The sequence below is a fragment of the Papio anubis genome, chromosome 13 (genome assembly GCF_008728515.1).
Source record: "Papio anubis isolate 15944 chromosome 13, Panubis1.0, whole genome shotgun sequence".
In the NCBI taxonomy this organism is placed as follows: domain Eukaryota; kingdom Metazoa; phylum Chordata; class Mammalia; order Primates; family Cercopithecidae; genus Papio; species Papio anubis.
In genome coordinates this window covers 73,362,191-73,434,279 of record NC_044988.1, presented here as the reverse complement: position 1 = coordinate 73,434,279, position 72,089 = coordinate 73,362,191, and the positions used below count along the sequence as shown (strand labels likewise).

Sequence of the window (72,089 nt, the reverse complement as noted above, 5' to 3'; positions counted from 1 at the left end):
AACATCTCTGCTATATTCATGGACAGGAACTCAGAACCACTTGGCTGCTCTCAGCCCCATGGCAATATATCTATGAAACCCTGTGGAACACAATTTGAAAACCGTCACTCTAAAGAAATACTACTGTTTGTCATCAGCTGTGAAGAATGTCCTGTGGAATAGTACCTGGGCAGTCTGTATTTTCTTCAGTGCCTCCTGTTTTCTCTTATGTAAAATTCTCATCAAAACAGGATGCTATCATTAAACGCAACAAAAATAAACAATTTTGTTATTTGTTACATTTTGATCAAAATAGTGAGAGTCAAAGGCTTGATATACAAAAAGAAAATAATTAATGATCCTATCTGGCTTGAAAGTAGCTGTACTTCTAGCAATTCCTACAAAGTTTCATGGATGTTAGGGAGGGGCACACTTCTGTAAAAAATTTACTTAAGCCTCTTTGCTTGATAATGGTTTTTGTAAATATAGTTGAGTGAGATTCTATAAATCCCGGTCGTGTCTATTCTCTTTCCAATTCCTTGTTTCAATCCACATAGCTCAGAGTCCTCTCTTTTAAGTGCTCTACAGAAATACATAAATACAGAGTAGAGACACATTAAGCCCCATTGTCTAAGGTGATGATAGAAAATAAGTGAGATTAAACTTAAAATGTGAATAAAAATATTACATATTTAGAAGTGTCTTAATCTTTTTAATGTCTCTGACCAAGACTTGTTATAGGACCAGTGAAAAGTTAGAGAAAGATTGTTTTTTGATGTCCTCTGTAATTCAGAATTCAATTTCAACCACTGTTTCCCTTCCTACTCACTCCTTTCTTGACTCCATGTTGGCCCAGTTCCTAGGACTGAGTTTCTTTCTTACTTTCTACTCCTGTTTTGATTTCCTGGGAATGGAGCTATGTAAATGCAACTTCAAGTCAGCTCCCAAAGATTACCTCTCTTTCCAATCATATTCCATGCCTAACCTCTCCTATACACACATTCTGCCTCTGGCCATTTAGTTAGATGTATTTACCAATTCATTAAGTTATGAATTCTTATGCTGTGTGTACTTCTCTTTTTTTTTTTTCCTTTCTTTTTGAGACGGATTCTCACTCTGTCACCAGGCTGGAGTGCAGTGGCACGATCTTAGCTCACTGCAACCTCCACTTCCCAGGTTCAAGTGATTCTCCTGCCTCAGTCTCACGAGTAGCTGGGACTACAGGCGCACACCACCACTCCCAGCTGATTTTTGCATTTTTACTAGAGATGGGGTTTCACCATGTTGGCCAGGAATGCACTTTTCTTTAACATGTTATACTTAACAGGATGTTTATTAAAGTAATATTATAAACAAACAATAACATAAAAAAGCACCAAAAGGAAAAATATCTATGAACACCAAACATTAGGAAAAAGTGTTTATATTAATATATCTTACAGGGAACAAGATTTGGGAGGAGAAAGTTTGTGTAGCTCAGGATACTGATAAGAGCCACTCAGAGTGGTTGAATAGACTGTGTCCTGCTTTGGCATGAAATTGTATGTATGTGTTTGCATGGGAGGGTGGGAAAAGAAGGCAGATAGCTAGAAAAGTATTCAGAGATGATGATTTGACCTTTATGTTCAACCCAGCAACTTTTGTTTTTTTAAATAAAGGCTACCCAGTACTTTTCTGATGAGACAATTCCATATTACTCTACGACCCTAGGCATTCCATCATGCCTGGATTTCTCTTACTATGTTCATAATTGCCTAACTGGTTTCTCTAGGCAAGAGAATGAAGACGACTCCACCCCAGTGCCTTCTCAAGAATTAGCCTGTTAAGTTTTCTAGGCTCTGCTCCTCATAGCCCCACTTACTGTGACCTCCTGGACACCTATCTTGTACTGACCTCAATATGAGTAACTCAGCAGCCTCCTATAACCATGTCAACAGTTTTTACACATAATATAAATGTTTCTGTTCTCCAGTGTTGAGGCAGGTCATGAAACATATTCAGCATTGTTATTTAAAGTTCATCTTGGCCCAATTCTCTGGTAAGAGTGGGGTGGGAAAATTCAGAGCATGAAAGGTAACTAGCAATTTTTATAATTAGGAAAGCTCATTTATATAATAAATCTGGAGGATAAGTGTAAAACTCATCCATAGAATAAGTTATATCATGACAAGACAGTGCCCTGAATAACCATAGTCGACATAAACTATGCTATCGTAGATAATAATATAGTTTTTTTTTCTATTAGGATAGAAGTCATTATGAGCCATAATGTCCTAAGTATTATTTTTTTTTGTTTGTGGACTTATCCACAAAAGAGGAATACTTGAGCCAAAAGAAAGTGCAACATTATATGTCATTCCAATATGAATCTTGTCTTAGACTAAAGTTTATTTGCCATGTCTAGCTTGTGAGAAGTTGACTACACAGCAAGGAATGGGTCTATGATAATATAAAGGAGGCAAATAAGTAGTAGAATGCATGATGGAATTTCTGCTCAAAGACAATTAAACAGGAAGGTCTCTTCCATAATCTCTTTGATCAAAAATAAAAATACTCAAATAACTTTATGGTACTGACACAATGGAAAGAGGATATTGGTAATATTAATTGGGAAAGACTAAAATAGAAATGGTCTATAAGTGTTACTCTGGAAGTAGAAACCCAAGTGGAGAGTGGGAGAGACAATGTTTCTATAGGTATAAAATATAAATTTTGAATTTTTTGCCATGCCCATGCACACATAACAGAATTTAAAAATATTTAAAATAATGATGTAATTGAAGACTTGAAAAGAAAAAGAATGCCCTGGTTTAATTCTAAAATTCTAGCAGTAACATTTACTATGATACTTAACATATTTTCAGCATTGGAAAGATCTTAAAGGCAGAATTATATATTTGCTACTAAATTTATAAATGCTTTGAAAAATAGTCATTTAACAAATACTTAGTAGATACCTACCATGTAACAGGCATTGAAAAAACACAGCAATATATAAGGATGTGTGCAAAGATTAACAATAGCAATGTTCATTGCAAAGTTATTTACAACTACAAAATCTGGCAACAGTCAAAAGACCAAAAATGGTGAGATGTTTACAAAGACCTATTTTTCTGTTTTATACACATATACATATATATAGTATACATGTATTTATAAATTCCTTTTTAAAAACATGTATGAGTTTGGGAGGCTGAGGCGGTGGATCGCCTGAGGTCAGGAATTCGATACCAACCCGGCTTATGTGGCAAAATCCCATCTCTACTAAAAAAATTAAAAAAGGATGCAGTGAGCTGAGATCCGGCCACTGCACTCCAGCCTGGGCGACAGAGCGAGACTCCGTCTCAAAAAAAAAAAAAAAATTAAAAAAGGAAAAAGAATACACAAATTAGCCAGGCATGGTGGTACGTGGCTATGGTCCCAGCACCTTAGGAGGCTGAAACCTGGGAGGCGGAGGTTGCAGTGAGCTGAGATCATGCCACTGCAATGCAGCCTGGGCAGTAGAGTGAGACTTTGTCTCAAAAAATAAAGTATATATAACTTTTGCATATTTTCTTTTATAAAATATGAACAAATTCCATAATTATTTCTATCATTTAAATAGAAATGCATTCTATCACAGTTATATACATGTAACATGTACTGATGGAGAGTATATACATTCTATGATGGAATGCATTAAATTATACACAGAATTAAAAATTATGTATTATAAGAACATTTGGAAATGTGCATCTTGTTCAAATGGTAAAAATGTAAAGAAATGCTCCTTTTAAATTAAGAAAGTATGTATTATGTAGATAATAGAAATACAGAAGGTTTATACATGATAAGGTACAGGGGTTATAACTACATAATGACGTTGTGAGTGATTTTTATTGTCTTCTATGTATTTTCAATGGTGAACCACATATTTTTCTAAAGAGACAAAAAGTTGTTTTAAAAGGATATAGTCAAACTTTATCCATCCTTTTTTGGAATTGCAAAGGCCAATAAAAACATGCATCAAACTATTCTATGATTTATGTATGTGAGAGGGAAATTGGGTGCATTTGCCTATGTTTGAATGGGTGACTGTACATCTAATGTTACAACAAATCTTGTGAACTTGGGAAAGTTACTGATATTTGAATCTTAGCTCTGTGTACATTGTTCCTGCATTTCTGAACGTTACGTAAGCTTTAGACCAGAGTGGTTTATGCCCAACTAAGTTTGGATTTCCCCATGTTTTTGGAATGGAATTTCTCATCCAAAGTTCAGATTCACAAGGCACCAATATGAGTAATGTACACTCAGTGTTTAAATGCACACATGGAGTTAATTTAGCCTGTGAAGTTAACTTTTTCTTTAACAGTATATCAGTAAATTGGTAACTAAATTGTTTTTAATTCCATTTTAATGCTTGTAATAAAATTTGGAGTGCAATAAATTTAAGGTAGCATAATCATAATAAACTATGATTATAAATAAATTTTATTTTGCATGACATTTGTGGCCACCTTTTAATTAGAATGTTGACTTCTAATGGAAATGTGGTAAACATTACTGTGCTGTATAGCTTCTTTTGTTTTATAGAGCTCAGTTGTGCATTGTAAATATAACCTATTTGAATTCATTATAGTTTGTCAAGTAAATTTTTAAATCAGAAACAATGAAAAGCATTTAAATTTGGCATTACTGGGATACAATTTGGACTATATATAATTTTAAGTGGAAACTTGCTTCGGAATTCATTTGCTGTGTGGTATTACAAATATGACATATAATTAATTGTAGATTTTTTCTTATGTTTTTAAAGGTGGAATATGGTATATGGTTCTCTGTAATTATTTGTGTGAACAATTACCATGGATTTTAAAATTGGGGAAACAGATGGACCCTCTGGATAATTTATACAGTAAATATTATACATTTAAAAAGGCCACATTCAGTGTGCTAAATCTAAGCTTAGTTTTCTATGAGATGAAGATAAAAAGATTTCTTCTTAACTAAAGTGTTTGGTAAAACTAATCGTTGAAATAGACACCAGTGGGAAGTGATGTAATATAAACAGGGAAATCCTAGCCTTTGGGATGGCACAGGTCTGTACTAAAATATCAGTTCTATCATTTATTATCTGTGTGTCCCTGGGCAAATTACTTAACTAATGTGATTCTTGTCCATATCTGCACAATAGACCTGATAATACCCACCTTTCAAGAATGCTATAAGAATTAACTAAGTAAAACCTTTTAAAGTGTCTACTAGAGGCCAGGCACAGTGGCTCATGCCTGTAATCCCAGCACTTTGGCAGGCTGAGGCAGGTGGATCACCTGAGGTCAGGAGTTTGAGACCAGCCTGGCCAACATGATGAAACCCTGTCTCTACTAAAAACACAAAAAATTAGCTGGGCGTGGTGGCAGGTGTCTGTAATCCCAGTTACTTGGGAGGCTGAAGCAGGAGATTAGCTTGAACTCAGGAGGTGGAGGTTGCAGTGAGCTGAGATCACTCCATTGTACTCCAGCCTGGGCAACAAGAGTGAGACTGCGTCTCAAAAAAAAAAAAAAAAAAAAAGTATCTACTAGAGAATACTGCACAAATGTAAACTACAAATTGTTGGCTACCTACTTTATCCCATTTCATATAGACAAATAGGACATTAGTACTGTATTAGTGTATATCTATGGAAGCAGTATGAAAGCATCTCTCCCTGCCACCTCCAAACAATCCCATTCCTACAAAGTGATCCCTTAATGAAAGTATGTGACATTTTGGCACACCTCAAATATTGGCTCTGCCCATTATGCTGCATTCGTTGGCCAGGTACATCTCAAAACCTATTGATTGCATTCTTTCAATCATTAATTTTTACATTTACATTATTTTGTAATCTTTAAAAATTTTAACAGTGTTGATTTCAGTGGTCACTATTAAACTTTTCCAGCTGCAACTTCTCTATTTGATTCTATATTTTGACATATCCTTTGAGTAACTGGACTATTGCTTGGAGTTATTTTGGGTTTTTTTTATAGAGACAATGTGGATGATACCATTTTTGAAACTTTGCTTAACTGGGAATAATATTCTGTTGCATTCTCACATTATTAACAATTTGGCTGAATATATAATTTATGACTTTTTCTCATGTAGATTCTATTCAAATATCTTCTGCTATATAATATTATGAAGGAGATACCAGAGGCCAACCGGAATTTTTGTCTTCTGTATGGCATTTTTCCCAAAAATCTTATGAGATTCTTTATTTATACTTTAAATAAAGTGTGTATAAACTATTTAATTTGTATACATATTTATATACATATATGTTTGTTTTTATATATATGTATGTATATATTTTTTAAAGGGTTTACGTGTTTTTCTCTCCAAGCATTAAAAATCCTCAAAAAGACCTTTTGAGGTCAAACCTTTCTTCACCTTAGGAAAATATTCTTTCCTTACATCTTTGTTTTTATCTGATCCTTTTGTTCTTGACTATTGTTCAAGAACTAATTATTGTGTATTAGGTATCTTTGAGCTGAACTCTGGGTTAGAAGTATTTAAAACTTGTATTAATCTTTATTTTTTCTCTTTTTCTTGTTTCTATAACTGAAATAGTACTTTATGTTTGTTTTTCACAATATTGATTTGATTTTTAAAACTGAACTTAACTGCTTTTAATGTAAAATTTATTTGTTTTTCAGTATTATGATGAATTTTCCTATGCAGTTTCCTTTATATTTGTATGCCCTTATCACTAATTTACTTCAGGCTATTGTTTGGTTTAATCATATCTTTCCCTTTTCATAAAGTTGGTCTTGTTTCCTAAACATTGAGAAAAAGGAAAAGCCTAATTCTTGATTTTTGTGTATTTATTATATTAAAAGCCTTAAAGTATATTTATCTCTGCATTGTAAGTACTTCATTCTTTCTATTTTATATGCAGAATAACTTAGTATACAATATTCTGTTCAGTGCTTTTTTTGGTTAGTTTGTTTAACTACTAGACATTTCTGAAAGCCCCATGTTTAGCCATATGTGGGTAGTTATTGATTTTTTAGATGTCTTCACTCTCCAATCTTATTACTGTTAGAATCTTTCTCTCTTATCTTCAGATGGATGACTAATAAACTGACATAAATATCTCCGATCAGTTCAAATGAGGCTGATCTGGAAACATGACAGAGTCAAGTAGTTCAAGTAGGGAAATGTCCTATACCCACTAGATTTCTTTTGAGTTGAATCAACCTTTTCAGCAAACGTCCTTTGTGTCCCAGCATCTCGTTTGAATACAAACTTTGGTTGTTCCTAAACTTCTTAACAAGTTATGCTTATAAACATTATTTTTAAAAAACCAAAATATACCACTATAAAAATAATATGACTGAATTATTTGAATATTAAAAAAAACTCAGAATACCCACTATTCTATGAGTGCTTTCACATTTTTGCATACTGTTTTCAAACCTTTTTTTTTTCTTTTTTTTAAGACACAGTCCTGCTCTGTTGCCCAGGCTAGAGTGCTAGAGTGTTAGAGTGCAGTGGCGCGATCTCGGCTCACTGCAACCTGCCTCCCAGGTTCAAGCGATTCTCCTGCCTCAGCCTCCTGAGTAGCTGGGATTACAGGTGCCCACCACTGCTCCTGGCTAATATTTAAATTTTTAGTAGAGATGGGGTTTCACCATGTTGGCCTGGCTGGTCTCGAGCTCCTGACCTCGTGATCCACCCACCTCGGCCTTCCAAAGTGCTGAGAGTACAGGCATAAGCCACCAAGCCTGGCCTTCAAACCTTTTATGTAACCTTTTAAAATTCTACATAGTAAAACAAATAAATATATGTAGTATTTTCCCAAAAGCAATCATAAATAATGCAACATGCAGGTTTGTGCTTCACCAAGAAAATTTTTGTAAGGCAGTTGGGACCAAGAGAGTTTGTTTTCTGCTCGGGGTATAATTTTCTTTCTGTGCAGAGGGAGTGAGATAGGTGAGTGGACCATGCCAAAATTGATTCAACATTGTCTAAACAAAGTCTCATCTACTTTTCAAACTATATAAAACTATGCTGCTGATTGCTGGAACTTAAATAACTAGTCACATGAAAAGCAGCAGAAAATCTTACAAAATGTTGCCTTGAATTCTTTTGTAAAAATAATTGAATGGCATCAGAAACAAGCTAGTGTTCTATTACGTTGGTGCAAAAGTAATTGTGGTTTATGCCATTGAGGGGAATAGCAAAAACTGGCCAGGTGTGGTGGTTCTCGCCTGGAATTCCAACACTTTGGCAAGCTGAGGTGGGCAGACCACTTGAGGTCAGAAGTCCAGACCATCCCGGCCAACGTGATGAAACTCCGTCTCTACTAAAAATACAAAAATTAGCCAGCCATGGCATGCACACCTGTAGTCTCAGCTACTCAGGAGGCTGGGGAATGAGAATCCTTGAACCTGGGAGGCGGAGGTTGCAGTGAGCTGAGATCATGCCACTGCACTCCAGTCCAGGTGACAGAGCGAGACTTCATCTCAAAAAAAGAAAAAAAGCCGGGCGCGGTGGCTCAAGCCTGTAATCCCAGCACTTTGGGAGGCCGAGACGGGCGGATCACGAGGTCAGGAGATCGAGACCATCCTGCTAATGCAGTGAAACCCCGTCTCTACTAAAAAACACAAAAAATTAGCCAGACGTCATGGCGGGCGCCTGTAGTCCCAGCTACTCGGGAGGCTGAGGCAGGAGAATGGCGTAAACCCAGGAGGTGGAGCTTGCAGTGAGCTGAGATCTGGCCACTGCACTCCAGCCTGGGCGCAGAGCGAGACTCTGTCTCAAAGAGAAAAAAAAAAGTAATGGCAAAAAATGTAATTACTTTTGCACCACCCTAATATGTTTACAGTAAGAGTTATAGACATAAAAGAACATTACCAATGAGAGAAAAATAAGTGTAGAAAAATGTTATGTCATTCCAATATAAATCTTGTTTGAGGCTAAAGTTGATTTTGATGAGTGGGTTGTGAGAAGTCTACTAGAGAACTCCACTACATCGCAGGGGTAGGTCTATTACACTATGCAGGATGCAAATAAGCAGTAGCATGCAGGATGGAATTTCTGCTGAAAGACAATTAAATAGGAAGGTCTCTTCTATAATCTCGATCAAAAATAAATGTACTCAAATACCTTTATGGTACTGACACAATGGAAAGAGAAAATTGATAATATTAATTAGGAAAACTAAAATAGAAATGGTCTAAAAGGGTTATTCTGGAAATTGAAATGTGAGTGGACAGTGGGAGGAATGTTTTTTTATAGGTATAAAATGTAAATTTTGAATTTCTTTTGCCATGCCCATGCACACATTATTTACAAGAGAATTAAAAAATATATAAAATAGGCTGGGCATGGTGGCTCAATCCTGTAATCCCAGCACTTTGGGAAGCCGAGGCGGGGTTGGATCACCTGATGTCAGAAGTTCAAGACTAGCCTGGCCAACATGGAGAAACCCCGTCTCTACTAAAAATACGGAAATTAGCTGGGCATGGTGGTACATGCCTGTAATCCCAGCTACTGGGAGGCTGAGGGATTAGAATGGCTTGAACTGGGGAGGCAGAGGTTACAGTGAGCTGAGATTGCACCACTGCACACCAGCCTGGACAACAGAACGAGCCTCTGTCTCGAAAAATAAATAAATAAATAAATAAAATAATTATAATGAGGTAATTGAAAGCTTGAAAAGAAAAAGAATACCATAATAATTCTAAAATTTTATCAGTGTTATTAGTACTTTATAACTTTGTTTTATAGGCATGTAAAATACAAAAGCTATATGTTGTTTGGTGCATTTCTTTTGTAAGGAAATGGTGAATAGCAGAAGTAGTCAACATATAGCTTGCCTCATATTACCTAAAAAACATGATCTACAAAGTGACAAAGTGATGCCAATCACTCTCCAAATAACTGCTGTCTACTTATGTTGTATTCTGAATCGCAGTCAAAAGTAAGAAAAACTTATATTGAGAACTTTTAACACCAAATTATATATATATAAAATTATCTATATACACACAGCCTATTATATATATATAATTGCATATATACAGCCTGTGTGTGTGTATAACATTGGTCCACACTTATTTTTCTCTCATTGGTAATGTTCTTTTATGTCTACACACACACACACACGTGCACAGTAAAAAAGAATACCACTTGAAATTCTGTGCTTTCATTGCAGAAAGGACTTTGAATTAAGAATAGCAATTTGGGTGAGAAGTTAAAAATTAGAACTGAAAATCTATGAAATCTATGACCATATGTTTTCAGGGAAAATGTATATATGAAAACATGAAGGTTACTAATTGCAGTGTCAGTAGAATTTGTCACAAACTGCACATGGCTCAAACAGGCTTTTGTACCAACACACTGAACTGTTGTTTTTCACTTTAAAAGATTTAGTGCTAAGAAATGCTTTCATTTGTGGCAGTTGCTACATTTATATACTTACTATGCAACATATCTTTTTATCTGGATTATTTGATAATGTTTCCTGTGCAATGTTGGAAGTCATCATTTTTTAAGGGATTTGGAAGTAACTGTGCCTACTTAGTTTGGTATTACTCTTCCAAACTTTTTATTTCCTTTCAGAGAAAGAAAAAAAATTACTTAAGTTGCTCACTAGAATATTTTTAGCTGAAAATATTGTAAGAGTCCAAATTTTCTTCTCTGATTGAGCAGAAGGCCAAAGGCTTAGCCTGGGCTATAGTTCTGGGGAATGAAGGCTGGAACTAGGAGTAGGGTAGAAACAGTGTTTCAGAAAAGAAATACTAACAAAAGATCTACAAGAGCATGCAAGTGATTCAAAACCAAAAGAAGCCCGCAGTGGTGCAGATTTGTAGTCCCAGTTACTCAGGAGGCTGAGACAAGGATCACTTGAGGTCAGGGGTTTGAGACCATCCCATCTCTAACAAAATGTTTTTTAAAAAGACCATGAGAAAATGTGAAAATTAGGTTTGTAGTGAGCTAAGACTTGAGTAGATAGGTTCAAGACAGAAGAAAAGAGGAAAGCACCTGAGGGATGGATAAAAGAATGAGAGGAGCCTCAAACAGAAGTGCTGATTCTGACACAGTTACCTAGACTCTAAGTCCCAAACATCGAATACAGGCCAAATTTTATTCCCATTGGGTTCTGAGTTAGGTCTGTTGTGGTATCCGTAGGTTGGACAAAGCAGGAGGCAGCAAAAAGTGTAGTAGATGTTCATAGCATGCCTGCAGTTGAAAAATGAGTGGATTGACAATTTTTACATTTTGAATTTGAGTTTGAATATATCAGTTTGCATATTTAGCTACGGATAATGCTTTGTAACAGAAAGCAAATCAGAAGGCCAAGATAGTTTTCAGTGTGGTTCCTTTCCCACTGATTTTGTCTAAAATCCAGGGAACACCTTGGATTCGCCTTAGCAGTATTTTTCTGTTTAGAAAAATTTTAATGATGTCCCTGGTTTTTGCTCTGGCTACAATTGTGCTAAATTCGCAAGGTTAGATCATGGGTCCACATCCACATTAAAAAAAATTTTGTCACACTGCTTTTCTCCTGATTGATCATTGTTTTAGGATCTTTGTTTTAGGATCTTTTAATTTTCCAGTCAAATCAGATTTGTTAGGAAGACAGAGTTTAAAGTCAAATACTTTTCTCAATCCAGTTGTAGAACTGCCTTTCCAACTTCTTTTCTTGATTTCATTTATATAATCTATAACCCAGGCATATAGAAATATTTTTAGTCTCCAACATTTAATGTTTCATATTTTCATGCCTTCTGCATGTCCTTCCCTCTCCCCTGGAATGACATTGTCTTTTGCTGCCAGTAAAGGTTCATTCATTTCCCACTCTCATCCAGAAGTATTAATCATCAGAGCCTCTATACGTACAGCTGTCTTACAAATAGACTACTTGTGATTTGGTTACAAGTACCATAATGGATCTCCTGAAAAACCATCTGCTCTACCTCTTGTCCAAGTGCTTGAGATTTCCTCAATTATAAACTCATGAATCTTTAATAAAATGAAAAACTTTTTAACAAGTCTAACACTTTCCATTTAGAAATACTTGTTTAGCTAGAAGAGATAACTTGAAATGTTCCCAAAATATAGACATAATAAGTACTCAAGGTGATGGATTCCCCAAATCCTTTGACTTGATTATTACGCACTCTATATATGCAACAAAATATCCATGTACTCCAAAAATATGTAAACCATTATGTATCAAGTGAAGAAAGAAACGTTTGTTAATCTCTCTGTGTCAGATACTATGTTACGTATTAAGGATAAAGAGATACATTAAACATTCTCCCTGTCCTTGCTTTCCAGGGGTTATAACACAGAAATAGAATATAGTAACCATCCTGAGAGGTCTTGACATACTGAAAAAGTATGAAAGAGGCAGCATCTCAAGCTATCTGCAGCAAGGCCTCAGTAGACATAGCATTAAATCTGACACTTGAAAGATAGACAAACAATTCCTAGACAGAAATTGAAATGACTTGTAGGCAGAAGAAACAGACAAGTAAAATAGAATGGAAAATTTGAGTAATGTAAAATATACACACACACACACACACACACACACACATATACATATATGAAAACTATAAATAACTAAGACACAGAGTAGGTAGGGGTAGTAGGCAGCACACATAAGGGAGAAAGTACTGGGTTGGACATTCAGAGACAAGTTAAAGAAGTTCCTTGACATTCCTAAATTTAAATTGCCTCATAGTGAAAATAATTATGGGGTTGAATCAGATGAGCTCTTAAGGAGATGTGTGTGTGTGTGTGTGTGTGTGTGTGTGTGTTTGCATGGAAGTGTGATTTATACAATTCTTTCCTACTATGTTTCATGTATTGTGTTAGGTAAAAGGAAGATAATTAAAAAAAAAAAAAAACGAAATCTTAAAAAACGTTTTACGACATTGTCTCATGTGAAGGTATTACACATCATATGTGAGGTGACATAAACAAGAATTCACTAATTCAGCAATTCCTGATAGGAAAACTCCTAAGTGCTAAGCACTACTTTAGGCACTGAAAATGCTAGAATAAGCCTGCTCTCTGAGTTCGAAGAGTTTGGTTTGTTGGGGTGACAAATTAATCCGTAAGAAATGATCAAAATATAAGTGGAAATGTACATTTGGAAGAGTATAGAATAATTTTGATTTATGTTAGTGGTGATAGAGTTTAACATTTTTTAGTACCTTGTATGTGTCAAGAAACTGCAAGAACATTTACCATATTCAAATTTGTCTAGCAATCTATCGAGTTGATATTATCAACATCAATTTCACATTATGAAAGAGAAAGGATAATAAATAGATTACATTATATTTAGCATTTGTACAGGACTTTGAGAAATTCAGAGCTCAACCTAAATGGGAAGAGCTATTCCAGCTCGCGGTTCTTAGTCCCAAACTCAAGAAGGGTGTTCTGAAGCTGTCACTCTTCAGGGAGATGGGGAAAAAGCTTTACTCTACACAAAGTAAAGTAGAACACAGATGAGAAATATTAGTAAAAATCCTCTGAGGAAACTGTTACTGTGGAAGAAACTTTTGTCAGAGAATAATGATCCTATATAAAAAGCATATACATTTTCATATGCTATAGTGCAGTTCTCCTCAAACTGCAATTTGAGGACCTCTGGGGAGGGGTCTTAGGACACATTCCCAGGGGTCTGTAACTTCTCAATATTTTAAATTTGTACTTTTTCTTTTGATAAGTTTAAAAATAAATATAGGCATGTTTGAGGCTCATCTTAATAACTTGTGTTCTTGATACAAGTGATTTCATTGCTTGCCTTTATAATTGTATAACAGTATCTTTAGCATGAAGTAGGAGTGCTTTAATGCAATTGGGCCATTAAATAAAAGAACAGAGGTGTTCTTAGTATGTACATGGTTTTGTCCTAGTAGATGATGACAAAATAGCATACTGTATAAGATTACAGTGGTTTACATTGAGAAAAGTGGTGGGAAAAATGAGTCATTACATGGTTCATAATACATGTTACATGCTCTGTATCAGATAATCTTAGTCTCTATGCAGCAACTTTATTTCACCCCTTTATCTGCATAATGAGATGTTCAGCTACATTTTGTTTTCATGGTTGGTTGTAGTCATTGTGTATTTTTTGCTATTTCAGTTTAAAAGAATGGAAGGCAAGAGTTCATTTTGAAGTTTATGATCCTATATATTTAAGTAAATCTGTGTAGAAAGTCTTTTTTTCTCCTTAAATGGTTTTTACATTATTAAATGGCATTTTAGAAACACATGTTGAAAAATCATGAACCTTGGAATTGAAGAGATATATTCAAATTCTGATTCTACTATATCTCAGTTGAGGGGAGGTAAATTACGTCTTTGAGCCTGTTTTCTTATCTATGAGAGTAATAATAGCAACTGTGCTGAGTTGTTAAAAGGAGATAATAGATGAAACTTTGTGCAGCCAATGTATCCTTGTTTTCTTCCTTTCTCTTCTCTACCCTGAACCCACATTTTTCAATCTAAATTGTTCAGTAGCAAGGCACCAGGGTAGCATGGGCCATGAAGTAGCAACACAGTACATTTTTGGTTCATTTAGTCCTAATGGAAATTATGTGACAGACAGCGTGGAAGATACGGCTTAAAACATTGGAATTATTTATAAAAGTAAATTACCTATGTTCTTTCTGGTCCCACAAAGCAGAGGTCATCAGGATATGTTTAATACCTGCTTCCTTATGCTGAGTTAGAAGCAATCTCAGGATAAAAATTTTTTTCTCCTCCATTAGATTTCTTTTTCCTTTTCTTCAAATTAACATATGCTTTGAATGTTCAATTCTAAGTAATTAGCAATACAGTAGACTTCTATAGCTAAATTACTAAAGGATTTAAAAATTTGTCTTTGATTAATGTTGAAAGATGTGAAAATAAAACCTTTCACACATGCAAATATAGAATAGGAAGCAATAGGTACAATACATAAAAGGGCTGATATTATTGTTTTTTTTTTTTTTTTTTTTTTTTGAGACAGAGTCTCACGCTGTTGCCCAGGCTGGAGTGCAGTGGTGCAATCTCGGTTCACTGCAACCTCTGCCTCCCCGGTTCAAGCAATTCTCCTGCCTCAGCCTCTGAGTAGCTGGGACTATAGGCGTCCACCACTATGCCCAGCTAATTTTTAAAAATTTTTTACTTTTAATAGAGACAGGATTTCACCATGTTGACCAGGCTGGTCTTAAACCCCTGACCTCAGATGATCCACCTGCTTTGGCCTTCCAAAGTGCTGGGATTACAGGCATGAGCCACTGTGCCTGGCCAGAATATTGTATTTCTATTCAAGGGGGAACCAAATGTTATCTTAGCTCCAGACATAAATTTAGAAGTATTTCTCACTTATTATAATGGTGCAATATCTAAGAGTATGGGCTTATCAGCTAGACAGTCTGAATTCAAACTTTGGCTTTTCTATTTTCTAGCTGTATAACTTTAGGCAAATTGAGTAACCCAACTAGAATTGAAAACAAATAGGTAGTTGGAAAAGGGAAAAATATTTTAAGTGTCTTCAAATAATGTGAATATTTTTCCTTAATATTAAAAACAAAATGTGACAATAGCTTCTTAAAATTTAGTTGCAATGTGGAGTTTGAAACCATATCAATAAAGTTTTTGTACTCTGTAATATTAAAACCATTGATCATTCCTGTACTGTGAATGACTATTTTACCCACATAATGATTTTGTAATATCACATATTGGTCACTGGAAAATGCCATTCACTGAATCATGCGTATCTCCTAAATGTTAACACATTTCATAATACAGTATAAAAAAAACTTCATTTGTTAATATTGCCACCAGTTGTATTAGAAAAGTCTTGAAATATTAAGATACGTCAAGCTCATAATGAATACAACTTTGCCAAAATTCTAATTTTCATTTGAAAGCTACAGTTTTATTATTGGCAACAAGTATGTCAGGTTTATATGACAGGCTCACTTTGTTTAATTCTGAAAAATGGGTACCTAATACCATAAACTTAATAACCATAGTTTGTCTGTTAGAAATTTGCTCAAAAAAGCATTTATTTCAGACTCCAAATAAAACGGCTGCATTTCTGTAAAATAACTATCATGTTTTGCTGTGCAGTAGAAGTGCTTTATATATAATTCTCATTTCATCCCACAGATAATTAAAGATATGTACTCAGGAAGTTGAGATATTAAAACTTAGCGATTATTATAGCTTTATTAAAAACAGAAACTGCCATTAAAAAATGCAAATGTGTTGCAGTGAGAAGTACAATCATTAGAAGTCACTGGGTTGCACTGCCTTGCATGGTAAGGTGTCAGCAGTTTAACTCAGTCGGCCGCTCAGTTTACCATTCATACAAATGTCAACAAGTGGGTTGCAAGAGTTCTTTAAACATTTTAGATGCAATTCTGTTAAATTTATACATTGCAAATAATTTATCCTATTCTGTAGCTTGTCTTTTCATTTTCTTAAGTGTCTTTTGAAGAGATTTTTTTCAACTTTATTTTGATGAAGTTCAATTGGTCCATTTTTCCCTTGTATCTTCTTTGTCCTAAGAAATCTTTGCATAACATAGGGTCACTATGTTTTCTTCTAAAAGTGTTAGAACTTACTGCTGGGCCTATGACCCATTTGTATTTATTTTTGCATATGTTGTTGAGGGTCAATGTTTACATTTTTTTCATATAAATATCAAGCTGTCGGCACCATCTGTTAAAAACAACTCTGTAATGGCTAATCTTTTATAATATGTCATTAGGTTTAATTTGATAATAGTTTAAGAATTTTTGTTCCTATATTCATGACGGTTGCTTTCCTTTAACTTTTTTGTTTTGTAATGTCTTTGTCAGGTTTTACTATCAGAACAACACTAGTCTAGTAAAAAAAAAAAAAAAAAGCTGGGAAGTGTCTTCTCCCCTTCTATTTTCTGGAAGACTTTGTATAAGATTGGCATTATTTCTTCCTTAAATGGTAAAATTTATGAGTGAAACTTGGAGTATTTGTTGTAGGATTGGAGTTTTCTTTGTGGAAAGCTGTTTAATAATAATTTCAATTTCATTAGTAGATGTGAGGCTATTCAGATTTTGTCTAGTCTTGCGTCAATTTTGGTTTTATTTTTCAAAGAATTTTTCTATTTTGTCTAAGTTGTCAAATGTATCAGCATAACAGTGGTCATAATTTTGTATCTTTTTAATCCAGGTAAGATCCACAGTGGCAGCTCTTCTTTCATTCCTGATAGTGATTTGTAATTTCTCTGGTTGACAGGGATATATAGATTTTGTTGACAGTTTGAGAACTCGATGTGGGTTGCACTGATTTTCTCCATTGTTTTATATATTATGGATTCCTACCCTTTATTACTTACATCTTTTTACTTGAGTTTACTTCGTTCTTATCTAGAATACAGCTTAGAATAGAACCTTAGACCATTATATTTGTGGCTTTTTGTTTTTTAATAGAAGCATATAAGTCTATCAATTTCTAATTTTCTAAAAATTGAAATGATACAAAGTATGATCCCTGACCAAACAAGAATTAGAACTCAAGAAGAAAAATATACTTGGAAAATCTCAAGAATTTGTAAGTTAAAAAATACACTCCCCAGGGCCAGGCGCGGTGGCTCGCGCCTGTAATCCCAACACTTTGGGAGGCCGAGGCGGGTGGATCATGAGGTCAGGAGATCGAGACCATCCTGGTTAACACAGTGAAACCCCGTCTCTACTAAAAATACAAAAAATTAGCCAGGCATGGTGGCGGGCACCTGTAGTCCCAGCTACTAGCGAGGTTGAGGGAGGAGACTCGCTTGAACCCAGGAGGCAGAAGTTGCAGTGAGCTGAGATCACCCCACTGCACTCCAGCCTGGGCGATAGAGTGAGACTTCTCAAAAAAAACAAAAACCAAACAAAAAAACACTCCCCCAGAAAACCATGATTTGAAGAAGAAATGTTCAATAAAGTAAATTAAAAAACATTTTGAATTTAAAGAAAATGAAAATGGAAATGACAAAATCTGTGAGATGACACTGAAAGATGACTTGAGGGATGTTTGTATCATTACATGCTTATCAGAAAAAAATCAGAGTTCTCAAATTAGTAAGTTAAGCTTCCTTATGAGAAACTAGAAAAGGAATATCAAAGTAAGTCCAAAGCAAGCAGAAAAAAGAAAATAAACTAAGAGCAGAAATCAATGAACCAAAAACAAAAAGAGTAGAGAAAGTTAATGAAATAAAACACTGGTTCTTTGAAAAGATCATAACATTAGACAATAGACAGACAAACCTCTATGTACCAAGGGTGACAAAAGTTAAAAAAAAAAGACACAAATTATCATATTGGAAATGAAACAAGGGATATCAACGACAAAACCTGAATATATCAAAAGGATAATAATAAGGAAATACCATGATTAACTCCACACACAAATTTGACAATTTAGATGAAAGACAGTAATTCCTCAAAAAGAAAAAACTATTGCAATTCATTCTATATAAAATAATAAAAGATACAGAGTAGTCCTGTAACTACTAAGGAAATATTTACTAATAATTTTACCACCCGCCACCACCCTCAAATCTCAAGGCCCAGATTATTTCACAAAATTCTACCAAATATTTAAAGAATTAACACTAGTTCTACACAATCCTCCAGAAAATAGAGGAGGGAACATTTCCCAATTCAATTTCATGAAGCCAGGATTATCCTGAAACAAAGTAGAAAAAAAGAAAACCATGCCAATGCCTCTCACGAATACAGACATTAAGACCATGACCAAATTATTAGCAAATACAATTCAGCCAAATGCAGAAAGAACTATACACACCATTCTCAAGTAGAGTTTATTCTAAGGAAAGACTGGTTCAGTATGTAAAAATCAAGCAGTGTAATCCATGATATTAACAGGCTAAGGAAGAAGTTACATGATCATACCGATCAATGCGGACAAAGCGTTGAAGAAATTCAATACTGATTCATGATAAAAAAAAAAAAAAAAAAAAAAAACTGCCATCAAAATAGGAATAGAAGAGAACTTCCTCAATTTGGTAAACAGCATCTACCAAAACCCTACAGTTAACATTATACTTAGAGGTGAAAGAATACTTCCTTCTTGATTTTGGGAACAAGGCAAGTGTAGTGGCTCTCCACCTTTTTTTTTTTTTTAGTTTTATTTTTTTTGAGACAGAGTCTCGCGCTATTGCCCAGGCTGGAGTGCAATGGCGCGATCTCAGCTCACTACAACTTCCACCTCCCGGGTTCCAGCAACTCTCTTGCCTCAGCCTCCTGAGTAGCTGGGACTATAGGTGCCCGCCACCGTGCCTGGCTAATTTTTTGTATTTTTAGTAGAGATGGGGTTTCACCACGTTAGCCAGGATGGTCTGGCTCTCACCATTCTTACACAACACAGTGCTAAGAAGTTCCAGTCAGTGCCATAACGGAAGAAAAAAAGCTGCTTATGATTGTAGAGGACATAACTGTCTGTGTAGAAAATCCTCCAAAATCTACAAGAAACCTAGAACTAAGAAGTTTAGCAAGGCCAACGGTTACAAGATAGACATACAAAAATTATTTGTATTCACTAACAATGAACATATGGATATTAATGTTACACATACAATACCCTTTATCATAGCTCAAAAAATGAAATATTTAGGTGTAAGTCTAACAAAATGTACATACTGTTTCAGCATACCCATTTGATTCCTGCTACTTTATTCCTCTTTGTCAAACTTGATTTAGATATTCTAGACTGTTGCCTTTCCATATATGGTGTACTGAAAATTATCAGTATTGAAGTTAAAGATCAAAATAAATGGAGAGACATTCAGTCCGTGTTCCTGGGTTGCCAGGTTCAACACAGTAAAGATATCAATTCTCTTTAAATTAATACCTAGGTTTAATGTAATTCCTATAAAAATCCCAAGGCATTCTGTAGATATAGTTAAGATTATTCTAAAACTTGTATGGAAAGGCATCCATCAAGAATATCTAAATCAATTTTGACAAAGAGCAATAAAGTAGTAAGAATCATTCTAACTGACTTCAAGGCTTATTACGTAGTGACCATAATCAAGACTATGAGATATTGGAAAAGGGACAGACACATAGATCAATGGAACGGAATAGAGAACCTATAATAAAAACAGACTTTAAAAAATGCCCAAATAATTTTTGACACAGTTGGAAAAGCAAAACACCAACTCGATGATTTTCTAGGAGGAAAGATAGTCTTTTTTTTGTTTGTTTGTTTTTTTTGAGACAGTCTCTTGCTCTCTTGCCCAGGCTGGATGTATAGTGGCACAATCTCGGCTCACTGCAACCTCCGCCTCCCAGGTTAAAGTAATTCTGCCTCAGCCTCCCTAGTAGCTGGTATTACAGGCACACACCACCGTGCCTGGCGAATTTTTTGTATTTTTAGTAGAGATGAGGTTTCACCATGTTGGTCTGGCTGGTCTGGAACTCCTGATCTCAAGTGATCCACCTGCCTCTGCCTCCCAAAGTGCTGAGATTACAAGCTTGAGCCACCGTGCCTGGCTAAGACAGCCTTTTCAAAAAATCGTGCTGGAGCAATTGGATATCCAAAGGCAAAACACACACACACACACACACACACACACAAACAAAAAACCGGTCACCTCTGGCTCCTTTCCATGCTGGGGGTACATCCTTACTCAGTAATCAGGGCTTAGGCTCAGGTTCTGTTGGTGTACTGGTGTACGTTACAGCGTTAGGAATGCTGGTGCCGTTTTAAATTAATTACCTCTGCCAAAATGTCAGAACCACAACTAACAAAACCTTGAGGGGCTGGCACTTGGACACACCTCTTTTTATTACCTGAGTGAGTATCCCAATGGCAACAACAAAAACAGGGACTGGATTGTTAGTCCTTTGCGTAGGGGCTTCATGAATAACATTGTACAAGAGAACCTGAGCAAATGCAACTATGCCATTAATAAGACTTGGTCACTGTGGTCTGTGACAGAATGAGGTCCAGAATGGCAGGTCACTTTGCGGCCATGGCCACAGCTTAGGAGAACCTAACAAAGGTGTTAGGATTTCAAGCCTTAGATGTCTCATCCCGTGTAAAAAGCATGGTGGCCGGCTAGCACCCTACTCTGCACCTCCCCCGCCAGATGTCTCAGAGTTGACCCTATCTATGGGACGGGGGTCAGGCTGAGTTGGTGCAGCAACCCAGTCTGTCTGTCCCTATCCTGAGGCCACTACCTCTGCAGGCCCCATTGTCCTTGTTACTTCTCCCAGACCTTTTGGCCTCAGCGGTCTAGCCCAGGAAGGGAGGTCAGGTCCTAAACAAACTTGACATATCTGATAACATCGCCCATCACAATGAAAGGATCAGATGTCTGTGACCTGTACACAAATGTTTATAGTATTCATACGAGCAAAAAAACTAGTCAACATAGATATAAACATACACACAGAGGAATATTATTTAGCGTCAAAAAGGACATGTTATTTGTGACATGTATTAACATAGAAGGCATAATGCTAAGTGAAATCAAAGAGGCACAAAAAGACAAATACTCTAATGATCTCACTCATATGTAAAACCTGAAAAAGTCAAACTCATAGAACCAGGGAGTAGAATGTGGTTGCCAAGGGCTGGGGAGCAGGGGAAGTGGGGAGATGTTTATCAAAGAATACAAAGTAATAGTTATGCTTGATGAATAAGTTCTGCAGATCTGCTGTACAGCATGGTGACTACAGCTAATACTTTGTTATATATTTAAAATTTGCCAGAAGAATAGATCTTAAATGTCCTCACCATACACACAAAAAAGGTAATTATGTGAGATATGTTAATTAGCTTGATTGTGGTAATCATTCCATAACATATATGAATATCAAAACATCACACTGTATACTATAAACATTACCATATCCTGTGGTACTATCCTTGAAATGCCTCAGATATTTCAGCCTCAGTCATCTAGTCCAGGAAGGGAAGTCACTTCTTGAATGATGACACGTCTGACATTGCCCAGCTAAATGGAAGGATCAGATGTCCCTGGCACTATTAGAGGGACTTTAGCACCCTGGTATTTCTTGGTCCTGTTTCCACCCCTGAGGGATATCACAGGGAGTGCACCTGAGGGAAACACTGACTCCAGATTAGAGTTAGGGGGACCTTTTGGGGTACTGTGGCAGCCAGAACTGCATACCACTCACAGGATGTACACTGTAAAAAAAGAAAATGGCTGGGAACACTGGAATTTGGATTTCACAGGCAGAGGCCATTATCTGGTCCACCTGTACCTCCTCCAGGCTCGGTGTTTCTCAACATGTGCTGCAATCATGTGGTTCCTTTGCCCTGGAGTGCAGTGTTCAGTGTCCCCATACTGCCCTATTCAGATGGGCTGCTATCACCCCACTAGTAGGTTATCCTGATGTCCTTCCTTCACTCGTTGTGAGCTGGCTTTCCATTGTTCAACAGCTCTATTGGACTGAGGATGACAGGGTGCATGGAAAGCCCATTGTATTCCATAAGTGTGCCTGCTGTCATGTTCCTTGGACAGTAAAAGAGGTTCCTTGTTGGAGCAAAGTTTTACAGGGTATCCAAAAACATAATTTAAGTTCCCCTAAAAGGTGGCTATGGTATTCCCAGCATCCACAGGTGACGTGTATTTGTCCTTTCCAGTTAGCAACCTTTTGCCATACTCCTTGTAACCACACAGATCTTTTTCCACTTGGCTGTCATTCACCTGACCAGATAGCAAGGCTGTTCTTTTTGACAACCAGTGAGAAGTGGGGAGAAGTGGGTTAGTCCAAGGTCACCTGGAGAATGGTCTTGCAGGTGGCGGTTCAAATCACAATTCAATTTTATTAGGGTAAACTGCAAACTTCTTGTCTGTTTCACAGATTATCTTTGATGAAATTCTAGCCAGGCTCCTCTGAGCCCTTTCTACTTCTAAATAAACCTTTGCCTGTAAAGATCTGAAAAACACATTAGCAGTTTCTAACAGCTCAAAGCCACATCCATAGGTTGACTATCCTCCTCCTGAAAGTGCTTACCTGAGAAAACTCAAGGTTGCTAAGAGTTTACTGTTTCTTCCAACCAGCACTTTAAGGTAGAGTCCCAGTCTCTGTGGGAGGGTAAGAGCCTACCTTGGCATTACAGCCAGTTAACAAATCCAAATGGGTTTCACATTAACCAACTCTTCCTGTTTATATCCCTGATTCTACTAAGCCCCCACTTATCCTCCTCTCTATTCCCTCATTCTCTAAGACACCCAGTCACCTCAATACAAATTCAAGTTGACTAGTTCATACTGGATTCTTCTTATTGCAAGAGTATGTTACTGATTTCAATCTATCCTTACTGTTTTAACTAGTATCTGGCTTTATCTTTGATACGTTCTGTATCTGCAGAGTTCAGGGGTTAATTACTTTGGCTAACTTCATCTACTAAGTCTGGGACTTCTTTCTCCAGGTCCTCGTTTATCCCTTCTGAGATTTCTCCTTCACTTTCTGGAAGCTGTGGTTAGCCCAGATCCCATCTCTTAGTTCTCCAGACCAGAAAGACCCCAGGCTTTCCACTGCAGCCTTAGCTGTCCTACAGCTGCATCGTGACTATAGCTGGTACTTAGGTCAAAAACATTAACCTTAGCTTGTGCCTATCTCTTCCTCCATATCTTATCTCCCATCCAAAATCTTTCTAGTTTTTCTTCAGTTTCCTGAACTCTCAGGTAGTTGTTTCTAGTATTTTGCCCAGGATCTGTATTTATTATCTGAGGGAATGTTGGCCTTTAGATTACACCACCACACTGGAAGAGAAAATTTCATGTCTTTGCTTTGCATTTGCCATGAGCTTACATGAAATGCCAAAACTGCCACCATCACAATGAATCTTCTCTTCACATGGTTGAGGTTCTTCTTTAAGATAACATTCACATTGTACATACTGCTCATACAGGTACTTTTCTTAAATTTATTCTGTACAATAAATACAAATGTTCAAGCTGTCAGTGACATAGTATATCTTAGGTTCTGGAGACTGACAAGATTTGTACATGGGCCCTGACACTCCTAATTGTATTATCACCCTGAGCAAGTTTCCTAACTTTTCTGCTCAACTCAATTCCTCAGTTACACCATGCTGACAACAGTATTTACCTCACTAGGTTCCTTTGAGGATTAAATATGACAATATATACAGTGTGAAAAATGTAAAGAAAGAGCTTGGTAAATATCAGTTAACTCATATTACTGCAGATGTGTGAAACAAATGTCCCCAATCCCCTTAATGACTTCCCTCTAATGAAAAAAAATTACAAAAATTTAATACATGTTTGAGGATTGTCAAAGATCAAGATTATACAAGACAAAAATCAGGAAAGCATACAAGCAGAAAATTTTTAGCAGAGGAAAGGAAATGAGTACATAAGCCAAGATAGTCAACCTCCCAAATTATTTTTTAAACACTGGCTAAAACAGCAATGAAGTTCAACCTCCCAAATTATTTTTTAAACACTGGCTAAAACAGCAATGAAGTACCACTTAGTAACTATTAAATCAGAAATATTAACAGCAAGTACTGACTAATTTATATACTATGGTATACTTTAATGTTGACTGTGTGAATTGATAACTGTTTTGGCACAGTTTGTGATACATCTGAAAGGAAAACAAAAAAACTATTTGACATTAGACTTTTTGTAACTCAACATTTACAGCATTATTTCCTCTCCCCTCCACAGTGGACAGAACTAATTCCAGATTCAATCCTTTCCAATGTGTCCCATAATATCAATTACTGCATGTTTTCCAACATCTCATATGTATGTAGAATGAAGGGTGAGAAATGTCAAGCCCAGGGCCAGGAAGTTCAGCCATATATCAGGGAAAGTATGATAATAATACTAAGGAAATAAGACTAAAAAAATCAAGAAGAGATGTGGGGCCAAAATAACACATGGAAGATCAGATTACATCACGTCAGAGCTTTTATGATTCAGTTTGGAGTCACTGTTCTACTGACGATGTACCTAAAGATACTAAAAACTGTAGATAGTATTCTCATGGTGTTTGCTAGTGTCATCTTTCAAGTTCTAAAGGAATTTCATCCCTTTGAACTGGAAAGCAGAAGACACAAATAATTATCCAACTTTTGAGTTATTTTGGTGGAACAGATGGATCGATTTATATTTATATATAAGATATAAATATATTTTATATATCAGATATATATATCAGATATAAATATATTTTATATATATCTCAAATAGATATATCAAATATATATATATGTATCAGACTCAGGGAAAAATAAATTTGGTTTAGTCTACAGGCTCCCACATTCTTGTTTACCAATAGGCTGTTGATGACTGGATTACGAAAAGGCTGACAAAAATCTTGGAAAATATTAACAGACCTTCAGATAAACTTGCAGCAGATAGTACCACGCAACACACCTCCTCCTAAGCTTTTATTTAAAAATACTTATAAAGCTTAAAAAAACAAAAACATTAAAGTCATAGAGACCAATTATTAAGCATATAGGAACATGATATTCATGTATCATTAAAATAAGAAATCTTTCAAGATCTGTTTTCTATCTCAGTCTAAATCAGGGCTGTGGAGTTGTGTCGTTAAAAAACTAGCCTCAAACGGCTCTGTGCATGCATAATAGCTTTATATGTGTTCCCATTGTTGGTCCAGTTACCTGATTGATAATTCTTCCTTACCTGAATGACTTTATTAGAATAGAAAACACATTAATATTGCCTTAGGAATTAAATCAATTAAACACTGATGATCAGCTACATTTATCATGTAATTTAATCTGCTTTTTTGTATATTAGCTTTTACATATGGAATTGGGTATCTCAGGATTCCTAATATATAAAAGACCTGCATAAGAAAAAAACATTTGATGATATGCATAAAATCACAATCACAATAATTGGACCATAATTAGACTGGTTAAGAGATGAGGAATATATGCTCATTTGTAAGTGATAAGTGATTATATAAAGAGAAAACATGGGTTAAGTAACATAGTAACATTAATTTTTTATATCAACAAATTACTTATCCCAAGTCCTTAAAAGTTTATATTTAAAAAAACAGGTCAAGATGAAGAAATAAACTTGTAGTTTAAACTTCCACATGTGCTCCTTTGGGTGGTTTTGCCTTGGATTTTGCTTCCTTTGAAATCTTTCCATTTTGACATTGAGTAAATCTGGCTACTGTAGAAACACCATCCACAAACTTGGTTTTGAAAAGAACGTTTGCATTGTTGAACATACCTTCTTTTAGTGACACCACGATGAACTTAAGGAAAAAAGAAAAAAGTATAAAAAAACTTTTTTGATACACTTGAAGTTTACTCCTTTATACTGGGGATAAGAATTGTTTGTAGATAATTTTGATTTTATATCTTTAGTTATATGAGGCACCTAAGTAAATACTAGCTGTCCAAATTGTTTTAGAAGTCGCTTAACTATGAGTGGAGTCCCCAGAGTTGTACAATGCATAATTTATGCAAGCATATTTGGCAGCCCCAGGTCCTACAGCAACACTGTAATAAAAACAAACTGTTCTTAGCTTCAGGGGCTTTGTTCCACTTTTTAGCCATGAGAAATTAAATTCCCCCATCAAGCGTCACATGATTTTCTGACACCTGAGTAATATCCCTGAGACAGTTTTGATTGTACATCTTGTACATCTTTATGGCAGCTAACTAGAGAAAACAATTGTATTAACCCTAAGTTAATTCTGTATTATGACTACATTGGAATCTCCCTCATGCTACAACCAACATTTTTAATGCCTAGGTCTTTCTTTAAAAGGAGAGTGAACCTTTTTTCCTTCTATACCTATTTAAACATAAGTTTATTTAAATAAATATACAATACTTTAGTATTTATCAAACCTAAATATCTTACTAACATTGGCTACTACTAAAGAATGGTTTTAGAAAAATAGTCTAATTAAACTATTACTGAGACTTTTTTTTCTAGTTCTTACCTGAGAATGTGTGAAATGAGTACGTAGCATCTGTCCAATGTTTTGGGTATGAGAAAGATCCAAAGCTGCATCTACCTCATCAAGGATATAAATTGGAGCAGGTTTGAAGAGGAGCATCGACAGTATTAATGACAAGGCCACTAAAGACCTAAGAAAAGGTCAGTAGAAGAAAAACCATAACAATTTGATTTTACCACTTATCAGAACACTGAAGCAAATATGTGATCCTATTATTGTGAATAGAGCAGATTTATCTGAAAGGCAGTCATATAAAAAAAGAATCTTGAGTTTCAAACTTTATCACTTTTGTTGTATTAAAATATTTCTTTTATTTTAGCTTTCCATTTTTCCTCTTTTCAGAAGCATGCTATTTTCAGACAATTTTAATATTGCCATATTACGTTCGGCACCTACTCTTAAGATCATGTTAGTTTTAAAAGTTCTTTTTTTTCCTTCCCCAGTTGGCTCGTTAGAGTAAGGGCTATGGTCATTATTTAAGACAATAGCTATTGTCTTGGTAACAGTAACTGGGTGAGATGTCATTTTTCAAACTTTCATAATGTACACACTTACATAAGTATGCATATACACACACAAACAGACACACAATCTCTCTATATATTTTTGGTACCATTTGTGAATAAGTTGTATGGATGATGGCCCATTACTCTAAGTACATCACTGTCAAAAGTTCAAACAATTTTATGTAAAATTCATAGTTACACCTAATCTCAGGTTCCACAGCACTATTTTCAGTTCTATTCTCGCTTACTGCAGCTCATTCTAATCTGGTATGAAGAATCATATAATTATTATATTTTTTCCTTTATGAATTATTAAAAATAATTCATAAAAGTCTTATTTTAATATATTTATAATTACTTAACATTAGACTAAACATTAGAGTAGCATTTGTAGTATACTTATTCTGTAACTTCAAGTACATCTTGGCATACAGTACTAGAAGAGCCAACTTAATGCTTGCTGCATTCTTTTTTGAGAGTCTTGCTCTGTTATCCAGGATGAAGTGCAGTGGCACGATCTCGGTTCACTGCAAACTCTGCCTCCCAGGTTCAAGCAATTCTACTAGTGTCCCTAGTAGCTGAGATTACAGGTGCATGCCACCACACCCAGATAATTTTTGTAGTTTTAGTAGAGACAGGATTTCACCATGCTGGCCAGGCTGGTCTCGAACTCCTGACCTCAAGTGATCCACCCGCCTTGGCCTCCCAAAGTGCTGGGATTATAGGCATGAGCCACCGTGCCCGGCCCAAGGCCTGCTGCATTCTAATAAGGCTATTTATTAAGAAATACATAAGTAAGTAGTGAAAAATGTGTGCACAAGTGGAGAAAAATTGCTAGCAAAAAAAAAAAAAAGAATAAAACAGTATCATCAAAATGAAATCACAGTGAGACTGTTAATCACCTCTATAAAAGGGAGCTAAAGTCATTCAGCCAACCTAAAATTATGTTTGTCTTTCTCTGTGATGAGTGCCTCAAGTATTGAGTTTTAAACTTAATCTTTAACCCTTCAGCATAGCAGAATTTTTTTTTAACTGCCACGCTGGATAGTGGTATATCTAAAAATAACTTTATAGCATTTTAATTCCAGAAATAATTTATAGGTCCCAGTAAGAAGAGAAGCACACATTTCCTATTTTCCTCAAAACATTTTCTAGGGCTTTGGCAAATATAGCTAAAGATACTGGGAACTAAACTGTGGAATTCAACTTTTATGAACAGGCAGAGCAGGTGCTGTATTTTTGATTCTTATTTACAAATTTTATAAAAATATAAATAAAATATATTTCTACTCATAAAAATGATACAAGGGGTCATAAGGAACATTAACAGGTGTCTATATTTTCTATGTACATAAAAAAAGGGTTACATGATGGTATTACAGGACACAGAAGAACAATTCAAGGCCTATGGATTATATACCATGTCGGAGAAAAAAAAAATTACTAAATTAATCACTAATTTCAATTATGTGAATATTCATTCACAACCTTCTTTTAGGAGGTTTTAATTAATTGGCTATCTGCAGGTAAGACGTGAGGACATATGACCTTTTAGATTTCTATCACTATGCTGACTTTCTGAATCACTGTGTAAGGTTGGAAGAAACTTTCCTGAACTCCAAATCCATGTTATTTTCCAACACTCTTCCTTCCTTTATGTAGATCCAAGGTTCCATCTGGTATCATTTTTCTTTTGCCTGAGAGCTTCCTTTAACCTGCAGTATGGTTCAGATGTTTCTGTCTGAAAAGTATTCATATTGCCTTCAATTTGAAGAATATTTCTGTTAGATAAACAATTCTAGTTGACATGTTTTACTTTGAGCACTTTGTGGATGTTCCAGACTTCTGGCTTACATATGTAGCATTTAAAAAGAAATCTAAAGACATTTTTATTTTTGTTCACTAGCATATAATGTCTCTTTTCCTCTAGCTGATTTTAGGATTTTTCTCCTAATCACTGGTTTTCAGCAGTTTTATATATCTCTTGCTTTGTTATTTTATATGTGTTTCTGTTTATCCTGCCTGAGCTTGACAGAACTCAAATCTGTGGGTTTACAGAATTCATCAAATCTGGAAAATATGGGGCCATAATTTCTTCAAGTATTTTTCCATCCTCCCTATTCCCTCTCCTTTTGGAACTCCAATTACTTGCACATTAGACAGCTTCCCTTAGGACACTGAAGCCGGTTTTTTTTCCCCCTCCAGTTTTTTCTTTCTCAGTGTAGCCTGAATAGATTCTGTTCTATTGCTATGTCTTCAAATTTACTCATCTTTCTTTTACAGTATCTTATCTGCTGTTAACCTCATGCAGAAAACTTTTTTTAATCTCTTGAAGATCCACTTAATTCTTTTTAGTAGCTATTTCTCTCATTATGTTCATGTTTTCTTGTAATTTTTGAAAATGATTAATGTAACTCTAACTTGTTTCCTACTTTCATCAACTGTCATTTCAGAGTCTGTGGTTATGTTGTTTAGTATCTCAATTTTTTTTAACCTTCTTTAAAGAACACTGGCCTTTGTTCTGATAAACTAACAGTTTGATCCCTTCAAGAAATCTGTTCAGTTTCTTAGGATATGTCTACATTAGGCTTCACTTCAGGGACAGTAGAGACCTAATACCAAGGTGTAGCACTCTAGGGCTTTACAAAATTCTGTGTTTTTTAACTTAGTGAGACTACTGACCTCTGTTTGGGCACCTGAAGTCCAAAAACTGCCACTAGAGAGAAAGCCAGGGTGAACACAGGGCTCAGCATTTCTGTTTCATCTTGTCCTGGACTATTCATTTTTTAATATTTGAAAATACATTTTTTAAAAACATATTTTGTTAACTTTGTCGCGTATTTTAATCAAATGTTTTAACCAAAATGTTTAGTCTTATATATTAGGCTCCTTAAATTCTACATGCAAAGGTAGTTAAGCAAATTAAAACACAAATACAATTGTTAAGGTAATGAGATGATGAATTAAAGTAAGAGGAATGAAAATTAAAATACAGCAAAGTGATTCCTCACCTCTGACCACCACTGAGTTCAGTTAGGTTTTCTTTCCAAGTATTTCCTAAGGCAACCTTGAACTCCAGACCATCCAAAACAGTTTGACCCTCTGGTGGTGCAAGCATAGCATTAGCACCAGGCAAAAGAGTAGAAAAAATAGAGCCAAAGTCCGTGTTCACCTGGATTTAAAAAATAAAAGAGTTAAAACATCAGGATGCTTTCCGAGAAGAATCAATTGTTGATATATGTATATGCAACACAGCAGGTCTACTTTGTCTATTACTGTAACTCGGAGACTGACAAACTATGGTCCATGTGAAAAATCTGGAGATGCTCATTCATTTACAAAGTGTCTATCAATCATTGCTAGTGATACAACAAAATCAGGTAGTTGCAACAGAGACTGGATGGGCTCCCAAGCAAAAAATATTTATTATCTGGCCTTTTACAAAAATGAATTACTGAATCCTGCTCTAATTTCCAGGGGAACTAGAAGGCACACCTCTAACTCTACTCTCCAAAGTTTTGACACTTTTGTAGAACACATTGCAGGAATCCTCAGGATACACACAATTGTATCACATGAGGAAAAAAAAAACACAAAATAGAAGCAAACACAAAAACAAAGCTCTTTTTGAAATAAAATGTTCTCTTATAAAACTTTTCTTTTTCCTGTTGACTGATACAATAAGATGGGTCTAAAGCCCTAAGCAGATCAGTGTGAGGCCCAGGAGAAAAAGGGGCATGAAATCAAAGGACCAGATCTGTTAAAGGGTTCTTTTCTATATGCCTCATCTCCTAGCCGAAGAGGATAAGCTGTTGAGGGCCAGAAAATAAGATTAGATCCCAAGAAAAAAGAAGGCTGTTTAGTCTGCTCCTGTCTTGCCACAGAAGGAGACAGAGATTTAGGGCCAAAATCCTAGTTTGTAATAGGGTAATTTTTGTTCATACGCACTTGATTGATGATTTGGGAATCTGGCCATCTGTCTTTAAAGACATGACTAATATTCTTAGTTCAGCAGTCAAACTTGAAAGTCTAACACACACACACATACACAAGGACTTGACAGCCAAGTTCTCTAGAGAAATCTCCAAATTCAAATGCAGATATACAATATTAAAATGTAAATATACTTTTTAATGAATATAGTAACAAGAAAATCTCATAGACACAAGCAGTGCTCCTAAATATAGATTTACTAAGTAACACACATTTTAAGAACAAGTACACAGCTGCTGAATAATAGTCTACAGAATGGAAGCAGGTTCTAAACCAAGTGGGGGAGAGGCAGCTCAGGACCAAGAGAGAGGAATGCTACTACACCTGAACATAACCAGGCTGAAGCCAGAAGGAAGAATATAATGCTGATAACAGTACCTATTTCATTAGGTTATTGTGAAGATTAGGCAAGAAAATTAATTTGAGAATAGTGACTGGCATATAATAAGTGACTGAATAAATGCTACTGGCTTTGGAAGAACCTTGGAAATTAGGGAAGAGCAGGATATGTTTAGACAATAGATTCTGATTTGTACTAAGTCCAGGAACCCTGGTGGGGAAAAAAGAAAACAAAAACTTCTCAGATCCAGTGTTAAGTCGACATGCTGTACAACAATAATAGGGTCAGTCTTTTGCTTCCATTTTTAAGAGAAAAATTGTACAGGGAATAGAGCACTGAAAATAAGTCTTAGAAAAGAAAAAAACAAACAAGGTGACTAAAAGGGATAATTGTGGTACATTCCTACAGAATTACAAAGAGAAAATGGTGTCCCATTAAAACCCAGAAGGCACAGGTTTGCTAAACTACCAAACAGCACAGTAACTCTATGTTTGGAATCTTTGAAGTAAGAGTCTTCTGCGACAGTAAAAATGGAAAAACTTCCACATGAGAGGCTAAGGGATTATCCTACAGCAGACAGATACACGAAGTCAGGGAAGTAGAAGTAACAGTAAAGAAGCCTGACATCTGCCAAAGCTGTCATAAAACAAAATGGAATTGGGATTTTGTTGAGTAAGCGTCCTATAAAAGAGGCTTGTTTACTGTCCAATTCTTAAGGAAGACAAGAATGCCAGGATCTGGTAATAGTCAAGTCTGAAAAGAAAAAATGCATTTAAAAGTCTAAGGTTTTAATTAAAGTGTGAATATGTGCCTCATTCAAACACAGATCAGCCATTTCAAATTTCTCAGAGTATAAATCCACTGATAATATTTTTTTCATCCTTGCCACCTCATATAAAACAAAACATAATATTCTGGGGTTAAAATACCTTTTGCCATGCAATATTTAGGGCTTGGTTTTTCTTCTGGTCTAGGTCTTCTATAGTTGTAAGAATTTTGGATTTGTCATTTTCTACAATTCTCTTCTTCTTCATCAAGTCATTATACTGTGAGATAAAAAACATGGTTAACTGGGAAAATATAAAATCTCTTCTATATTCCGGAATTCAGTCAGAAATAAACAGGTTTCATTATTTTGATATATAACGCATACATTCCTATTTACCAAAAAGATACAATGCACTAAGAATTATATATACTCTTATAAGTATATACTATACTACACATATACTATATGATGTGTGTGTATATATATACTCTTAACAAAATTAGGAATAAAATCATCCATATGTATATAACAAAATTAAATTGCTAGAAGAATTTATAAGACAAGTCCTTAAAATATTTTGACTCCACTAATATTCCCTTATCTCCTTAGCAGCCAAGGCAAAAAAAAAAAGTGTTATATATAAACTTAAATAAAAGTAGCCCTGAAAGCTCTCCTCCTAAGGTCAGCCTTAGCAGCGACATGAATAAAATTTTGATCCTTCACGATGATGTATAGGTCCCACATAAATTGGACCTTATTATTTAATTTTTTAAAATTTTACTTTAAGTTCTGGGATACATGTGCAGAATGTACAGGTTTGTTACATAGGTATACATGTGCCACGGTGGTTTGCTGCACCCATCAACCAGATTTTAAGCCTGTATGCATCAGGATAAAGGGAATTGGACCTTATTTATCCCTTGACTTTATGGCATTAAACTCCTCCCCAGGTTCTGGCCATATGGTCTTTTACAGCTCCTTTGAACATAATAAACTCACTATTGTCTTATGGCCCCTGCACTGTTCTCCCTTCCTGGAATATTCTTTTTTCTGACGTAACGGTTGCCTGAAATTTCAGCTTAAATATCATCACTTTAAGAGTAGCATTCCTTTGAGCAAGGCTGTAGAGGGATAATCATACCATCAACAGCAGTGGGACTTCCTAAAACTCTTCCTAACTCATTTCTCCTCAAAGCCCTGCATTTCACATTCACCTTTAACAACTCTAGCCAGTCCTTATGTCTTCCCTGCTGTCCCTCTTTACAGTCATGCTCCCCAAACCTCCTATGTTTTTATCTTTTCATGAAAATCCATATAATTGCTTATGTAGATGGATACAAAACACAAGAAGAAAAAAAAGGCCATCTGCTGATCAACAATACAGGCTTCTCCTCTGGTAACAGGATGGGAGTTGATAAATTCTTTTGAAAAAAATATTAGACTCAGGTCTCCTCTAACAGAAGTAAACGAGTACAAGTGAACAAGTTTCATCATGTTATGCCGATCAAATTCAGACCAAAGTTTTCCTTCTATAAATATGCCACATATATGCAAAGCTTTAATGTAGAAATGAAAACCAGCAGGAGCATTTTGTAGAGAGATCACAACACCTGCATGATTCATCTGTTTGGTATCTAACATAATCTAGACTCTTGGTGCATATTCATGCCAATAACAGTTAAAAAAAAAGTTATGGTAAAATTTCTTAAGTAATTGTGCTATTATCAGTGTTGCAGATTTCTCATGAATTTTACTCTATGATTTGCAAATTCAAACAGAATTTTGCAGAATTAAGGAAGGTATGGGGCATTAATATAAAATTTAAGATAGCCATTTCTTATGGCTATCTTAAGAGTAGGGAATGCTTCCCCCACTGGGTTTTTCTAGTGATAGGTCCTCCCAAGTTCATCACTAAATGACAGTAAACTCCCTTCCCAGACTCAAAGTTTTGTCAGGTTAGGGGAGATGGGTAACGTTACTGAGTAATTAAGATCATTAAAACTGAGAAGAGGTTGCAGGATTTACAGATTAGTGAAACAGTATTTATGTATGTAATGGCTTCAGTCATTACTTATATAATAGTTTCAGTATACAGTAGAGTCAAGAGAACGACAGCGCAGCATACCCTATTCAAGGCTTTTCAATGCAACTGAAAGAAATGACAGAAATGTGAGGAATTATGTTTGACAAAGAACAAAAGCCAGTGGAAAAGTCATTCCAGGTGTAACAGAATGTAAAAACCACTAATGACGCACAAGAGTAATAAGAATAAAACGACGAAAAGATAAAAAGGAAAGCAGAAAGAAAAGCATCAAAGACATCTGCAAAAGGTTAACTCTAATAACTCCATCAGGGGTCATACAGAGCTATCAATGCTGGTCATGTTCTAATGTGGCCAGATATTCATAGGAAATTGACTTACCCGCTCTTCAGCTTCTGTCAATACATTCATAGCTCTCATATTGACATTTCTTCCTAGTTTCTCCTTCATTTCCTGCAACTTCTGAAGTCTCTGACCAGCTTCTTTAGGGTTGTTAGTTTTGAAATCATAGGCACTATTGGGTTGGCCAAAGAGGTGTCTCTCTGCATTAATCCAGTCATAATCTTTCAACATTTTGGATACCTAGCCACATATAAAAATAGATGATCTACAAATGTTTACAAACCAATATGTATAAGCCAGTTTCTTAAATATTTAATACTTTTTAATCAAATACTGAGGAGGAAAAAACCTTCAATGACTGATTTTTTTGTTTGTTTGTTTGAGATGGAGTTTCGCTCTTGTTGCCCAGACTGGAATGCAATGGGCAATCTCAGCTCACCACAACTTCGCAACCTCTGCCTCCCAAGTTCAAGTGATTCTCCTGCCTCAGCCTTCCGAGTGGCTGAGATTACAGGTATGCGCCACCATGCCCAGCAAATTTTGTATTTTTAGTAGAGATGGGGTTTCTCCATGTTGGTCAGGCTGGTCTTGAACTCCCGACCTCAGGTGATCCACCCACCTCGGCTTCCCAAAATGCTGGGATTACAGGCGTGAGCCACCATGCCTGGGTGACTCGTTTTTAAAAATGAGTTTCATTACTGACAATAATAAAGATGAATATTGTTATGTGGAGTGCAGACTACAAAAACAAGACAGTGCATAGCAAAAGATCTTCCTATTACTTTGGCATTAGAAGAGCCAACTCAGAGAAATTTTTACAAAGTGTACGCAAAGCACCTCCATTGGAATGAAATGGAAGTCAGATAGAACTCCTTTAGAATTTACCAAATTCTATCTATTGCTTCAAAAAACAACTTGTAGTAAGTTAAAATTCCTTTAATACTTAAGTCATAGATTTGGTAAAATCATGGAAGCCTAATGCTGACTGAGACCTAATGATTTTTCTCTCAGAACTATATTCTAAGAAACTGCCCTAAACATTGACTCTATCCCTGCTCCCACCCCTCTGAAAAAGGCACAATATAATACTTCATGTAATACAACTGATTATACAGTTCAAATTACAGTGCTTAAAGAAGATTTTCTTCTACTAGAATTGATTCATTCTCACTGGCAGAATCCAATCCTTGTTAATTTGTTGACTTGTATTAATTCCATGGATATGGTCTCAAATGTAGGCCCCGAAGCAGAATTATCATTTCAAGTCTATCTTCCTCTTGACCTGTAAACTCTTTGAAAGCATTCTATATCATTCATTCTGTATATGTGTTGCTCATCCTTATATTGTCAGTGCCTGGCACAGGATCTGATACTAGTAGGTATGTATAAATCTTTGATAAACTATGTTTTTCAAAGAAGCATTGACTTCTTAGCAGACCCACTTGCAAGTCCCTCCTTTTACTCTTTCAATTGTAAATAAAATCTCCTAGCAATCACCAGTACTAGCATTTTCAGTTACCAAAATACTATTAGCAGTAACATTGCCATTGGTAATATTTCAGTCAGTTCACTATCACTAAGCTAATGGGAAATCAATAGTAATAAAGTGGGAGATTATAATGTAGCCATAAAAAATGTTTTTTAAATCAAGTTCCACAGTTCTTTCAGAAGAGGGGAAGATTGTTTTGTATGTTCTTGATCTTTCTGAAGTTAAAGTTCATGTATTTTTAGGATGCTTAAAAAAAAAAAATCCTGGACATTAAAAAGGTGCCAAATTGTTACACACTCATAAGAAAACATGCTGGATGAATGCAGTTTCTCAACCAAGCAATGAATTTCTGCAAAAGCATGTGTTGTCTTTAAACCACTGAAGTTAAAGGCGCTGTGACACATGAAAGAAGGAAACTGTGGGGTAACCTCAAAAACATAGCTGCTTGGCAAAACATCAGATTTTTATAAAGTGGCAAATACTGACAGCAGTGACACTCATAAAGACATGTGGAAGCCAATTCAGTCCTTTTTTTAGGTTACCTGTATATATAGTTCTGTGAGTTCTTTAAATTCAATTTGAAATAAGGTACAGAATACACATCATTATTACTAGCACAGCAGTAATTAGTTCTATCAACATTTGTAGGTAAAAAGTTATTTCCATGGGAGACCACTAAACATTTGGTAACTACATCTTGTAGATGGGAACAAATATCTAAAATTAAATCTAAAAATAAAACATTTGTGCAATTTGTTGAAAATTAGCATTGTTGAAAAGCAGTTAATAGCTGCAAGCTCAAATTTATGTCAGGCTGTAATTTTGCCATTTATATTTACAGATTTCTCCATCAAGCAGTTTTCTAAAATTTTTCAAGAGCACAGTAACAAAAATTTGATTAAGTATAAAAAATGAACACAAACATACCTTTGCAGCACCATCTTCAGCCTCCCGTTTATGTTTGCTGATGTTGTGGTCTAATTCCTTAATTTTAAGCTGAGAATCATTGTTTTGCTCCTTGTGTTTTGCCACTTCTGCATATTTAGCTTTAATTACAGTGTCTTGGGCTGTTATTACCTCTTTTTGCTTGGTCACTTCTTCTTGAGCTTTATTTACTGACTCCTAAAACAAAAAATAAAAGAAAATATGTGGTGAGGTAACATGTAAATAATTTTAATTTACTAAACAATTATCTGACAGATCCCTGGGCAAGATGTCAATGTGATTACAGGCAGAGAGAAGATCACCTAACGCTCTATTTTATATCACCATTAAAAGGACTAATGAATTTATACACAGAAGAAAACTTGGATTACCCCTGGAAAAAGGGTTGGGGTACAATGCTCATGCTGCAAATGAAAGCGTTTCTGCTGGATGTAATGTAGATGGAATCAACTGGGTGAGGAAGAAGAGAAACTGCTAGAAGCTGACTGAACTATGAGATCCCCAAACTGGCAATTCTGGATGAGTAAAAGCTATCTGTGCCTCATTCTGAGTGAAAAGACTGAGAACACCAAAGTCAAACATCTTAAGCTAATGTTTCATAAAAAGATTATCATTTTCAGCTTCACCAATTTGATAAATAAATCCTACCTTATTTTTAGCCACCTCAGCTGCCATTACTTCAATCTGACTTTCATAGGATTTGATAGCTTCATTTACAGCTTCAAGCTGTTGTTTGTAAGATGTATGCTCTCTCTTGAGCTCTTCCAGTTCCAGAGTGATAGCTTCAACTTCCTGTAAAAAACACAGTATTCGGGTATTCACATAGGTGATTACTCAAAAACAAGTATGTACAGGAAAATTAAATAAACAATAATCTCATGCAAGTAAGACCCACAGCTACCAAAAGTACAGGTTAAGCTGCTTCCCCAGAAAAAGGAAGTTTATTTTCCCATATTTAAAAAAAAAGTGTAATTTGTATAGGCTGAAAGAACTCTGCATAAATTATAACCTTTATCATTTATTCCTACAGGGAAAACAATATAATATTCTACATAACAGATAAATTAGTGGAAGTAAAGTTTAAAAACAAAACTGTTTAATGTGTAAAAAGTTTCTCAATATTATTCTTTCCCACTGTAGCTACACTTCATTTCATTAGAAGAGCAGTCCCCAACCTTTTTGGCACCAAGGACCAGATTTGTGGAAGATGATTTTTCCATATGGTAGGGGCAGGGAGAGAGCATGGTTTCGGGATAAAACCACCCCATCTCAGATCATCAGGCATTAGATTCTCATAAGGAATATGAAACCTAGATTCCTTGAATGCACAGTTCACAAAAGGGTCTGCAATCCTATGAAAATGTAATACCACTGCTGATCTGACAGGAGGTGGAGCTCATGCAGTAATCCTCATTTGCCTGCCATACACCTCCTGTGTTACTGGTCTGTGGTCTGGGGGTTGGGGACCCCTGCATTAGAAAATACTTTGCACAGCTATTTAATAAGTCTTAGAGTGGGCTAAAAAAAATGTGAGGGAAATATATTTAGGTGAAATCACATAAAAGTGATTAAAAACCTAGGTTCAAATTCTAGCTTTGATATTAGCTAAAAGATATAATAAAGTATTATCAGTTTACAACTGAATAACACCTTGTAAATATAACATGCTTTGTCTTCCATCATGTTCTCACAGTGCACATTCATTTAGGTGCTTACCAAATAAAAATGTCAACTTGCTGAATCTCTGATAAGACATCCACAGTATCAAATAATCCACTCCTGAAGAAAGGCCATCCGCTCTTGAAGGAAGCATTTGCCAATGGTCAACTTCGGCCTTTCCTTAAAATTAGCATCCCCTACTCACAACTATGAAATACTAGACTGCACTGTTTTCAGAGAAAAATACAGATTAAATATCCCTTATCCAAAATGTGTAGGACCAGAAGTGTTTCAGACTTCAGATTTTTTTTTTTTTTAGATTTTGGAATATTTGCATTATACTGACTGAGTATCCCAAATCAAATCTGCTCCAATGAACATTTCCTTTGAGCCTCAGATCAACACTCAAAAAGTTTCTAACTCTGCTGTATTTCGGATTTGAGATGCTCATCCTGTATATTCCTTTGACTTGTGAGAAGCATAATTTGCTTCCAAAGAACACTGCTCCCTTTTAGATTCTGAGATCAATTCTGATGACTAAGGTCAACCAACGATGCTCTACCACCTTCAGCTCTATGTTGACTTTAAAAGGTTGGTTCAGTTTCAAAAAGAAGTTATTACCTGTTGTTTTTCTTTCATCTTCTTGCTAGATGCATCTGCCTTTGTTTTGGCACAATCCAGTTTTTTCTGAGCATCCTTCAGTTCTCGCTCTCTCTCAGCTTCTGCATTTTTCATTTTATTTTCCAATACTTCATATTTTTCTTCGGCTTTTCTTTGGATTTCTTCAGTGTTTTTCAAAATCTCCTCACTTTCCTCTGCATCACAAAGTAGGCAAATGTTGCTAAATTAACAGTTACAGGTAAAGGTTTACAAATTCAACTTTTAATGGAAGAAATGGTTTGGAAAATTACCGGCTAAAATTTAAGAACATTAACTATCCCAATGATATTCTAGAAATGGTATAATGAAACACAGATCCTACCTAAAAGTCATATTTGAATTATCTAAAAATCTGTAATGAAATCATTTCTTCTGCTACGAAACTGAACTTCACCTACAACTATTCTTTTACAAAGGTATTGAAGCAACCTATTTTAAAAAAAAAAAAAAAACACGGATCATATTTTTTATGCAACTGTATGCTTCCTAAAACCAGAACACTATAACTATGGTATTTTTCCTGTAGTTGCTAGAAAGTGTATAATTTCATAAACAAGCTTACTTTATGTTCTTTGCCTATTTTATACATATTCAGGGAACTTCTCATTAAAGTTGACAAACAAATTGACAGTAGGATACAGCAAAGGAAAAACATCCCCAAATTTGTGAAAGAAAAAAATAAGGCCAGGTGTGGTAGTTCACGCCTGTGTAATCCCAGCACTTTGGGAGGCCAAGGAGGGCGGATCATGAAGTCAAGAGATCAAGACCATCCTGACCAACATGGTGAAACCTTATCTCTACTAAAAATACAAAAATTAACTGGGTGTGGTGCTGCACGCCTGTAGTCCCTGTAACTCAGGAGGCTGAGGAAGGTGCTTGAACTTGGGAGGCGGAGGTTGCAGTGAGCTGACATTGCGCCACTGCACTCCAGTCTGGGGACACAGAGAGACTCTATCTCAAAAAAAAATAATAATAAATGAATAAATAAGAGAGCAATACTGAATGAACACGTGTTGCTGTAACAACCAAAGCATACTGTTAGTGTTGGGACCCAGGTGCAAATAACCTTGGAAGTCGTTACCGCACAATTTCTTATGCTACTTTTCATTGCGGAAAATACTATTAAAATATTAGTGGAGATAAAAACTTTTGTATAACAAAAATATTATGAACACAAAATTAAAAGACCAGTACATAGCCAAAAAAGACAGTAAAAGGATATTTGCAATGCACATAACCTACAAGAAATTAGGACTCTTAAGAATGAGAACAGTGGGGAAAAAACCATGAGCAACCCATGGGCAAAAGAAATAAATAGAAAATTTACAGAAGTATAAACCCAAAGGTCCAATGAACATACAAAAAAGATCCCAAATTCCAACAGAAATTAGGGAAATGCAAAATAAATGCCAATGCATGCTATCTTTTCACAACCAACAGATTTGGAAAATTTTAAAAGTCTGGAGAAAAAAAAGAACTTGGAGAAATGAAAACTTTCATGTGCCACTGGTGGAAATGAACATTGGTAGAAATGAACAGACCTTTGACAATATATAATAAAGATGAAAATAACAATACCCTAAGACCTAGAAATCCCATACTTGGATTTTCCCTAAATAAACTTTATCATATGTATCTTAAACATAGCACAGGTAGAGAAGATACCTAAGGTAAGGTAACAGATATGAATAAAACCAGAGATTAAGCATGGGCTGTTTTCATCTTACCAATGGTTTTTTTAAGGGCATCTAATTCTTCCTGTTGCTTGTGATATGAGCTTTGCTGGAGCTTGGTTTGTAATAAATCTGCCTCTTCAGTTTTCATCTCCCACTGCTGTTTTAGTTGGCGATACCTTACAAAAACAGAAACACGTAAGAAATGACTGTAATTTCTCTGGTATTTGAGAAATACATTCAAACTTCAGATTCTTACCTAAAATAAACTCATATACATTATAAACCATATAAGATGCTACTGGTTACAGGAATAATTTTGATGACTTTCAAGTTTCTGAGGTACCAATTAATTCAAATTTAGATATGGTCATTGAAGGTAAGTAACTCTAAATGACTAAAATCCACAATAACTATTTACACTAGAAATATTTAACAGCTAGGTTTCCTTAAAAATAATCCCTCTTGCTAACTAAAAAGAAAAAAAAAAAAAAACTACTCACCACAAAAAATGATTAATTATAACACTTACATAAAATTTCAAAAATTTAATTATCTATTAACCTCATTTTCAAATGTTAATAATAATGTTCCCTACTTTTAGTGTAAGAAAAATAGTTTTGAACTTAGTTGTTTTAAAACGCACCTTCTTGAAAACTTTGTAATTCAATCCCAATTCTGGCTGCTTACTCATTTCTTTCAAAGGTATTTAGCTAATTCAGTTGCAGTGAAATTTCAAGTTAATATAAATTCACAAAGTACCTTGTCACTAGAAATTCATGAGGTTTGAGGGAAAAAAAAAACAAAACTTATAAAATATAAATACTACCTTGAGTATTCCTGCCTGAAGCTATACTTGACAGTACTTAATAATTTTAACTTCAAGTTAATTTAAAAACGTGGAGTATAGAAATATTTGTTTAAAAGATGTTACTTTCCTGATATGGTGTGAAACAATGGCTTTAGCTGATCCTTCCACCATTCTCATTTTTTTCAAAATCTATTTTCCTTCCTTGACCTCAGTGACACAATTAGGAAAGAATTCAATTCTGCAGAACAAATGATCCAATACTACTGAACAAAATTAACAGTTCTAAGCCAAATGTAACTAACTACAAACTCATCACCTTGTTAGTGCTTCCACATATCACAGAAAAGTTTTGTTTTACTCTTCTCACAGAAAATAATTCATTTACTCTATGGTTAATTTATATTCATGAAGGTAAAATGCAGGCCTTTACATGTATGTGACGTTTGAAAGTAAACAGGATAGAACACTTGAGGCCAGGAGTTCGAGACCAACCTGACCAACATGGTGAAACTCCCATCTCTACTAAAAATACAAAAATTAGCCGGTGTGGTGGCACGCGCCTGTAATCGCAGCTACTTGGGAGGCTGAGGCAGAGGTTGCAGTGAGTCGAGATCGGGTCACTGCACTCCAGCCTGAGTGACAGAGTGAGACTCCATCTCAAAAAAAAAAAAAGAAAAAGAAAACAGAAAAACTTTGATTCAATTTGTATCTTTGAATGGTCATCCTGACTATGAAAATCTTGTCCATATTTAGCGTCCTCAAAAGTCTTGGTGCCATTCTAAGCTTTCATAACTACAGAATTTGAATGCTAAAAATGTACCCAAAAATAATCATGTCAACATTTATTTAGATTTTTAAAATTGTATTCAGTATTGCGAATTCTGAATAAAATCTTTTTAAATCAGTCCCTATTTGTCATCTTCAGAAATACTGGAAAAAATTACAATTAAACTTTAAAAAAAAAATTTTTTTTTTTGAGACAGGGTCCCACTCTGTCCCCAAGGATAGAGTGCAGTGGCACAATCTCAGCTCACAGCAACCTTGAACTGCAGGGCTCCAGCAATCCACCTACCTCAGCCTCCTGAGTAGCTGAGACCACAGGCACATGCCACCACGCCTGGCTTTTTTGTATTTTTAATAGAGACAGGGTTTCTCCATGTTGCTCAAGCTGGTCTTGAACTCCTGAGCTCAAGCGATCCACCTGCTTCAGCCTCCCAAAGTGCTGGGATTACAGGTGTGCACCACTAGGCCTGGCCAAACTTTCAAACAATGCACTTTGTTAAGTTTGTAGCTCTTTTAACTCATGAAGCTTTCAATTCAAGTGGGGACTTATTCCCCCAGATAACCACAGAGCCAGTTCACTCACTCTTGTTCACTCACTCACTCGTGTGTTTACTCAACAATCATGTCCTCAGTGAGGCTTTTCTTGGTCACCCAATATAAAATTTTAACATGTCTTTGCCCTAGACAGTTCCTATCTCCTTTCCTGATTTACTTTTTTCTTCTTAGAACTAGTAACATGTTTTACCAATTTATCTTTCTTTATTGTCTGCTTCTCCAACAAGAAAAACTAGATGAAGGCAGGGATACTTATCTGATCCCCAGCCCCTAGAAGAATATGTGGCACACAGGGAGCACTCAGTAAATGTTTACTGAGTGACACAAAAAGGTTACATTAGCATGATCCCAATATTGAAAAAATAAAAATACACATATAACTCTATTATACGAAATAGAAACGATGTTGGAAAGTATTTATGTATCTTATCCGTACCTATACAGAAAAAATACTGTAAGGAAACACAGTACTGATATTCGACATGAACTTGTTTACCTGCTCATAGGCAACCCAGCAGATCCTTGATATAGGAAGGACAGTCACAATGCTATTAAACTTACTGTGGGCACCTGATCAATGCTATACTCTATCATTTTAACGTCAAATCAGGAAATCAAGTAACCTCTGGTATCAGACACCAGAGTATCTAAGGGTTTCCCCACCAACCCTAGCCAAGTGCTAGTGTATTTCTCAGCAGAAAGAATGGAATATTTGAATGACTGTTTTGCTTAAATAGATTTTGCTAATTTCTTAACAAAGACATCTCTCTTATGAGAAAAAAATGGATAAATGGTTATCAACTCCCAATTTAATTAAATATTTTAAATAAACCAAAAATATGAGAAAAGTCAGAAGCTGTATTTCTGCAAATAAAATAAATTTTCTATCATTTTCTACTATGCAAATCTTTAATTTAGAAAATGTATATACAGTTCTTACTTTTCAGCAGTGTTTTTAAGACCTGCTAATTCCTCCTCTAGAGCCCGCAGCTCATTCTCTTTGATTCTCAGTTCATCCTGAACATCTTTGAGTTCTTGAAACTTGGTTAAAATAGAAGCCGCCTGGGATCGAGCACCTGATAGAGGCAAATTCAAACAGATCTTCCACATTGAGTTACCAGGTATACACTACACAATAAAAAGTCTTCTAAGACAATTGCACTCAAATCGATATTCAATAGTAAATATTTTAGTGAACTTATGAAGCCATGGAATTCATTCCATCACCTGAACCTTAGAACACAGAGAACTCATAACAGATCCAAGAGGTTGTAGTAGGTATTATTTATTCAAAATAACCACTGCCTTGTCTACTGGGCCCATCTTCCAGCCTCTGACATTGGACTTGCCTACGTGATTTGCTCTGGCCAATGAAATGGAGAAATGTGTCCCTTCTGAAAGTAAGCTTTAGGAGGCAGTACATAATTTACCATTTGCTTTCCGTTTGCCATGAGTCTCAGTTCAAGACAGAAACTGCTTCTCCTTCACAATGAGTCCCAGAATGAGAACAGCACTGAGCAGAAAGGCAACTGATCTGCAGCAGATATAGCATTCACATGAAATAAACTTGTTGTAAGCTAAGACTGGGGGGCTGACCTAAGTTCTGACACAGTGCAGCAAGTAGAATAAACCGATTTCACATTATAGAACTATAATTATCTGGCAGTGACAGGCTGAGGTATTATGTTGACAAAGAAACTCTGCAGATTTGATGGAAGAATGCTAAGGTCAATTAAAAATGCTGTTTAAACACTTGGTAATTAAGATATGGGGTTATTTCCTATCCTGTAAGTAAAAACTTCAAAAGCATCGGAATCAATAAAATCTAAAAAGTTTCTTCCCTTGTAGACATGTAAAAACACATAGTCTCTTTTTATCTTCCATTTGCAGATACTACTCATTTGACTATGTACTGGAGAACCCAATACCTGGTCATGGAGATCACTGAACTGGCTATTGTTTTCGTGGCTTAGAAAGACATTAAGTTACTTGATACCTCAAATGGCTTTATGCCGTTTACTGGGTTAAAAACACAAACCCTGAAATCAGATTGCTGGGATTCAAATTCTGAGCTCTGCCACCCTGTAGTGAGTTATTTAACCACTCTGTATCTTCATTTCTGCAACTGTATATTAGAGATGATAATACCATGCCTACCTCATCATTGTTATTAAGAATTAATTCTTATTTAAAGCCCATAGAATACGGTTTTATAGAATGATAGACATGTTCTATATCTGCATTGTCTAATTATCCATTAATCATTTGTGGTTATGGGCTCTTGAAATGTGACTAATGCAACCAAGGAAATTACTTTTATTTAACTTAATTAAATGTAAAGAGTCACATATGGCTAGTGGCTACTGTATTGGACAGCATAGTTGCAGAACATTGGTATATAGTAAACATATTCAGTGTTTGTTATTCTATTGTCTTGACAAAGATCTGCAAACTCAGTGTGGCAAATACTAGACCAAGAAGAACATGATCACTGTCTAAGAATTCCTTTAAGACATTAAGGTAACATTTCAAGAGCAGGTTTAATTTTTGTTTTACTTTTGACAGGAGGTAGGCGGCACTGGCAAACACACAAATGAGAAGTTAACATGTTTCCTGAAGAAGTGGGTAGTTGGGCTAAAAATGTACTTAAAAAAGGCCTCTTCCTATTTACCACAAAGAATTGTGAGGACAAAAGGATATAAAACTTACCTCCACTCAATGTCCCATGCGGATCAAACACATCCCCTCCGAGAGTTACAGTTCTAGTCATTATCCTCTTATCAAAGGCCACTTTTTTGGCATTATCCATATTGTCACAAACAAATGTTGTTCCAAAGACAAACTCCATTGCTTTCTGAAGTTCTGGTTTATATTCAACCAGGGAAAGAGCCACACGAACGCTGTCAGGGCCAACCTGTGGGACAACAATAGATACACCACAGTACATACTAGTTCTTTTCCTTTCAGGTATTATTTTACAAACTAGTAAGAACTGCTGTAATGGAAACTTAAGTAATACTTACCTAGTATTAAAATTCTCTCTGAACTTTCTAAAAAGCTATGTAAAACCCAAAGTTTCAGGAAAAAAAATTGCAGGTTTAAATACTGAAAGATCTATTGCTAGGTAAAATATTTATTAATAGCTAGTACTAGGCATTATGAAAGTTTCTATCAATAAGGAGCCATCACCATGTTTCTAAGTGTCCATTATCAAAGTTGACTGGACACAACTTTCTTAATGATGGTACAGATTGAGTATCCTTTATCCTAAATGCTTAGAACAGAAGTGTTTCAGTTTTCAGATTTTGGTATATTTGTACTACAGTGGTTGAACTTTCTAAATCCAAAATGCTCCAATGAGCATTTTTTGGGTGTCAGAGTATTGATTTTTGGAAAATTTCAGTTTTTGGACTTGGAGTGCTTAACCTGTAATTCCCAGATGAACACAACTATAAGAAAATTTTGTTTCAATAATCAGGAATTTGGCTTCACAACAAATATTTTTTTCATACAAATGAAACATGCTAGAGCAGTCATCTGCAGTTACAGAAATAAAAACACAAGTAATAACTGAGAGAGTAAAAGTAATTTTAAAAATCCCTCAGTCCTCTATTTTGATCACAATGCTTCTTCTCAGCCTTTGTTTATAGACGCTACCTCTGCCATCATTTTAAGAAAAAATAAGCATCTCTTTTAGAGCTTAGTATCAGCAGTGGCAATCACAACAAAGGAAGCTCTATGTAACACATGTTCAGTATTGTTCTTTGATGTGGCAGCTACCATCAAATAGGTCTGGCTAAGGGATCTGAGGCAAAGTATTTTTGCTGTTACTTGAAATCCCAATTTCCTTCTAATGCTGGGACTTGATGTATGGCTGAATTAACTTCCTGAGCCTTCTGGACTTAATGGTGATTCTTCAAGTAAAGAAAGTACCAACCAAAAACACCACCTGTTAGTTACTTAGCACTCATCCTCCCTCTCCTAATAGTATACATATCAACACAACTATATTTTGAAATCATTTTCATTGAAATCTTCTGAATTTAACTAAGGATACAACATCCAATTAGTTACAAGTATATTTGTAAGTTTCATAGAAATGTCTTTTCAACTCATGTACTTGGAATGTCTGCTCAATAAAAAAAATTACAGCTGAATGTTATGACTGACTTCATGTTTTCACAGTATTACACAACTACAATAACTTTTAAATGTATTTCCTTGTACTGATCTATTTTCTTACTAGCAAGCATGTCACTTTAGATCAATGTCAGCAGTTGAATGGGATCCTGGTTACCTGCTATGTACCTGCACAGGCTGAATAACAATCTAGAAGAACTCTAATAAAGAAGCATCACAGCAATACTAATGAAGGCCTCCCATAATGGATGTCACTGTGGGCAGTTTAAGTATGCCTGACATAGAAACAAAAACAAAAACTTGAAGAATTTGGGGTATTTATCTAGAAGCTCAATTCTAACCATTCAGGAATCACGAGTGTAATTTTCACCATCACCTGATAGTCATGCGACTTAAGGTTAAAAAGGACATTCTAATACCACAAAGTGAAGTATATGAAAGGGAGTTCAAGTCCTTCAACATTTCTATTCTCTTGTCATCTAATTGCACAAGCCAACCCAATTTTCTTGTATTTTAATTTTGTGGTTCTGTATATGATTATGTCCCTCAAAATTAATATCTTCTAACTTAAAAAAAAACACACACCCACACAGATGAAGATTAAACATATAAATAAGACAAAATGAGACTTACAAGATTCTGAGCCACTCTCAGAGTTTCTGGTGCAATACATCTGGCTGAAATTTTATTGAGTGGAATTATGGTGTATCGACGTTTCAGTTCCCCCCTTTCGAGTAGCTTTTTACCAGTAACCTACAACACACATTAGAATTTTAAAAACGCACGTTAAAGACAGAAAATTGAGAGAATGCAAGTTTAGTAGTCTATAACAAATGTTTAGTGCCATTTATCCCAAACAATCAAGCTATAATTATATATGTAATGGAACATCATTTGACCTTGAAAAAGGAGATGCTGACATTTGTGACGACATGAATAAACCCAGAAGACATAATGCTAAGTGGCATAATCAGACAAAGAAAAAAAAAATTCTGTATGACCTCACTTGTACATGGAATCTTTAAAAAAAAAGTTGAACAAATAAAAAGAGTAGGATAGTGTTTATCAGGGATGAGGAGGGAAAGAAAATGGGTGGAAGTAGGTCACAGGTCAAAGGGTACATATTTGCAGTTGGGTAGGATAAATAAATCTACCTATTCAGAGATGTAATGTATAGCATGAGGACTATAATTAATAATGGTGTATATTGAAAATTTGCTAAGAGTAAATTTTAGGTGCTATCACACACAAAAAAGGTAACTATGAAAGATGAATGGCTATGTTAATATGTTTGACTACAATAACCATTTCACCATGTATATGTATCAAAACATCTTGTTGTACATTTGTTTTTTTCTTTTTTTAGAGATACAGTCTTGCTCTGTTGCCCAGGCAGGAGTGCAGTGGTGTGATCTCAGCTTACTGCAACCTCTACCTCCCAAGTTCAAGCAATTCTTGTGCCTCAGCCTCCAGAGTTGCTGGGACTCCAGGTGCACGCCACCATGCCTGGCTAACTTTTGTATTTTCAGTAGAGATGGGGTTTTGCCATGTTGCCGAGGATGGTCTTGAACTCCTGGGCTCAAATGATCTGCCCACCTCAGCCTCCCAAAGTGCTGGGATTACAGGTGTGAGCCACCATATCCAGGCTTCTTGTACATTTTAAATATATATGATATAAATTTAAAAAAACAAGGAAGTAAATTTGACAATGACTATGTAGCATTTACAGGAAAGAGTATGAGCATTTTACAGAAGGATAACAAGGACAACTGAAGAAATGTAGATAAATTCAATGTTACCTTGATGGGAAGACTGACATTAAAAACAGGTCATTTGTTCTCAGATTATTTTACAAATTAAATTCAACTTATACAGCAAAGAGATCCCAAAAGTTTCAGATTGGTAATATGCATTCTGAGTTTCTGAGTAAGCATGAGCCTTCCTTTGGAACAGTTACCAAACAGTTATGAACCAAACAGTTTTACCCTGTAAATATGTCACCTTAGGGGAGAGCCTTAAAACATCAAGAAAGTATTCAATTCTTTTAGCAGCACATGACTTTTCAAGCTAACCAAATTGAAAATTTTTTTAAATTAAAATCGACTTACTTCTGTGTCTACTACAACATTGTAGAGTCGTTCTCCAGCCACTAATTCTAAAGCTGTGGTTGCAGAAGTATCTTTCACACTAATCAGAGAAGCCACAAGTCCTTTCACACAATTTCTATTCCAGTTCTTCTCTGGATCCCTGAAATACAAAAGTTGACAAAAATTTATCTTAGATAATAAAGTAGAAAAAGTTGTACTTTACTCATCAAGAGCTCTTTTGGACAAACATTAAAGTGAAATGAAAGCAGAATCAGCACATGGTTTTAACAAACCAAAATTTTTAAAATGTCCCAAATGACTAGCCAGCTGTTGTTTTTACATCAATCAATAGATCTTTCAGTATGTTTCAATGTAATAAGAACTCTGATGTTCTAATCCCTATCATACATATGATTACTGTAAATATTCCATTAAAAAACCCACATAGCAAAACAAATTATAAGATGTAAACGTGGATATTTAACTTTAATGACAGAATAACTTTAAAGACATTTTGAACTGCGATTAAATTTCCCTGATTTTAAGATTAGTGGCATCATTAGCCATTAAATTTCACAAGAATTTCCCTGCCAACGTTTAAAACATTTCAACAAATGCTTAAAGGAAAAATACCAATGAAAGAAAAGCAGTTACAACAAGTTTCATACAAAAATCTTGGTGTCGACAAAACTTTCAGACTGCTTCCAGCTTAAATAAAAATGTCTTGATTATTTCTATCTTAAAATTCAAGGCTTAAGTCTCTTACTTGTATGCAAATCGAAGATTGGGAAATCTGGCTAATAGAGCTTCATATGTTTCTTTCAATCTACCAATATCACGAGACAGCTGCCTGCGCTTTTCCAAAAGGCTTTCCTCTTTATTTTCTGAAAGATAAATCATAATAAAACCGAGTTTTAAAAGTTTAGTCTACTGTTTTAAGGAAACTATTAGTAACCACTATTTCCAAAACATACAAAAAATACAAATTTCTGTAAGTATTACAAAAGCACGCTGAACCTTCCAATTTCTATCCATTGTCAAACATTATTTCCAATAGCAAATAACATAATTTTCATTCCAAAAAATAATATACAAACTGAATGCCTACTAATGTAGAAATACACAAATGACATTTTTGAGCTTTCAAATGATTGAAGCAGGAAATTCTCAATACTGAGTTTTCAAAAATTCAAGAGTTGTTTTATAATTAGGTATTTTTTTTTACTATACTTACAAACACTTCTTATACTAACGCTCGTTAATAGGCTAAGAAATGTTTCCTACTTGCTTGCGTTCTTTATTTAAATTAGCTTTTTATCAAAAATCACTACCTCCTCATGACCTGATTATCATGTTTTTAAAGGCAAACCTTCATAATTTAGCTTTTTCATTTCAGCTTCAAGTTTTTCTTTAAGTCTTTTTACAGCTTCTAAAGCTTCTTGATCCTTCCTGTAGCCACCATCCATCTTCTTAACTTCAGCTTGTTTATTCTTTAATTCCTGTTGAGCATGCTTCAGCTTCATCTGAGCCTGTGGTAGAAAAATGCAACAGACTATAGGATGTATGAGGCAGACAGTGCTAGTAATTAAATGGCCAAAGATTCAGATTGGTTTTACTAAGAGATCTTAGCCTTAAAAATTTAATTGTTTGGTCTCTTGGATTAGTATTTCAACAAATTAGTCATTTCCCAGTATTTTCTCCTCAAAAACTACTCAAAATATAAACTAATATATGATTAATATGTTGTTAAAGAAATTGAAATTAAAGTCCATATTTTTAATAAGATATGTGTGGGGAAAAGAGAGAGAGATCAGCCTGTTACTGTGTCTATATAGAAAGAAGTAGACATAAGAGACTCCATTTTGTTCTGTATTTGAGATGCTGTTAATCTGTGACCCTACCCCCAACCTTGTCCTTGCAAGAGACATGTGCTGTGGTGACTCAAGGTTTAATGGATTTTGGGCTGTGCAGGATGTGTCTTTGTTAAACAAGTGCCTGAAGGCAGCTTGCTGGTTAAAAGTCATCACCATTCTCTTACTTTCAACTACCCAGGGACACGTACACAGCCAAAGGTAGCAGGGACCTCTGCCTAGGAAAGCTAGGTATTGTCCAAGGTTTCTCCCCATGTGATAGGCTGAAACAATGCTGCTAAAAGGTTTATGGAGATGTTTGCATACGCATCTCAAGGCACAGCATTTTCCTTTAAACTTATTCATGTCACAGAGATTTTTGTTCACATGTCTTACTGCTGATTTCCTCCCTACAATGATCCTATTGTCCTGCCACTCCCTTATCTTTAAGATGGTAAAGATAATTATCAATAAATACTAAGGGAACTCAGAGACCTGGGTCCTCTGAGGGAACTCAGCCGGCGTGGGTCCTCTGTAAGCTGAGCGCCGGTCCCCTGGGCCCACTCTTTCTTTCTCTATACTTTGTCTCTGTGTCTCATTTCTTTTCTCAAGTCTCTCATTCCACCTAACGAGAAACACCCACAGGTGTGGAGGGGCAGGCCACCCCTTCAATATGACATATTAAAATTGAAGAATTATATCGAATAACTGTCAGTAGCTGGTAATTATAGCCAGCTAGAAATCACAACTCTCCTTCCTTTCCTTTCCGCTTAGTTGTTTATATTTGTATTTGTATATATTTGTGAGTGCTGTCTAAAAACAGTTAAGAAACTGAATTGAGCAATAAGATCTAAAATTATACAGGAAAAGAAGCTAAACTGACAAAGAAACTTAAATGCTGAGAGTCTAATAACTGAATGCTAGAACTATTTAAATTAAATGTGTCAGGCATTCAAGAGTTTATACAATTGACCACTGCTTCTTAAAACTATGAACTAGTATTCTAAAACCCAGATGGGGGTACTTTAAAAAGTACTTTAAAGATTTTCTACTGTTGAGAGTTCTTATAAATTTGTGACTGTCATCTCTGTCATGCCTGAATGAAAAAGTTGCAAATATATAAAGAGGAAAACCTGAGGATTAATGCATAATCACACACATTTGTGTACCTGTTTTATTTTTATTTTTATTTTATTTATTTATTTTTTTTTTTTTGAGACGGAGTCTCGCTGTGTCGCCCAGGCTGGAGTGCAGTGGCGCGATCTCGGCTCACTGCAAGCTCCGCCTCCTGGGTTCACGCCATTCTCCCGCCTCAGCCTCCGAGTAGCTGGGACTACAGGCGCCCGCCACCTCGCCCGGCTATTTTTTTGTATTTTTAGTAGAGACAGGGTTTCACCATGTTAGCCAGGATGATCTCGATCTCCTGACCTCGTGATCCACCCGCCTCGGCCTCCCAAAGTGCTGGGATTACAGGCTTGAGCCACCGCACCCGGCCCCATTTGTGTACCTGTTTTAAAATCTGCATCTTCCATTAAAAAAGAAACAATGATATGCCTGTGTACATGTATTTTTTCTGCTAGCAAAATTCTTGTGTTCATAGGACTTGAAGTTGCACTACTATGTAAAATCTGAGAAACACTGTAATAGACTGACAAGACTTTTAAGATTATGAAATCAGAGTAGGGAGAACAAAGACTAGAATGTGGCTAAATGTGAGGTAGAGATACTTCCTAGAAAAATGTAAAGCTTCAGAAACAAGGTTTTAAGAACTAGGTATGATAGGCAAAGCAATGGGGAGGACAATCCTGTTTTCCTGTTAAAGCTTAAGACTTCAACATTATGATATTAATAAAAAATAAAAATAGCCAAAAAAAGAATAAATGGATTAATCTCTAAAATTCCACACAATGCTACAGACAGAACAAAGCATTTATTACACTTACATACTGAATTAATGTAATTTATGTTGTACAGCATCTTAACAAATTAAGTTCATCAATATTTAGCAATAATATATTTGACTTTTCCTGCATTAGGCATTAGAGTTGCAGAATAACATAAATAAACAAGTTCCTTGACACTGATTATTTTCAACACTATGTAACAATTGCCAAAGCATAATGTGAAAAGAAACTTCTTGAAAAAAAAAGCAATCACATAGTGCTTAATGTCTATATTTACCTGTTTGGCTTCTGTCTGAGCTTTACTTATATCATTTTTACAGGCCATCATTTGACCAGCAAGAGTTGCTTCTGCTCCATCTTCATTACTGGACAGGCCAGCGGAAACAGCATTGAAGTGCTGCTGTGCAGCCGCCAGAGTTTCAGCATCTTTATTACTTGCTTCTTGAAGGGCATGCAGTCCATCTGTTATCTTTTTAACTTCTTTTTCCTTTGCTGCTAAAGTTTTAGAGTCCTTTAGGAAGAGTTTCAAATGGAAAAATAATGTATTTCAGGAAAAACATCCAGTTTCTTATACGCATATACCCTTATGTAATCAAATTCCATAGCAATTTGGAGTGAGCATAATAAAATAATTTAACCATCATAACTATATATAAATACTGATTTATCATTTTGAAATTACAGTTTTTAGAATAAATATAACTCTTATACTACTTGAAATATTTTCATTCCATGTTATAAATTAAATCCATGAGACACTGGGCTAAATAATAATTGCAGATTTAAACAAATCTCTTGAAGGGACTAAAAATGAATTTCTAAAACTGTAAAACTGAAATAACAGACATCCTACACTAAGCTTAAAAGTAGAGATTTTAGAATTAAGAGTATGTATATGAAAGTATTTTATAAACTGTCAAGAGCCATAAAATTTGAGCACTAAATAGTTATAGAAAAAGTATTACTATTACATAATACCTTTCAGGTAATATTAACCAGATATCTGACACTACACAAGATACCAGCCCTGAAAAAAGAAAATCTAACTATCTTATTTACAATTAAAGTGACAACAAATTTTGGCCCACTTGATTAGTTCATGATTCATCATTTATGAAGTGCTTACTGTATAGCAGGCCCTGTTCTAAGACATTAAAGACACAGACTAAGTCGCTGTTCTAAGGGAGCCTATATTCAAGGTTAGAAGACATGGTAAACAAACAAAACAAGGTTGGGGAATACAGTGATAGGAACTCTTACTTCAAGAAGAATAAGAGAAGGCCTTTGAGATGCCATTTGAAGGGAAGACTGGATGAAGTAGGAGGAGTGACCGTGCAAATAGTTGTGGGGCAGTATACTTGAAAGCCCTGAGGAACATGTTTGAATATTTGAGGAACTGGACTAGGAGCAGAGTAAGTAAATGGTTAAGGAGCCAAGAGTCATATCATGAAGCACCTTGCAGGCCATGGTAAAGACTTAGATTTAATTATATAGTTGATCCTTAAACAAGATGGGAGTTCGAGTACAGACCCACCATACAGTCAAAAATCACATATGCTTTTGAACCCCCCAAAAACTTAACTACTAATAGCCTACTGTTAACCAAAGCCTTACCAATAACACAATTAACTTATATTTTGTATGCTACATTATATATTGTATTCTTGCAATAAAGCTAGAAAAAAGAAAATGTTAAAAGCATAAGAGAAAATACATTTACAGTACTGTAGTGTATTTACTGACACGATAAGTTTACATCATCTGTTTACAAGATAAATCATCTGTCTGGAAAGGAAGGCAACCACAGCTGCACACCTCAATCTATGGTACATTATCAAGCAACTCAACTGTTTCTTGTAGCATCCTGACTTCTCTCTGCTTTTTGGGAGCATTTTCAGTATCACTAGTGCCACTTCATACAGATCCCATGTTATTCGGGTTTATGGTATTGCACTAAACATGAAAAATACACGAGAACCACAAGACATCACTTTCTACCGAGCTCTGCAACTTACTGGAAACGTGAACTACTCAGAAGTAAATGATTAATGCCACACTGAGTTTACTTGAGCTCAACACCATAGCAACAGGAGGTGGCTACAAAAGTATTACAATAGTGTAGTATGTTCTATAGTTTTATGTAGTTATTTAATATTGCATCTTTACATTTGTTTACATTTCTCTGAACTACAAATAGTGCCAAGTACGGTGTTTAAGTTTTGAAAAACTTTAACTTTTTATAATAGATTTTTGTATATTTTATGGTAGTAAATGATAAAATAGACTAGTACCTACATATATGTTGTGCATTTATGACATACTTAACTTTTTCTTAATTTTTTTGATATTTCTAGGCCATATGGTATTTGTCTGCAAGTTTTTTCAAACTGTTGCAAACCTTCAAATAATTTTCCAATATATTTATCGAGAAAAATCTGCTAATAAGTCGATCCACGCAGTTCAAACCCATGTTGTTCCAGTGTCATACAGCGTACATGTAATTTGGAAACCACTGAAGGATTTTAAGCACAGGAGTGATGTGATTCAATTTACATTTTAGCTTCTGTAAAGAACAGACTATAGAGTGGCAACAGGAAAAAAGTAGGGCAACTAATAAGCACATTATTGCAGTAGCCCTCATGAGAGGTGATGGTTTGAATGAAGTTGGCAGTAATGGAGGTAACAAAAAGTGGCTGTATTCTGAATACACTTTTAAAGTTAACAGAATTTATTGATAGACTGGATCTAGATATTTAAAGAATGGCGAGAATCCAGAGGACTCTTAAGATTTCTGGCCTCAACAATTAGGTAAATAGTGGTACCATTTACTGACATAAGGAAAATTCAGTAACTCAGGTGGGTCTGGGTAGATGAGGAAAATTCCTAAATTCTATTCTGGAAATGTTAAGTTTTACACTTTTTAAAAGTCATCCAAGTAAAAATGTTAATTAAGTAGCTGGACGAAGAAATCTACAGTTTGTTGGACAGTCATCTGGATGTCATTAGACTAATCTTGTTCTCCCTTTCTCAGTTGTGGTTCTCAAAAATAGCTGTAGAATGTACTAGAAAATGCAACATTCTGATTGAGGGAATGGCCTGAATAATCCATACTCTATTTCAGTTCCCTCCTAGAAATATGCATGTCTTTTCATGCTTTAGCTCAGCAACTCATGTAAACCAGTGCTGACAACCCCCATTTCTCTATTTCTGTGGTATAAATCCAGGGCAGGCTGGGTTTATAGCCTGGGGTATAAACCCAGCGCAAGCTGCTTTCTGGGGTCCCTCAGCTGTATGGGGAACACACAGATGAAACTCCATCCAACACTTGTGGGAATGGCCCACCATGAAACCTAGGCTTTTACTATTACTGCCTATCTGTAGGAAATAAATTTGCTTCATATAACTTATGCTGTATGAGTGAGTTCCATTAACACTGACAAGTTGGTAACTAGTACATAGTGAACTTGTTTCATACCATCAGTGCTGTTAGTAGGGTCTGCTCTGACAGAACCATGGCTTACTGATAAAGCTTGAATGGCTTCACCCCTTCGCCTCCCTGCCCCCAATACCCAGCCTAGGGCAGAGATATCACCCTAAAGGGTTGAGGGGCTTGGATATGCAGCTGGATGTTTTATGGAGAAGGAGCCATAATAAATGGAATATAGATGACCCCCTCAATGAATGAGCTGGCTGCATGAATTGAGGCAGAGCAAGAAACAGAAATGGGGGAGCTCAGCACATGATCCCCTGGTTGTTTGACACATGTAATTGCTCATTCCCAGGGCCAGACAGCTCAGGAAGCGGGTAGTCAGATGGCTCCTGAGAGGGAACAGGAAAGAGGTACTCAGACAGTCCCTGAGGCATCTGAGAGAACCAACACACACAACGCAGGCCTCATAGAAAATGAAGCTCACTATCTAGAGGATGAGTATACAGAAAGGCCAGGAAAGGCTTATGCAGCCTGCTTGAAGTGTTTGTTTGATAAAGGGACACTGTGGATCCAAATGGCTAAATGGAATAGTTTAGAGCAGGACCAAGGTCTCCAGGTCCCCACCAGAGATGGCCCTATACTCCTGTTAAGATGAGAAAAAGAAATGAAAGTAGGCTTTTCTGGAGTTCTTGGATGCTGGAGCCCACAGGACTTATTTCCAGTTTTCCTAGGGAAAAGTTAAACTGATGACCATGGGAGGGTTTCAGGCAAATGTAATGACTCACTATGCTTATGTGCTGTGAGTACATACTTTGTGTCACTTTGGGTGCTGGTGACCACAGTTCCCTCCACTGAGTATGGATATTGATACTTTGGTTGCTTGTGGTGCAGAACATCACCACCACCTGAGGAGGTATGTCCCTCGCTGCTAAGAATTGGAGCTATACCCGTGGCACATATCCACCCCGGCCTGCCACCTAAGACTTCATAAGTTATTCAAGACTTGCCCAAGACCTCATAAGTTACTCAATGAAAGTAGTACTGCATACCAAATGGAGAATAAGACACTACTTTCTTAATTCAAAACCCACTATAGATAAAAATGTCACAATGCCTTGGCCTAGTCTGGCTGGTCAGACAGGCCTTTGGGGCATGAAGACTAATGGATGGTCATAAGCTGAATGTCAAGGTCACTTGGACAGAAAGCCAAGGAAGTATCCCAGATATAGTCAAACAAAAATGGTTGGTGCTGGTGACACTTACTAACAAAAAAGAAGCCCCACAGCTGGTAGGTCTCTTGGGCACTAAACACAGCATATAACCCATGTGGGTGTTTTTTGGCCCCCTTTAATCCTGGTGACCAACAAAGCTGCCAACTTTGAACAATGGACTTTGCAGTAGCAGGCCTTAGAAAACAATGTAAAGTGGTGGCCTTGCTGCTGCTTTTAAAACATTTACAGTCTGTTAGTCTGATGCAATGACAGGTGTCCACAACCACCATGCATGCTGACTGGAGTCTATGGCAACAGAAACTTGTCACTGGGGAGACCTAGCCTCTTCGAAGTTGAACTTTAAGTTGCTTGAGGCAGCCACCCGATACAACTCTTGGAATGTAACTTTTTGCTTGCTGTTGTGCACTGGTGGAGACTGTGTGTCTTAAGGCTAGAGCACTACATGTGACTCTGAGACTTAAACTGCCCACACTGGGGTGCTAACAACAACAAAAAAAACCCTATCAATGAATTGGAGCAGACTCAAAAGAGCTTGATTATCATACAGAAATGGTACATTTGAAATCAAGCCCAGTTGCAACCCCAAGAGACCAGGGGGCTTCATGAAAAAAATGGCTTATTAGAAGGGTCCAAACAACCCACAGGGGATGCTTTGGCTTCTCCTCTGGCTCCCTGGGTCCTAAGATTCTGAGAGGTGCCTACCAATGGTATGGTGTGATTTACTGAAAGTTCCATCAAACAAAACAGGAGGGATCCTCTTGACTGTAGCCACCATCAGGCCAATAAGTGGTCATCTTTTGACTGAGGCTGAACATGGACATTATGATCAATGGGTCAAACTACATGCAGTGATGATGTCCATTTGGGCCACCCCATCACCATATCTTGCTACATTTCACCAAGTCATAGGCTGTTGCCAACAGCCTAGCCATCTGGTCAGCAGAAGGGCAACTTAGTGACTGGACTGTTAAAAAAAAATCCCCTATGTGGGCCGGGCATGGTGGATCACACCTATAATCCCAGCACTTTGGGAGGCTGAGGCAGGCAGATCACCTGAGGTCGGAGTTTGAGACCAGCCTGACTAACATGGAGGAACCCTCTCTCTACTAAAAATACAAAATTAGCCAGTCGTGGTGGTGCATTCCTGTAATCCCAGCTACTTGGGAGGCTGAGGCAGGAGAACTGCTTGAGTCCGGGAGGCAGAATGCAAGGTGTAGTGAGCCGAGATCGCGCCATTGCACTCCAGCCTGGGCAACAAGATTGAAACCCCGTCTCAAATAAATAAATAAATAAAACAAAATTTTAAAAAATCCCCTCTGTGGAAACAAGGACATACTTTCTGAAAGCGACAAATATATGTCACTCATATGGACCCTGATGCTACCCTTGAAAGAAACGTCATTTTTTTTTATACTTCATCATATTTCACTCTGACCAAGGAACATCTTTCACTGCCCAACCTGCATGACAATGGGCATTCTCTTGTGGAATACAATGGACTTTCCATGCACCCTGTTATTCACAAGCCAATGGAGCTAAAATGAAGCAACAAAAATGAAACAATGAAATAGCCTACTCATAAAGTAACTGAAGGATATCAAGGTGGCCTGTTAGTGAGGTGGTACCAACATCTGACTAGGGCATTATGGACTTAAACACTGTACTTTAGCACAAAGGAAACACAGCACTGCAATGTATAGCCCAATCCCTATGATAGCTCGGGAACATCTGAGATGGCAGGAGAGTGTTAGGTGGGAACATCTGAGATCCCAGGAGAGTGTTAGGTGGGAGCACTAACCTGTCAATACACTTTTTCCACAAGGATGTGGCAGCAAAGACCTGGGAGCAAAACACCTCCCAAGCTGTGGCCATGGCGGGTAACATAAGATGTTAGACATGATATCCAGGAACTTTCTGTCATAGCCCACAGTGACAATCTGGTCCTGCTAGCAGTGAACTACCCTAGCATTCCTAATGTCACAGTGTACGTCAATAGACCCTAACCCCTGGCTTACATGAGAGGACATAGCATCTGTCACATAAAAGGGTGCTAAAAATGCCATTTTAACTTAACTGTGGCAAAATGTCATGATGAAACATAACATAACCTCAATGGGTGTGTCCCATTGGTGACGAAGGAAACACAATGAACTAGTGCAAGCCCTCTGTGTAGGAGCTTCATGAACAATTTTGTATGGGGGAAATTGAACTTATGCAACTATACCACTAATGAGATTTAGCTGGCAAACGCTAATGCCTCCCTACCCATGAATGGGGTCACTGAACAGTAAAACGGGGGAAACGGTGCTATGTAAGTTTATATAAAAAGGCTGAAGCCCTGGGATACTTTCAACATTTGAATGTTAGGATAGTTCAACATTCAAGAGATTGAGTACTGTGAGGAAAATTAGGCCAGTAAGTTGTCCTGGAGTCCAGGTAAAAAAGACGTTTGCCAAGGACTACATCATTTTCCATGGGCAGTGTAGGAGTGACCCAAACAGAAGATGGGCGATGTCAGGCCTGGAAAGCTGGCAGATGGTGGGATCCTGTACGTTGGGCATGCTGGGGGATGCCCCTACGTATCACTCCTAGAAATGAGATGCATTCTAGGGCCAGCAGCCTAAAGCTGTACAACAGATTTACTCAAGACCTACCAAGAGGTTTTACTGACTCTCGGTTTAAGTGCTTTACAAAATCTTCGGTACCATACATAACATTGCTTTTCAGCCCAGCAGATATCCCTTGGGAAGGTTGTTTTAGACAACTGCTCTAAATCTGTTAGCACAAGTGGAAAGAGCGTATGTGGTTGCCAACGCTTCCTGCTGTACCTAGTTAAACACCTTAGGTACTGCAGAGCCACAAATACAGATCTGGAAGCAGGTCTGAAGGATCCTTCTTTGACCTCTTTAACAACTTCATATCTGGATTACTGGGATCCTGGGCTGAGTCAGTGCTCCAGGCAGGCCTGATCATCCTGCTTGTAGTCCTCCTGGGCACAGTGAAATGTATTCTGGCTATGGCTCAACAATACTGCAATGAGATTACGTCAGTCAGAGTGTTATATCCATCTAAGACAAACCTCCTTCTCCTTCAGATTCAGAGAAGTCTGTGGGCATAATAAAAGGACTAGCTTTGCTAGTGTGGGAACCTAGATTGGAGGATAAACTACAAGACAACTCCTTAGGTGGCACTAGACTAAGCCAGTTCTTCCCTCTCTGGCTTATAGTTCTCAAGAATAACTGTAGAATGTGCTGATAATGCAATATCCCGAGAAAGGGAGGCAATGGCTGGAACAGCCAGGACTGTTCCTGTCTGCTCCTCCAGCTGCCCTAAAACAGAATCTCAATGCTTCAGCCCAGTGTCTCATGTTACTCCAGGGTATAAACCCAGAGCAGGCTGTTTTCTGGGGTCCCTCAGCTGCTGTGCAAGTTGGGCACATGCAAATGAAATTCTAACCACCTTAGGCAGCTTTTCTGAGCCTTGGGGGATTGGCTTGCAATGAATCCTAGACTTGTTTTCCCTTGTTGCCTATCAATAAGTAATAAATCCATTTCACATAAAATGTTGTGTATGAATGGGTTCTGTCTGCTGTCCTCAGACAAGCTGGCAACCTGCATACAATAAACCTGCTTCAAAGAGTTCAGGGAGTTAAGACTGCTTAGAGATTTGGAAGGTATCAACATATAGATGATATTTAGAGTTACAGACCTAGATGAGACCACCTATGTCATGAACATTTATAAAAGATATCAGAGTGCTAGCCTTAGGGCATACTAACATTAAGAGATCTAGAAGAATAAGGGATACAGAAAAGAAGGATGAAAAAGGACGTGTGTGTGAAGCTTAAGGACATGACAAGACTAAAGAAAAATGAACCCAAAACAAGGCAGGCCCACACATTTAGAGCTTTACAAAACCTTAAAAAAAAAAAAGTAATTGGTGATTTGATTTCAGTTGTTGGATGTCACAACACAGACTGCTACATCACATTCATACTGCTTCAAAATTTTGTCTAAATTTTCCTCCTCTGTTTCTTAATTCAACCACTGTATTTCTCTGCAAAAATATCTAACAGGGCAATATAAAGAAATTATTTTCAAAAAGTTAATTTTTCTTCAGTGAAAAGGCAAATGTATATCTTCACTGGGACAACAGAATCACCCTCAAAAGAAATGCCATAAGCTCCAAAAACACACCTACTCATCTACCTACATATGAGACTATATACTTGACTCTTCTGTTACCATGGATGACCTATTCCTAGTTCTCATGAAGGTGACCTCTATACGTTAGTTCCTATCCTACTTTCAGCTACTAAAGGGCCCTGTTTTAACAACTCTTCCATCTCTCTCTCCTGAATTACAAATGACGTCTTTTCTACTGGATCTTTTCTGTCAATATAGAATTGATTTATCCCATGTAAAATCAAGCCAAAAAAACTCTTTCTTCTGTATTACCCTCCAGTTAGCTCCCTATTTCTCCTTCTTTCAGAAAACTTCTCAAAAAGTTATCTATAGTCACTTTTCTTTTTTCTGCTTTCATTCTGTCAGAGTATGAACACAATCCAATCAGGTACTCACGGACACTCCTCCTTGAAATATCTTTTTTACCTGAACTCCAGGGCAACTTACTCGCCTAATTTTCCTCACGCTACTCAATCTGTTTTGAATGCTGAACTATCCCAACATTCAAATATTGAAAGTATCCCTGGGCTCCAACCTTCTTATATAAACTTACAGCCTTGATCATTTTACCTAGTCTCATGGATTTAAATAACACCTATACATTGATGATCCCTCCAAATTTGTATTTTTGCCTGGATTCACTATTCATATATTTAAGTACCTAATCAACATCACTACTCAAGATGTCTTAACAGGCTCCTCACGCATATTACATTCACACTGTATTTCTTAAGCTTATCAAACCTGTTCTCCCTACTCTCCACCTTACTTCAATGGCTACCGAACTTAAAATCCCAAACTGTACCCTTTTTCCTCTACACTCCTAATCCCCTTCCCTGCTTTACCTTTTTTCCACATCAGTTATCACTATATAACATGTTACACGTTTTATTTATTTTTTTTATTATCATTTCCCCCAATGGAATGAACGCCCACAAGGCAAGGACTTCTGACCATTTGGTCCAGTTGTAACCCCAGCCCAAACAACTGTACTTAGCGTATAGCAGACACTCACTAAATATTCATGGAATAGATAAATGTACACTAGTGAGACTATACACTTGTCTACAAGTGGCACTAGTGGCACATTAAGCTCACTTACCTCAATCATATTTTTTTCCAGCTCTTTGCGTTTGCTTTCTTCACATGCCAGATTTTTCTTTTTGAGATCAAATGCACTTTGAGATTTAGTATTAACTCGCTGAGCCTCTGCAAGAGCATCTTCTAAAGATCGAAGTATACCTCCAATTTCCTGTAATAAAATGCAGCCAAGTCAGTCATTTATATAAAATTTGTTCATGTTGTCATTTTATTGTATGAGTTCTGTATCAAATACTTTTTTATAAGTTATTTCATTATCTTACTATAAGATTAAGAAATCAATACAACAATGCCCACTGAATCCTAGTTACCAAAATGTAGTACGTTTTCCACAGAGTATATTATCGATTCTAATACATATGTTCAGACCTTATCTTTTCTTTTTTCCAATTCTTCTATTTCATGATTAAGTGCTTTTATTTTTTTATCGTTCTCAGACAATTCTTCCTGAAGCTTTATAATTTTATCTTGCATTTCTTTTAACTCCTCAGCTGAGCGTGCTTTGGTATCTTCAGCCAGCAAAAACTGATAAGCAATATATAAACGACTCAAATGTTCTATTTCTCTCATCACTTTTTGGTACTCCAAGTAGGAAGATCTTTCCTGAAAGGGAAGTTGCAAAAAAATAGTAACTCAAAATTGTATTAGAAAAAATTTAATTATGCAAGATGTATCAAACTTCTCATTACATGATGCAATAGATTTTGTCCTGTATTAAACAATTATAACATCTTAAATTGTAGGATACTTTACACAACATTAGAAGTCAGGACTTTCAGATAGCATTATAACTTCTTTAGTGAATCTTATTTGGCTACTTCTTCTAACAAATAATTGGGCAGCTGAGCTTAACAAAGAAATATGGACATAAAGTTCGTAAGCTAGTGTTAATAAGTCTGTTAAAGACAACTTACACACCCACCAATGATACACTATTACACAGATTCTGTAGTAGTATTACCAAGATGCCTACTCTAATATTCTTTGAAGCACTACTATAAGCACTTGCTCACATCATTACTAAACATGATTCCCATAAGGACCTAATGGGACCAGACAAAGTAATAACTAAAATCCTTAATTTACACATAAAAATCAAATTCAGAATGATGAAATGATCTGTCCATGTTGTTAGATTTAGGAAGAAATTGTGGCAAAATCAAGTCGAGGACCTAAGTTTAAATTCCTGATCTAGTGTTTTCTACTAAATCATGCATACAAAAAGGGTACCTTCAAGACCACAATTTTTCCAGTAAAATCTACACTACTATATGGATTCACAAGACAGCTCTGAGTAGTACCAAATTTCAATGAGCATTTAATAAATTCCTAAATGGATATCTTTTAAAACGTCGTTTGGCTGGGCACAGTGGCTCACTCCTGTCATCCCGGCACTTCACGAGGCCGAGGTGGGTGGATCACTTGAGCCCAGGATTTCAAGACCAGCCTAAGAAACGACGAGAAACCCCATCTCTACAAAAAAAAAAAATAAACTAGCAGGGTGTGGTGGCATGAATCTATAGTCCCCAGCTACTCAGAAGGCTAAGGTGGGAGGATTCCTTGAGACTGGAAGGTGGAGGCTGCAGTGAGCTGTGATCACACTACTGCACTCCACCCTGGGCGACAGAGTGAGACTTGTCTCAAGAAAACAAAAATGTAGCTCATAAATGTATTCTTTCATGAAATACTGCCATGTCTTTTGATATCAGGAGCAGCAAAGATTATAGAGAAAACCCAATCCTCTGTTTCAACACCTTCTGCTTACAAAATACCTTGACAGCAATAATTATAGTGATAGCCCCTCTTATCCTGGAAATTGTTCACTCTACCAATGAGGGTGTCTAAGGGTGCCATTATCTTTAAGAAATGTTGTTCCAGTTAATCCTATTTATCTAAGAAAATCCAGACTTGCTTAGCTTCAATAAAGTATTAAAATTCAGCATAACATTTTCTGAAACTATAAATATTACTCTCCAATATCCTATGACTCAGTAGATAAGTATATATCCTCTGCAAGCAGAAGGCTCAATTATGGACTGCCAACTCTAATTCCTTATCTCATCACAGGAAAAAAGCCCCAAGAAATAGTATCACCATGTGTATGATTTTGGATACATCACTGACTTTGAAAGACATTCTAATAGATTATCCTCAAATATACAGAATATACCTCTTTTAATTTTTGAATGGTTGGAGTAATCTCTTCTTCAAGTATCTGGAAAACAAAGAAAAATCAGTATTTTTAGCATGTAAAGTACTATTAAAATGTATTTGAAAGAGAAGTAGCACGGATGGCTATGGAAAACTGAACCAAGAAAAAAAATTTTTCCCTCTTTACAGCAAAAACTCTACATGCAAAATTACATTCTTCTCCAAAAATGTTTTATATGAATTAAATTACCGTCTTAATTTCTTTCAGCTTAGCCTCCTTTTTTTCTATAGTTTTCTGTGCAGCTATTTTTTTGTATTCATACATCCTGGTTCCAGCTGCTTCTTCTATCATGGATAAAATCTGGAATGACAATTTTATTAACGTTTAGTATCCAAGACAATGTGTCCAACTGTAATTTACATTAAATATAACATTTTTGCCTTGACCTCACTAAACATCTTATCAAAATTTGGCCCAAATGAACCATTAAAGTTAAATACACTAATTTCACACAAATCTTTTCCTGTAGGCTTATTCTGTAGGAATGAATTCTGACATGAAACACCAGTTGAGTAAGACTCCTTTACACGATCAAAATCAATTTTAATATCTGGGCATAGTGCCAAACATTACACAAATATACAACTGTCTTTACTAATCATTCCTAAACAATGTTTCAAAAAATTTTAATAATATTTAAAAATTGTCTGAAAGATTAAATATCTATACCAACTATTTTTAATGTCCATAAATAGTACTCTTACCTCTGGAGGTTTCATATTCAATACTTTTGTAATTCGGCCCTGAAAATAAAATGGAAACTTACTAAGATAACAAATTACACAAAATGTTTATCTGTACTGCCATTCATGTTTATCTAGACTGAAGCTGCTTTATCTCATTTTACCAATCTTTGGGGATCTTTCCTTTATAATTCTTCCATGATTCTAGAATTTTGGGACTTTACTATTAACTTTCCCACTTACCAGTGATACAAATTATGGAAGTTAGGAAATGATACAAATGAAATAATTCATTAAATGATACAAAGTTAACAAGGACCATGTTTCTGAGACAGTTAACATTCGTAAGTAGAAATATTCAATTTTAAAACAGGTAAATATAAAAAGAAATTGTGGCATAATTAATAAACTTTTAAAATTTATTTGAATGATAACCCTCCAGGATAATTCACAAAACAGATGACATACTTCTAGGCTTCAAATAAAATAAAATATTTTATATCAATGCCAGTAAACCATTAAATTCATTCATTACCAAAAACAAGTAAAACAAAACACCTGCATGCCCAGGTCTCAGAGAATCGTATTACTAGAATGTAGATTCACTTAAAAGTAAGTTTTCAACTCTGAAGGTGTGTAGTGAAAATATTTTTATTTTGGTCCCACTGAGATGCTCCCATTGACTTTACTGTAATTCTCTCAAACGATAGCTGGATGGGTCAAATGACATAATGTAAATGTAAGATAAAATCAGCCTTTACTCCTCATTTGTGTCTCTAAATAAGCAAATTATTCAAACTTTTATACTTGAAATATTAAGATGCATTAATCCAATAATTTAAAAGGACACATTATGGCTTGCTTTCTTTTTTCTTTTTTTTACAGTTAACATGTATTGTTCTTTTAGTGACAACATAAAAAGTCAAGAAAAATTACTCCTAAACATTCTAGAGGAGTCAAAGGTCTATAATACAGTAGAATATATCACTGCAAGTAACTAAACCACATTTCTTAACAGATGGCCAGACACAGCACAATAGTAAATAAAAAGTATAAAATCCAAAACATATGGTACTTTTATTTTAACTGCTTAAATGTAAAACACGTCAACACTATTACGAAAGTGACATAAAGACCTCAAACAAAATACCTGCATGATGAGAAAGTGAGGGTTGTTAACATTAAGGCCAACAGAACAGAAGAGATCCTGTACTCTTGTGTTGTTAGCATTGACTCCATTGATTAAATATTTATTTCTACCACCAATAACCACCTATAAAAGAAAGCAATTTTAAAAATATTCATGTACATGCACACCTTGAGCTAGGATAAATTACTAAGCATATTAGCTTACGTTTATTTGTTCTGTCCAACTAGCAGTAAACAAAACCAATTCTGCATAAATAGTGGAACAAGTATGACATGGCTAAAAACACTAACTTGAGTCAGGACAACCGGCGTTTAATGCAAGTACTTTTGCTAACTAATTATGTAATTACACACAAGCCTCTTACCCTGGCCTGCACCAGACTAGGTCTCCAAGGTTACCTTCTAGCTTTATGTTTCCAAGTATATGTAAAACACACTTTCCTTTCCTAGTTACCTTCTTTCTGTAACTTTTCTACAGAGGCTTTCTCTACTTTTCAACAGGAACAGAAGTCAGACAAAGTAGCCTGACATCAATTCTTGACAAGATTCAAAAAGCTATTAATAAAGACATGATTTGTGACCATTTAAAAGAAAGGGTAATCACAGAGCTTCAGTATGGTTTCATTAAGTCATCTCAGACACCATACTCTACTATCACACTTAAATTGTCATTTATTGGGTATGACTGTCTCACCTACCAGATTGAGGTCCTTAAAGACAAGTTCTGTTTCTCATTCTTCTAACTACATCCCAGTACATTCAAGAACACCCAATATACATCAAGTATTTAATAAACATTGAATAAATATTGGTTCATTTATTTTCCTGACAGGACTACTAGGTTGGTAGTTCATATATTAATGTATTTGAAGAGACCTCTCCGACAAAAACTTTATAATTTTGGTGAAGATACAAGTTTATAGCCTGAATGAGGACAGGAACAATTAGGTAGATTATTAGTAAGAGACTTAGTGACAGTTCCTAAAGGATAAATATTTGATGGATGCCTAATGACACAGAACAGGATTCTGTCCTAACCTAGCCTATATTTCTTTTTTTTTTTTTAAATCAGAGGCTTCCATTAAAATAGAGGAGAAAATCTGTAAGTGATAAATGATAAGATGGACAGTAAATGGGAGTTGACTACATTTTTAAAAACAAAACCTTGGGCTGGGCACGGTGGCTCACGAGGCCGAGGCGGGCAGATTACAAGGTCAGGAGACTGAGACCACCCTAGCCAACACAGTGAAATCCTGTCTCTACTAAAAATACAAAAAAAAAATTAGCCAGGTGTGGTGGTAGGTGCCTGTAGTATCAGCTACTCAGGAGCCTGAGGCAGAAGACTCTCTTGAACCTGGGAGACGGATATTGCAGTGAGCTGAGATGGTGCCACTACACTCCAGCCTGGGTAACAGAGCAAGACTCCGTCTTCAAAAAAAAAAAAAAAAAAAAAAACACAAAAAACAAAACAAAAAACCTTGACAAGCTGAAAACACTGCCTGACTATATTAATAACACACATAAAAAAAAAGCTCTACTGAGAAAAATAGAAGTAGAATATCTAAAATGAAAGAATAACTCTAACTAGACTGATTTTAGTACACTCAATCTAAGGTGTCATTAAAAGATAGATAGATGAATGCAGGGGCAGGGAGGGAAACTGGAGCATACCTGGTATAATCAGGCAAGTGAAGGAACTAGGAACAAACATCAATGAAAGACCTGGCAAGATTTCACTTAGAACTAAAACACATATGCTTGCAGATCACTTGAACATTGAAGTAGGGAATAAGTCAGATTTGCTCTTAGTGCTCTCAAGAGGACTAGGATTAATGAATAAAATTTGAAGACAGCAGACTCTGACAAAATTTACAGGGGTAACTTTCTAGTAAGACCTGTCCAAAAACAGAATGGGTTATCTCAGAAGACTGCAAGATCTCAAGCACACAGGTGTTCAAGAACAGCCAGAGAAGATTCAAGTATGGTTTAAGATTTCAGCATAGCTGAGTGCTTATACCGGATGAATAACTTTTCAGTTCTCTTAGTGATAGAGTGTACATGATCAAAATTTTAATGTAAGGAAGATATTAAGGAATCTAGTTGGAATTTAAGGCACAAATTTTGCTCATCAACTTTCTCTAGCACGTTTTGCAAAGGCATAGGGCCAAAAACCACATCAGACATAAAAGGTCTTAAGATATTGAAATGTTTAATAGCCACTCACCTGCCTTGTTACTGTGATTTCATCATGAACCTCAAATCCTAAAGGACTTTGCTTTTTGTCAGAATTATCAAATGTGATTGACACAGAGGCTTTGGTAATACCAGCCTGCCCATTTTTGTAAACTAAATCTTGTAAATTAGAAGCTCGAACCTAAAATAAAAGAAGAAAAGTGTATCAATTACAAAACTCCCTACTGTACAAAGCAGCACTAAAAATGAATTCCTTGCTGTTGGAAAACCCACCAACATAGTGTCCACCAAGCAGACAAGGATAGGCAGCTGCATACTCTGGCAAGGAAAATAGGTAACAACCTGAAATGGACACTTTTCTCTATAGAACCTTTTCAACTCTGAATTGAATTGTTTCCTATTCATTTTTTAACAAAAAGTTACTTGGCAAGATATAAGGAAAGACAGTCCCAATGATTTTCACTAGTCATTCAATCCATTAGCAGGATTTGAAAAGGCATCATTACACAGGGTTGAAAATACTCTGGAATGAGACTACTTTACAGTCAGAAAGCCTGAGTTTTGAGGCATTGTTACTTATAAACATCTCCAACATAAACATCTCTATGTTTCTATTTTCTCATCTAAAGGAGTAATAATAGTTTCCTTAAAAGGTGACAGTGAGGTGTAATTTACAAAAAGTATAAAAACACAAATGAAGAGAATATTGTTAAGTCTCCAAAGTTCAGGGAGGATTCTCCTGCCCACTTAAATTCAAATAAATCAGAAAGTTTACACTTTACCTGAGACAGGTTGGAGATGCCCAGCAAAAAGCAGATGGAGTCCAATATGTTTGATTTTCCACTACCATTTAAGCCAGTGATAGCATTGAAGAGGGGGTCAAAACCGTTGACTTCGGTTCTCTGAGCATAGGACTTGAATCCCTCTAGAATAATTGACTTAATATGCATTTTCGATACTGTCTTGGGTCAGCAAACCTCTGACAGGAATCAAACAGGCCACAAACCAGTTCTGTATGAAACAGAAATCCCACCACCTAAGTGGAATGTAAACCTGGAATCATAATGAACACGAGGCAAAAACGGTAATGATAGGGTGATAGAAATAAAACAGCCACTTGACAAACTATCTTGTCTGATGTAAAGACATCGTTCATCTACTCAAAAATATAACAGAGTTAGCCACTATCTGGAAATTAAACCATTCAACTGGGAAGTCTTAACTATTTCTTACACCTGTTTTTCCAGGCTTGCCTTCTACTTTCATCATACTCTAGCTAATAAAGACTACGGATTATTTCATACCCCATTATCTTTGCCCACAATGTGCTTTTTTCTGATACTGACATAGCTTACTCTCTACTGCACTCACGTCTTTGCTCAAATGTGTCACCCTACTGGAGTCCTCCCTGACCTCCCTGTGTCACCTCTCCACACTTCTTCACTCGGCTTTTTCCTTCATGGTACTTAAAACTGGTATCAGACGGTCATTACTTGTCTGTAAGTTCCTGTAGTATCTTCATCTACGTCCATCATTGCATCCCCGAACTGTGCTTGACTCCGGGAGGAGGGGAAGTCATTTAAGTATTTACTAGGGATGAGATGTATCTCATATTCTCCAACGTCTTGCTTTTACTCAGGCTGTTACTTCGCTTCTTGAGGCCTGTCTACACCTCTTCGCCCTACTCCAAGGCCGAATAGGAACTAGTCTTTATTTCTAAGGATCACCTAAGGTTCTCCTCCCCATAGCCCCCGCGTCCCGCCTCCCGCCAGGATGTCTGGCCGGGCCCAACCGGCCGTGCTCACGCACACGCCTCACCGCTGCCTCAGGCCAGGGCTTGACGCACCCCAAAAGCTCCCCCGGGTCACAAAGGCGGGGAGCAGGCCAACTCTCTAGCCGCGGCTGCTACGAAGAGAACTTCACCATAGCGGCTACGACACCTGCCGCACCGCTCTCAACACCCGCGCCGGAACTATTTATTCCTTTGAATTTCGGCGCGAGCAAAGGACCCCACCTCCATTGCTTATTTCCTGTGCTGGTGCCTAGGAGCTGCCTGTCTTTAGGGTTCCATTTTTCCCCTACACGCGAAGGATTAAAGCTTCAGGGCAATAGGACTCAGAGTCTCGATAATGGCAGCTCCGGGGACTCCCAGGCGCGGGCCTGGGCACTACAAGAGCAGGTAGTATATGTTCACACCGGCGTCCGGCACGCTATGGTCAGCCCCACACCTCGGCCCGAGGTCCTTGCGCTTCCTCAGCCCCGCCCCTCCTCGGGCCCTCTAGTCAGCGTTCGGCGCCCTGCAGACTCCGCCTTCTCGAGTTCTGGGCGGTGCTCACCGCGCCTTACTACTCTTCACGCAAAGCGACAGAGT

The 72,089-nt window shown here is 36.3% G+C and overlaps 1 protein-coding gene across 9 annotated transcripts; it reads right to left on the bottom strand.

The window, feature by feature from the left end:
* Nucleotides 1–23,914: 23,914 nt before the first annotated feature.
* On the bottom strand, nt 23,915–71,692 carry SMC2 (structural maintenance of chromosomes 2). 9 transcript variants are annotated; one of them, XM_009188388.4, is made up of 25 exons: nt 71,528–71,692; nt 70,501–70,729; nt 69,750–69,899; nt 67,527–67,649; nt 66,398–66,436; nt 65,883–65,993; nt 65,652–65,696; nt 63,851–64,084; nt 63,483–63,632; nt 53,812–54,045; nt 51,150–51,309; nt 50,547–50,664; nt 49,802–49,940; nt 48,327–48,446; nt 46,263–46,467; nt 44,494–44,629; nt 41,459–41,583; nt 39,693–39,886; nt 38,061–38,204; nt 37,395–37,589; nt 35,018–35,218; nt 32,756–32,872; nt 30,505–30,665; nt 26,970–27,117; nt 23,915–26,273 (listed from the first exon to the last, which is right to left on the bottom strand). In XM_009188388.4, exons 2-25 carry the CDS (start codon nt 70,666–70,668, stop codon nt 26,097–26,099), a joined length of 3,594 nt encoding a protein of 1,197 aa, XP_009186652.1. In that variant the 5' UTR covers nt 70,669–70,729; nt 71,528–71,692; the 3' UTR covers nt 23,915–26,096. The 9 variants fall into 9 exon arrangements, with proteins under 9 accessions (XP_009186652.1, XP_009186649.1, XP_009186653.1 ...); XM_009188385.4 differs by having other exon boundaries at nt 70,501–70,771; nt 71,565–71,677; XM_009188389.4 differs by having other exon boundaries at nt 71,565–71,677.
* Between the last annotated feature and the right edge of the window lie 397 nt (nt 71,693–72,089).

Bases quoted from the DNA above. Each gene is read 5' to 3' on its own strand.
- SMC2 (XM_009188388.4), bottom strand. From the start codon at position 70,668: ATGCATATTAAGTCAATTATTCTAGAGGGATTCAAGTCCTATGCTCAG. The intron at 66,437-67,526 runs GTATTTTGTTTG...TTTTATTTTCAG, and splicing joins CTCACTTTCTCATCATGCAG to GGCCGAATTACAAAAGTATT. The intron at 48,447-49,801 runs GTAAGTCGATTT...TGTGTGTTGTAG, and splicing joins ATGTTGTAGTAGACACAGAA to GTTACTGGTAAAAAGCTACT.